The 72,089-nt window shown below is 34.4% G+C and overlaps 2 protein-coding genes, 1 non-coding gene and 2 pseudogenes across 9 annotated transcripts; 4 read left to right on the top strand and 1 right to left on the bottom strand.

Moving 5' to 3' along the window:
- The first annotated feature begins 23,250 nt into the window (after positions 1 to 23,250).
- Positions 23,251 to 23,357, top strand: LOC115696015 (small nucleolar RNA R71). Its single transcript, XR_004007617.1, has one exon. It is a non-coding gene; the product is annotated as a small nucleolar RNA R71 (small nucleolar RNA).
- A 6,295-nt stretch (positions 23,358 to 29,652) lies between these two features.
- On the top strand, positions 29,653 to 32,007 carry LOC115695353 (uncharacterized). Its single transcript, XM_030622423.1, has one exon. The coding sequence runs from the start codon at positions 29,653 to 29,655 to the stop codon at positions 32,005 to 32,007; it is 2,355 nt and encodes a 784-aa protein (XP_030478283.1).
- A 2,354-nt stretch (positions 32,008 to 34,361) lies between these two features.
- Positions 34,362 to 54,276, top strand: LOC115724782 (uncharacterized). Of its 7 annotated transcripts, none has more exons than XR_009688449.1 (10): positions 34,362 to 35,327; positions 35,449 to 35,553; positions 35,732 to 35,816; positions 36,023 to 36,070; positions 36,463 to 36,528; positions 36,770 to 36,873; positions 37,659 to 37,888; positions 38,081 to 38,133; positions 38,220 to 38,360; positions 53,333 to 54,275. XR_009688449.1 is itself a non-coding variant. In XM_030654128.2 (5 exons), exons 2-5 carry the CDS (start codon positions 35,317 to 35,319, stop codon positions 36,886 to 36,888), a joined length of 321 nt encoding a protein of 106 aa, XP_030509988.1. In that variant the 5' UTR covers positions 34,362 to 34,860; positions 35,257 to 35,316; the 3' UTR covers positions 36,889 to 37,652. The 7 variants fall into 7 exon arrangements, 2 of the variants coding, with proteins under 2 accessions (XP_030509988.1, XP_060973325.1); XR_009688448.1 differs by having other exon boundaries at positions 34,363 to 35,327; positions 36,443 to 36,528; XR_009688451.1 differs by lacking the exon at positions 36,023 to 36,070.
- LOC115695351 (protein kinase PINOID-like) lies at positions 49,038 to 49,849 on the bottom strand (annotated as a pseudogene).
- A 2,488-nt stretch (positions 54,277 to 56,764) lies between the features above and the next one.
- On the top strand, positions 56,765 to 59,435 carry LOC115695350 (protein kinase PINOID-like; annotated as a pseudogene).
- Positions 59,436 to 72,089: the final 12,654 nt, after the last annotated feature.

Here is a 72,089-nt window from a genome sequence, read left to right as displayed (position 1 = left end):
ATCCATTGTTATAATCCTAATTTGATCAATGATCCTCTATATGAATGATCTACATAGTAAAGGGATTAAATTACCGTAACACCCTACCATGTATTTTATCCTTAAAACACTTGACCCCGTATAAATGATATTTCAGCTTATGTGAAATGAGATCTCCACCATTTATTTTCGTTTGGCCAAGCTCGAAGGAAATCATCCTTTGCTTACTATTTGCCAGATAGAAGCTATAGATTCCATGTTTATGCTAGCGCTCCCACTCAATTGCGCTACCGTGTTCCCAAAATGTACGTATCACCCTGACCTAAAAGTAGGCTTAACTAACAAATCAAAGAACACGAATAGCCTTTCAAGATTGAGCCTAATCATAACAGGATTAAGATCATTTGATCTAGGATCAACTTGGCGATATTGACTTGAATAGATTTTACGGTAACTTTAATTAAATCTAATTCAAAGTTCAATATCGGTCCCTTCCGATGCATACTCCATGCATCCAACCTGAGCTTTACTTTAACCAATGTTCTGGAAAGAACATAGTATTTCTCCAAATACAAGTAAACTCTTGTTGTAGATTATCATATCAGTAAAAACCCTGTGTCTGATAAATCTAGGAAACTTTATTCACATAGTCATGTTTACTTTCCAATGTGATGACAACACAATAAACGTGATCAAGTATGTGAAAAGGGTTTAAGATGAATTTATAAATCAATTAGACAAGCAATTGATAAAGTGAGCCAAAACATACACAAATGAATGAAAAATACTTCTGTTTCTTTATTGATGTTGAATAAAATAGATTACATTGAAATGGAGTTTTATTTAGGGCATAAAACCTAACAAACTCCCACTTGCACTAATATAAAACTAATTAGTACATATCAATTAATCCTAAATTCTGACGGTGCTTTTCAAAGGCGGTCACGGCCAAGACTTTGGTAAATGGATCAGCTAGGTTGTCCTCTGTGTCAACTTTCTCAACTAGTACGTCCCCTCTTGCCACGTATTCTACGATAATGTGATACTTCCTTTCAATGTGTTTGCTTCTCTTGTGGCTTCGAGGTTCTTTCTTGTTTGCTATTGCTCCATTGTTATCACGAGTAGTACCGCAGGCTTTTCCATTCCAGGGAACAACTCCTATGCTTTGGTGAAGAACTTTCTTAGCCGGACAAGTTCTTTTGCGGCTTCTGCCGTCGCTATGTATTCGGCTTCCATAGTTGAGTCCGATATTGCGGTTTGTTTAGCACTTCTCCAAACCACCGCTCCACCCCCAAGAGTAAACACCATCCCGTATGTTGATTTCTGTCTTCAAGACTTGCTCGGAAATGCGAATCGGTGTAGCCTATGGGATTTAAAGCACCACCCTTGTAGACTAACACAAGATTCCTTGTACTCTTTAAGTATTTCGAATATACTTAATCGCATTCCAATGTTCTTGTCTGGATTAGGCGATACTGCTCACGATTCCAACGGCATAACGGATGTCGGGTCTAGTGCATAACATTGCATACATTAGACTTCCAATTGCGAGAGGCATAGGGAATTTTCGCCATGTCCTCTATCTCTTGAGGATCGATCGGTGTTGTTCTTTAGATAGACGAATACCATATCTAGAAGGCATGTTTGCCCCATTGGTGTTGCTCATGGAGAATCTCTCTAAGACTTTGTCTATGTAGGTCGTTTGAGAGAGAGCAAGAGATCTGTTCTTAGGTTTCTTATAATCTGAATACCAAGAACATAGGCTGCTTCACCCAAATCTTTCACATCGAATTGAGTGTTGAGCCATTCCTTAATGTGAGTCATTTTCTTGACATTGTTTCCAATGATCAAAATGTCATCAACATAAAGGACCGTGGAATACTACTATTTGGTCTTCCTTGAGTTGGTAAACACAAGGTTCATCTTCATTCGAAGAAAGCCGTAGGTTTTGATGATTTCATCAAACCTCTTGTTCCATGAGCGAGAAGCTTGCTTAAGTCCATAGATAGACTGTTTAACTTGCAAACTTTCTTTTCTTGCCCAGGAAGAACATAACCTTCTGGTTGCTCCATATAGATGGTTTCTTCAAGTACCCCATTAAGGAAGGCAGTCTTGACATCCATTTGCCAGATTTCATAATCGAAAGCAGCAGCTATGGAGAGAAGAATTCGGATGGATTTGAGCATGGCAACAGGACTAAAAGTTTCCTCATAGTCCACGCCTTCTCTTTGGGTATAACCCTTGGCTACAAGTCTAGCTTTGAAAGTTTCGACTTCGCCTCTAGCTCCTCTTTTCTTCTTGTAAACCCACTTGCATCCTATCGGATGATAGTCGTCAGGTGCGTCTACATATTCCCAGACTTTGTTCTTTTTCATGGAATCCATTTCTGAATCCATTCCGCCGACCATCGTTTCCGTTGCGGACTAGCCATTGCTGTTTATAGGTTAATGGATCGTCATCAATACCGTCACCTACGACCATATTGATTTCACCATCCAAGCCATAACGAGCGAGGTTTTGTTGAAACTCTCCCACTTTACGACGAGGTATGGTTGTCTTACGAACGAAACTTTAGTAGTAGATTTCTCGGTTGTTCAGGCGAGGGAGTGGGATCGTCTTCTTCACAAGTGGAAGAGGACGGAACATTGGAAGGACTTATATCTGATAGCAATTCCTCTAGAACAACTTTACTTTTTCGGTTTGTAGTCTTTAATATAGTTCTCTTCAAGGAAAGTAGCATTTGTAGAAACAAACACTTTATTATCCTTGTGACTATAAAAAAGTCCACCCCTAGTCTCTTTAGAATTTCCAACAAACATGCATACTTCGGTACGTGATTCAAGTTTGCCTTCTTTCTTTCTTAAGACATGAGCAGGGCACCCCCAAATTCTGTAATGGCGCAAACTAGGTGTTCGACCATTCCAAAGTTCGACGGGTGTCTTAGGAATTGCTTTAGATGGAACAACATTTAAAATGTCATTTGCCATACGTATAGCATATCCCCGGAAGGACGTAGACGAGAGTTGAATAACTCGGCATAGACCTAACCATTTCCAAAAGAGTGCGATTTCTTCTTTACGCAACTCCATTTTGTTGTGGAGTAAGTTTGGGGCGGTGTATTGGGATTCAATTCCAAGTTCAATTAAATGATCTTTGAACTGCATATCCATATATTCTCCACCCCTATCAGTTCGCAAGATCTTTAATGATTTACCTAATTGGTTTTGGGCCAAAGCATGAAATTCTTGAAACTTTTCAAACGTTTCAGATTTCTTTTGCATTAGGTAAAGAAAACTACATCTAGAGAAATCGTCAATGAAAGTGACAAAATACTCATAACCACCTCGGGCTTTGACATTCAAAGGTCCGCAGACATCGGAATGCACTAACCCTAGAGGGATTTTGGCACGCTCTCCCTTTGCAGAGAAAGAACGTTTAGTCATTTTTCCTTCTAGGCAGGACTCGCATGCGCGGTTCACCTAGGACGACATTTTTCAATGGACCGTCTTTGGTGAGCCTATTGAGTCTATCAAAGCCTATATGACCTAAACGTAAATGCCATAGATAAGTTTGATCATCATTATCAATCTCTTTTCTTTTTAGGTTTCTAGGTCTAGCTACACTGAAAAGTTCACTATTTAGTGAGATTTGAGTACTCGGTCTTAAAACATAAAGCCCTTGTTCCATTATAGCAACACATATTTGAAATCCATTACGAGAAATTGAACAATTTGTACTCGAAAAATTCAATATATAAGATTGTGTTTGCAAACATGAGACACTAATCAAGTTTCTACTAAAGTTTGGAATAAATAAAACATTTTCTAAAATTAAAAATCTTTGTTGAAACTTGATGCGGGCTTTTCCTCTAGCTTTGACCGATACTAATTCGCCATTGCCAACTTTAAGCTGTAACTCTCCTGGAAGTAGATTTTCCCAGGTTTCAAGCAACTGCAGTGAAGAACATACATGGTTAGTAGACCCAGAATCAACAATCCAGATGGATTTGGCGTTCTCTAAAACACATGATTCAAATACAAAAGCATTACCTTCGTTTGAATTGTTTAGAAGCCTGGGACATCGTTCTTCATGATGACCCTTTCCATTACAATTCGAACATAGAAGATTATGTCTAATAATTGTACTTGAAGAAGCAGTTTTGCTAGATCCTTCATACCTAGTCCTTTTCCTTCGATTATTGATTGCAAACCCAGGGGGACCCATTGCAATCAAGTTCCGTTCATGGGCTCGTAATTCTGTTTCGAGCTTGTCCATGTCGGAGGAGTTAGAATTGTTGATCATATAAGAGATAACAAATTCATTATACTCCGGAGGAAGACTATTAAGGATAAGTTGGACCCATTGTTCTCTTGATAAATCAATTCCCAGTAGATTTGCCTTTTGGAACTTCAGATTCATCATCAACAGGTGCGAGTTAATGCAACTACCAGGATGCATTTTCACACTATAGAGTTCTTTTGCTAAGATAGTAACTAAGAGAGGATCGGGGGTGGGTTATTCATAATGACACTACAACACATCAATAAAACAGAAGTAAGGTTTTGGCTCATAAATTCATACACAATTTAGAAAATAACAAGTAATTACATATGTTATAGAAATACTAAATCTAACATAGTTTATTTTCCAAGGTATTTCAACAAACTGATACAGTGTCCCGTTTAGGCGAGAGTCAAAGCATCATTCATTGAATAGAGTTGTCAGCTCATCTAAAATGTAGGGGTGTTCATAAAAACCGAAAAACCGAAACCGACCATCAAACCGACCAGACCGTAACCGAATTTTCGGTTCCACGTCATCACCGAATTTGGCGGTCGGTTTCGGTTTCGGTTTTTTTGACACGGCGGTCGGTTTCGGTTCTTGAAATAAAAAAATAGTTTAACCAAAAAACCGTCAAAACCGCCAAAAACCGCCCAAAACCGCCTAAAACCGCCAAAAACCGCCCAAAACCGCCCAAAACCGCCCAAAACCGCCTAAAACCGCCAAACCGAAAACCGCCAAAAACCGTACGGTCGGTTTTATACGGTTATAATTTCTAAACGGTCGGTTACGGTTTTCGTAAAATAAAAACCGTAACCGTCCGGTCGGTTATAAAATTTTAAAAACCGACCATAACCGACCGATTTTCACCCCTACTAAAATGATAAACATTCTAGCAACCTTTTATTCGATCAAGATTTGAATTCAGCGTTGTCCCGTTTAGGCGAGAGTCAAGGCAATTCTATCTTATGAGCTTCCACCATTGTTTCATAACTTGCAAGTCAAGTATGGTCGCCACCATTAGGGTGATCTATACCATACAAAACACTTACAAACTACTTATCATGCGAGGTTAAACGGTGCGAAATTGCTAATGAACGTTCCTCCATTAGGGAGGATTACTCACTAAAACAAACGCGGTGTAAAACCCACAATGGAGATCGAATGTCTCTTGATTAAAAGCTCATTATTTAAAAATAATATATGTATTTTGTATAATCATTTAAATTCGATATTATAATAATGAAAAATTACAAACTAAAGTTGGTTTAAATAAAATCAACTTTAATTAATTTTCAATTATTATTTAAATTTGAAAAAATAAATTCAAATAAATATCGAATAAGTTCCATAATATAATAATGAAAAATTAAAAATCAAAATTGATTTAAATAAAAAATCAACTTTAATTAATTTTCAATTATTAATTAAATTCAAAAAAATTTGAATTTTAAATGGAACAAATTTGAAAATATCTTGTTTAAGTTGTTTTAGAAAGAATCTAAAAAATCAACTTAAATATCTTTCAAATCAGATTTAATTAAATTCAAAATTAAGTTGTAACCACTTAATTTTGTAGATATTTTAAGTTAATATTCAAAAAAGATATTAACCTAAAAATATCTAAGATATTCCATTTTAAGTTAATATTTAAAAATATCAACTTAAAAAATATCTAAAGAATCTTAATAACCAATTCCTAAAATTCCTCAACTTAATTTTAAAATTTTGAATTCAAAAGATATTCAAATTTAAGTTGGTTAGTTATGGATAACTAAATATCAACTTAAATAGGAATATTTAATGAAAAATTTAAAATAAGTTCCAGAAAGAATCTAGATGGTTATAATTCATATTTAATTAAATACAAGAAAATACATATAGTTTAGCTTAGAATATTAAATTCTTTAAACTATGATTTTCTAAATTAATTTCAAAATAAATGAAATTAATTATGTTGCTAATTCAATTTTAATTAGGTTAAACTAGTGTAATTAACCTAGTACATTCATTCAAATCAGGCAAATGGGCCTTCACAATTGGGGTAGTGTGTGTGAGGGGGTGCTGGGTTCAGTATGTCGTACCCACTTCTATGGCTCCCAACTCTCACACAAGGCCCAAAAGAGAGGAATTTAACCTTAATAAGAACAACCGTTATTAATTGAATAGGCCCAAAAACTAAATGGGCCTAAATAAATCCTATCAAGAATTATGATAATTTATTTTAGCAACATTAACCTATATGCATCTATAATAAAATTAAACACATAGGCTCACACAGGCACACTTTGGATGGGTCCTATCATGTTGCTAGGTCATACACAGATGAAAGAAGATTGTAAATTATACCTGTTACAAATTATTATCTTGACCAAGGGAGCCATCAGATCATTAGATCTGGCAAAAGGTAACCATGGCTATTTGCAATCAAGTAATAATAGGTTTTGAAAACTTACACATAAGTTAAAACACATACTCCTGCAACAGGGTTAGCTGGATAGTTGGAAGTAGGATTTATTTAATTTTTTTTTTATTTAAATAAATTTCGAATAAATAAATAATTAAATAAAAAAAATTAATATTTAAAAAAAAATTTCGGAATTAAAAAAAATAAATTTCGAAAATTAAAAAAAATTTAAAATTAAACCTACTTTTTATCTTATATCTATTTAAAATTACATGATTATAAATATCTTATTTTAAATAAGGTCAAAATATCTAAAAAGATTTTAAAAAAATCTTAAAAGATAAGATATTTTTAAATATCTTAAAAGATAAGATATTTTAAAATATCTTAAAAGATTTTATAAATATCTTAAAAGATATTTTTAAAAATATCTTAAAAGATATTATAAATATCTAAAAAATCTGACCTTAAATTTAAAAAAATATAATCAAATTTAAAAATAAGATAGGTTTTTAAGCAAAAAGATAATTACTAATTCTATTCGAATTCAAATTACACTAATATCTTGAATTAATTTAAAAAAAATTAAATTAATTCAAAATGATAATTAGAATTGAATTAGGAATAGTATTAGTATATATACAAAACCATACAAAAATTTGGAAGTTAATTCCATGAAAAGGTATGAAAAATTGAAGAAAAGCGAAAAAAACCGAAACTGTACGGACAGTTCTGCGATCGCAGAAAATATCAGCACAGCCCCGATTTAGTCAAATCTTCAAAAAATCATAACTAATTCAAATAAAATCCAAATTGAGTTCTGTAAAAGGCTAACTTGCTTAATTTTTTCCATACTATCCAATAAAAATAATTACAGAATCGAAATCACAATTATTTATCACGAAAATTTCACAAACATCAATCATTCATCAAATAACACTCAATACAACATGATACCATCCAAAGAACATACAAACAATCGTTTTAAAGTCCAAATTTCATGTAAGTAAATCAATTACCATGGCTCTGAGGCCAGTTGTTGGATATTATTTTACCAGGATCTTAGATCTACTCACAAGTATGTTTATTAACACCCTAAATATGAACTTTCTAAAACGATAAATTAAACACATATAAAGTTTAAGAAACCTTACATTGGGTGCAGCGGAATTATAATGACTCCTTCCGTTCAGATCTCTAACCCTTGATTCCTTTACGTAGCGAGTATTATCAAGATCTGAACCTGGATCTTCTTCTCTGAATCCTTGATGCTGAATCTCCTTTGCTGTTGATCTTTCTTCACAATCTTCCTCACTATGATTGAGGTATTGCTTGATGTGTGTGGGCACTACTCTAATCACTAAGAGAGGTTCGAAATATTGAGAAAGAAAAGAGAGAGAGAGTGGCGGCTAGAGAAGAGAGTGGAGGCTCAGGTTTTTCTGATTCAGAAAGTGTAATTTTCCTGAAGCCTTCACTATCTATTTATAGCATTCCTCTAGGGTTTGATTTGAATTATATGGCATTAAAATAATGAAAAAATCATTTAAAAAAGATAACATAAGTGGCCGGCCCTAGGCTAGGTGGACTGGGCCTTGATTTTTGCAATTTTGCAATTTTACCACTTTTGTATCTGATTTTCTCAAAAATGCCAATTTCCTAATTCAATCATTTAAATGCCAATTCTAACTATTTAATAACTATAAATAATTATTAAATAATATTGTCATTTATCATATTTATTAATTGCACCATACAAAGTATCATAATTAACAAATATGCCCCTGTTAACTCTTTCTTTACAATTTCGCCCTTACTTAGTGAAAATTTCACAAATAGACATAGTCTAATTTGTGAATTATAATTGATTAATCAAAACCAATTACATGAGCCTTACAAACAATATTATCTCAACTAGTGGGGGGACCATGGGTCTATATAACTGAGCTTCCAATAAGTAGATCAAGAATTTAGCACTAAAATTCACTAACTTATTAATTCTTCGTTGAATCCACGCATAGAACTTAGAATTGCACTCTCAGTATATAGAATGCTCTATATGTTCCACCATATAGACACATCATTAGTTATCCATTGTTATAATCCTAATTTGATCAATGATCCTCTATATGAATGATCTACATAGTAAAGGGATTAAATTACCGTAACACCCTACCATGTATTTTATCCTTAAAACACTTGACCCCGTATAAACGATATTTCAGCTTATGTGAAATGAGATCTCCACCATTTATTTTCGTTTGGCCAAGCTCGAAGGAAATCATCCTTTGCTTACTATTTGCCAGATGGAAGCTATAGATTCCATGTTTATGCTAGCGCTCCCACTCAATTGCACTACCGTGTTCCCAAAATGTACGTATCACCCTGACCTAAAAGTAGGCTTAACTAACAAATCAAAGAACACGAATAGCCTTTCAAGATTGAGCCTAATCATAACAGGATTAAGATCATTTGATCTAGGATCAACTTGGCGATATTGACTTGAATAGATTTTACGGTAACTTTAATTAAATCTAATTCAAAGTTCAATATCGGTCCCTTCCGATGCATACTCCATGCATCCAACCTGAGCTTTACTTTAACCAATGTTCTGGAAAGAACATAGTATTTCTCCAAATACAAGTAAACTCTTGTTGTAGATTATCATATCAGTAAAAACCCTGTGTCTGATAAATCTAGGAAACTTTATTCACATAGTCATGTTTACTTTCCAATGTGATGACAGCACAATAAACATGATCAAGTATGTGAAAAGGGTTTAAGATGAATTTATAAATCAATTAGACAAGCAATTGATAAAGTGAGCCAAAACATACACAAATGAATGAAAAATACTTCTGTTGCTTTATTGATGTTGAATAAAATAGATTACATTGAAATGGAGTTTTATTTAGGGCATAAAACCTAACAGTATTATAATGAGTCAGCTATTGTCAATATAAATTCTTGATCTTGATTGTATGTTCCATTTCGTTTTTACTGTTGTATGTAAAAGTTTGATACCTTTGAAAGTTCTTTGTTAAAGTTTCACACTACCTTAATTGAGTGGGAGAATTTTAAAGTTCTATACCCATCTTCATTAGGTTGATAATTGTGATAGGTACTTAAGAACACTACTGAAAAGCAAATCTAACCATTCACATGGATAGGTATAGCTTATCAGAATTATGAGAATAAGATAAAGAACTATAGTTCAGTCCATTCGAATGACTTGAACCTAGAATTCTAAATCCTCATAAAATTTGATGGTATCTTAATTTTGATTATTTTATCTCTGGCATGTATTTTTCACTTCAAATACTAGTCTGCTATGTTGATGACTTAGTCTTGACTTAAAGTTTTAGACTAATACAAAAGTCACAACTAGGTAACTCTCTAAACAATCAGAGGTTAAAAGTATTATTTAACCAGACATCTGCCATTGAGTGGGAGCTATCTGAGATGTAATCAAATAGGGAACATTAGAAGATATTCAAGAAAGGTTTATGAAAGTGATCTATATGTTAGATATTAAGGAACTGTGTATCAGTTGTCTTTGTATCTCACCATCTAATTTCAAAATTCTTGAGATGGTGCTTACTTTGGGGGTGGAGGAATTATTGTATAATAATTCAAGCTCTACCAGAGAAGAATTATAACTTTGTCTATTCGAAAATACTAGAAAGTTATATCACTGAAGAAAAGTCTACACTGTATTATCTCAATTACATATTTTAAAATATGAGAGATATGTCTTCTCTTAATTCAGATGTACTTTTAAAACAGTAAAGATTTCAGTATCCCTTGATGAGTAAAGCATATAGTAAATGATGTTTCATAAGAGTATTTATGAACTAGTTCCAGAAGTTTGGGTGGATTCAAATATACTACACTTGATCTGAAGATCAAGACATCAGATTGACCTATTTGCGCAATTTGTTTTATACTAGTGCAAGTGGGAGTTTGTTGGGTTTTATGCCCTAAATAAAACTCTTTATCTGATTAGTTATCAATATAAGAAATTTGAAGTGATTGATGTTTGTATGAATTTTACATGCTAATGGTTTAATATGTTTATTACATTCATACACACAAAATAAGTTAAATCCAGATCATATGTTTATTCACAATTACAGTATCGTCAACACAGTGGAATGTGATTGTGATCATATGAATCAAAAGACTTAGTCCCTGTTTCATCAGTGTTATTGGATTTACACTGATGTGATAATCAGCGATGATGTGTACTTACACTTGGAGTAAGTGTTATGTTCTTTCCAAGACATTAGTAAAGTATACTAGTTTCGAATGTATGGAGTATACATTGGACTGGACCGATATTGCAACTAAGTTAAGATATTACAAACTTACCGTTATACATATCTTTCCAAGTCAATATCAGTAGTTGATCTTAAGATTAAAAGAATCTAAATCCTGATATGCTTAGGCTCAACTCAGGAGTGCTATTCATGTTCTTAGATTTATTAGTTAAGCCTACTTTTGGGTCAGGGTGATACGTATATTTTGGGAACATGATAGTATGATTGAGTGGGAGTGCTGAACATAAATATGGAATCTATAGCTTCTACTAGTGTATAGAAGTCAAGTGATGATTCCCTTTGAGCTTAGCAAATAGAAGTAAATGGATGAGCTCTTGTTTAACTGACTAATCATTAGATCATTAAACACCATTTACAGGTAGCTAAGTGTTTTAAGGGGCAAAATACATTGAGGGGGTGAGAACGGTAAAGAAATCCCATCTCGATGTAGATCATCTATATAGAGGATCTTTAAATCACAATAAGATTATAACAATGGTTAAATGAGATAGCATATTGATATCGTGGAACATATAATATGCTCTATATAAGTCTGAGAGTGCAATTCTAAGTTCTAAGAGTGGATTCAACGAAGAATTAATAAGTAGGAATTTACTTGGTAAATTTGGTTCACTTATTGGAAGCTCAGCATATAGATCCATGGTCCCCATTCTAGTTGAGAACATTCTGCTTGTAAGACTCATTAATTGATTCGTGATTGATCAATTATAATTCTAAAGTTAGACTATGTCTAATTTTATGAATTTTCACTAAGTAGGGGTGAAATTGTAAAGAAAAGAGTTTCTAGGTTTATTTATTTATTAATGGACTTTATATGTCTAATTAATAATTAAATTAAATGACAATATTATTTAATAATGTATTTTAGTTATTAAATAATTAGTTTTGGCATTTAAAAGGTTAGAATTGGAAAATTGGCGTTTTTGAGAAAATAGAGATAAAATTTGATAAAACTGCAAAATCAAGTGAGGCCCACTAACACACCATGGCCGACCACTTAAATAGGTTTTGCAAATTAATATTTTCATTATTTTAATGCCAAATAATTCCTAACCTAAACCTAGTAGTTGCCTATAAATAGAAAGTGATGGCTCGGTCAAAACACAAGTTTTCACAAGCCTTTCTGACATAAATTTCTCTCTTCAGAAAACTGAGCCTGCCCCACTTTCTATACCTGGCCGAAACCCTCTCTTCTCTTTTCCCTTCATCAATTTCGACCCTAGTGAAAGAGTAAGTGCCCACACACAGCAAGCAGTAACTCAATCATAGATTGGAAGACTATGAAGGATCAAACTTGAAGAAGAAGGACATTCGGGCTCAGATCTTGATTATACTCTGCTACAGAAAGGATACAAGGGTTAGAGATCTGAGTGGAAGGAGACATTAATTCCGCTGCATCAATGTAAGGTTTTCTTAACTTTATATGTGTTTAATTTATCGTTTTAGAAAGTTCATATTTAGGATGTTTAAACAACATACTTGTGAGTAGATCTAAGATCCTGGTAAAATATATTCCAACACTTTCGAGCATATAATCAAGATTATATTCCAATGTGTTGACAACACTATAATCATTAACAAATTCATACATTTTGGACTTAAATAGAATTCATACATTATGTACATATAATCATGAAATAAATCATGTGAACCATGCAACATAAAATGTTATTTCTGATATTTATTAATAAGTAAATCTGATTATATTGAAATGAGTTTTATTTAGGGCATAAAACCCAACAAACTCCCACTTGCACTAATATAAAAGAAAATGTGTATTTCAAATAATCTCAACACCTTGATATACAAATCAAGTGTAGTAGTAGTAAACTCCTCGTAATAGGATCTGACAGGTTGAATTAACCACAACCTTTCCTCCACCATTACTCTTCCTTAATCACAAAACCATTGATAATGTGAAATTCCTCTCTATATGTCTACTCTCTTGGGATACTGGATTCTATACTTTTGGAAACTACTTTTTGGTTAATCAGGAAATTAACACTAGTAGTTAAGACAGGTTGGAATAGTGCCACAATTGTATAGAACTTTCCTTATACTGAATAAGTACCTTTCTTGCAACTTTAACATTCAGTCTCTCTCTGGTAGACTAAGAGATTTTAGATAGGTTTTTACACTTCTCCAAAATCACTACTCCACCCCCAGAGTAATCACCATCTTATCAGCAGACTTTCTAGCACAAAGGCAAGTCTCGAAATCTGATGTGGTGTAGTCTAAGAGTTTTAAACACACCCTTATCGACTAACATATAGTTCCTCTTCTTAATCTTAAGATTTACTTGATTGTCTTCCAATGTTCCTCTCCTGGATTAATCCGATACCTACTCATTACTCCCACTCAACAGCAGGTGTCTTGTCTAAGGCATACTAAAGCATATCTGAGACCTCTCACTGTTGATTTAAGAAATTCTTTCATGGCTTTATCTTTTCTGGAATAGTTGAGACTTTTCCTTAGATAAATAAAATCTATGCCTAGAAGTCGAGAAGCTTTTATAGATTGCCATTAGAAAGAAAATGCTTCTGCATCTTACTAAAGTAAGTTGCTTGCATTCAAGTAAGTAATTACCAGGTATACCATAAGCCATAGGTTTAGATAAACTCAAACCTATAATACCATGAAAGTTTTGTTAAGTCCATTGAATAGACTTATTAACGAAAAATTTCCTTTTATGTCCTTGTAATAGAAAAATTTAGGTTACTCCATGTGAATGGATTAAACCATAGTTCTATTGGCTTTTCTTCTTAGTTTCTTATCTTGACAATCCATTACTTGTTTAAACTCACAATGGATTTCAATCACTAGTGTCTTCCAAGTCATAAGAAGGTGAGTTCCTAGAAACTCTCCCACTACGACAAGGTACCGTGAATTATGTCTAAGAAAACTAAATGGTATTAACCTCTTCGGTTGTGACAAGACAACAAAGGCAGTGGGATCATCATATGTCAAATAAGATGATAGAACACTTTTGGAATCAAGAAATAAATATCTCCTTTATTTGCTACTTTATTTTCAAACTTAGTCACTTTCTTAGAAAAGTAGTATTTGTTTAAACAAGCACTTTCTTATCTATTGACTATGGGATGTTCCACCCCTAATCACTTAGAATAACTAACAAACATGCAAACCATGGTTAACAGTTCTAGCTTTTCTTAAGAATTCGATTAGGTCATCCATGAATCTAGTAATGATTTACATTAAGTATACAACCATTGCATCATTCTGAAATTGTATTACCATAGAAAGACTTAGGCAACGACTAGTAACTAATCATCAATATGCAAATCGAAATTTCTGGGGAGGTAAGTTTGGATATAATTCAAAAATCAATTTAATGATCTTTGAACTGCATATCTACTAACTATTTCTCCACTCCTATAAGTTCGCAAGATCTTTAACCACTTACCTTAATGGTTTTCACCGTTTAAGGTAAAATCTAGAGTGATCGTTTTAAGAATACAACGAAAAACTCATATCCACCCCTGAATGTATATCCATCTGCGAATGAGATGAATTACTTTCAGTGGATATATGTATATTAACTCTTTGCAGAGATTGATCTTGTCAAAAATACTATGAACAAGATACAAATGCCATAGATTTAAAAAAATGTGGTTTTGTCTTTTTGATGACTTAGGTATAGTTACATCAAAGAGTTCTTCGAATAGTGCAAGTGGATCTTGGTCACAGAATACTAAACTCATATTCCATACAATTTGAATCCATTGATAGAAAATGGTTATTAAACACTTGTGAAAGTGAAACTGTATTGTATTAAAAATTATTTAGAATCTAAAATTTAAAGTCAAAGATTTAAATTTATACCAAATATACATGAGTAATTCTTTCTTGGACTACCACTACTAATTTTAACTCTAAGTCAGATTTGCCCATACAAGTATGAGATTCTAAGATTGAGGATTTATATCATTTTGGGATAGAATTCCGGGAATATAATAATCATATGCGTCATTAAATTTCTTAAGAGAAAATAGAATGACATGAAATGATTTATAGACCATTCATCCAATGATATGGTATTAAGCTAATTCGAAATGAATAAGCTAAGAGGAATTAGGATAATTTCGTTTTTAAATAAGAATCCAACGATGCTTCGATTAGCGAGAGACAAAGTAATCTTATTTATACAATCTTCTTGTTTCATATTGTGAATACTAGTCTAAGGTGTCATCAATTGATGAACAGCTAGATGTTGCATTTACAATATTTATCTTTCGAGATCTAACACAATTATGTATGTCTAATGGTGAAAATCCATTAGGGATTTGTCCCATTAAAATAACAAAACATGTTAGAGCAACAATGAAGATTCGAAATTAAACTACAATTTAATAACAGAAAATAACATGGTTCAATATAAATTCATACACAATTCAGAAATTATCAAACATATAGCAAATAACAAAGACATGTGAAAATACAAAACAGGCACATCTTAAATAATTTCTAAGGTTTCCAACAAACTGATACAGTGTCCCGGTAGGCGAGAGTCAAAGTGTCATTCATTGAATAGAGTTGCCAGCTCATCTAAAATGCAAACCATTCTAGCAACCTTTTATTCGATCAAAATAAGAATCCAACGTTGTCCCGGTAGGCGAGAGTCAAGGTTATTCTCATTTTATGAGCTTCCACCATTGTTTCATGTTTTATAAGTTTATCTCTAAGTAGTCACCGTAGGGGAGAGTCTAATAGAGACGTAAACTTACAAAACACTTATCAAATGAGATCTTACGGTGTTAAATGCGTTCAACGAATAACCATCCATAAGGGGGACGAAGTCTAGCGTCTCGAGGTTATATTAAAAACATTTAACTATTGTAAGACCAACAATGGAGATCGAATGTCCTAATAATAATAAAGCTCATTATTTTAAAAAAAATGTATTTTCTTCTAATATTTATTTTAATCAATTTATTTTAAATATGTATTTATTTAATTAAAATTTCCAATTTAGAATGAAAAAGTCTAAATATAAATTTTAATTTAATATTTATAAATTATACTTAGATGGATATGAAAATAAAATGAATTATTTCCATCTTAGTAATAATTTCTAATAAATATTTAGAAAAATATACAATTTAAGTTGTTACAAAATTAATTTACAACACAAATTTAATTTTCTATAAATATATATTGCATTTCGAAAAATTAAAGTATTTAAGAATACAATTTTCGAAATTGCTTGTTAAAATAAAATAAAAATAAATCCTCGAAAAAATTATTCTAATTTAATGTTGGCCCAAAATTAATTAATAAAATTAATTTACAACAAAAAAGATAAGTTTCCTATTTAATTAAATAAATAAGAAATTTTTTAAATATTTAAGTATCATGATGAAAATCAACTTAAATATTAATTTTCTATTTAATTAAATACACTAGAAAAATACTTCAAGCAAAACAGTTAATATCTATCTAGACTTTCATTGACTAATTAATTCATTTTCTAATTATAATATATTTTAATTCATTTATTTTAATTAATCATTAAATGAAAAAATCATTGATTTACGTTGGTCCAAAATTAAAATAAATAATTTACAACTTTAATCTATTTTTCAAATAAAATTCGAAATTTCTGCATTTAAGAAATGCAATTTCGAAATTGTGGAAAAAAGATTAATAAAATAAAATAAAATATATTTTGAAAATTATTCAAAATTTAAGTTATTATAAAATAAGATTTCAAACTTAAAATAATTTTCAATTTTAATTAAATATCATGAAAATAACAATATTTAAGTGTCATGATGAAAATCAACTTAGATATTTAATTTTAATTTAATTAAATGTATTAAATTCAAGAAATAAATAATTAAGTATAGAGGAGACTGAATTATTAATTCTAGTTTAATACTAGGAAAAATATACTTAACTTAGATTGTACTAAAATTAATTATTAAACAATTAATTTCACAATCTATGATATTTTCCTAATTAAATATTAGAAAAAATAACTAGTTCTAGAAATAACTATCTAGAATAATTTCATTTACTAAGTGTTTTTCTAAAATTAACTTTAAAATATTAAATGAAAAATTAAATTTCATATATTTTAAAAGTTAATTATGTTGCTAATTCAATTTTAATTAGGTTAGACTAATATAATTAACCTAATACAATTATTTAAATAAGGCAAATGGGCCTTCACAATTGGGGTAGTTCATGTGAGGGGGGGCTAGGTTCAGTATGTCGTACCCACTTTTATTGGCCCCCAACTCTCACACAAGGCCCAAAAGAGAGGAATTTAACCTTTAAATAAACAATTGTTATTCATTGAATAAGCCCAAATCTAATTGGGCCTAAATAAATTTACTTATGTCAAAATTTATTTTAGCAACCTAGTCCATTTACTTCGTAAAACTTATATGGGCTTCCTATATGCATCTAAGCCCAAAAGCAAACATATAGGCTCACACAGGTCAAATGATTTGGATGGGCCCTATCATATTACTAGGTTTACACAGATGAAAGAAATAGCAAAAATTACCTGTTACAAATTATTTATAAGATCTATTGACAATTGGACTATGATTAAAATCAGATCATTGGATCTATCAACAAGTTAATCATAGCAATTTAGATCAAATAAATAATAGGTTTGTAAAAAATTTTGAATACATAATAATATAATCAAACAATACAAACAATAATAACTGATCTGGAATATCTGGAAAGTAAGCTAAAATATCTCAATTTTAAAATAAAATAAAATAAAATAAAATAAAATTTTAAAATAAATATCCTAACTAGAATTCAAATTTAGGTTGTTAGAGAATATTTGAAAAAATTCAAAATTCAACAAACTCCTAAATTTCTTAAATTCTAACAAAAAATCAAAAAAAAAAAAATATCTAACCAATTTTTCAAATATCAAGTTTATTCAAAATTTCTAATAAGATAATATAGTAAAATATCTTGAATTTTAAATTTAGATATTTCATTATTATATTCTGAGTCTTATAATTTAATAAATTTAAATATTACATAAATAAAGTAATTAAAAAATAAGATATTTTATATGGTTAGACTATTAAAAAAAAATAGTAAGTTTGAAAAATTTATGGTTTGAAACCCTAAAATATCTATTCAAACTAAACTAACCAATTTTTCAAATCTTCATGTTATTTTTGCCAAAATATAATTTTAATAAAAAAAATATCGAATAAGATAAAATGTTAAACCTAACATATTCCTAATCTTATAATTTTAATTAATAAAATATATTTTGAAAATAACAAGTTTGAAAAAGATATGATATGGTTAGCAAATTTTTGAAATTAGTACAAGATTATTTTTAAAAGATAATATTTTAACATCAAAGTAAGATCATTTAAAATTTAATAATAAAAAAAAAAATATCTGATCTTATAATTAAAATAAATAAAATAATCTAAAATTTCAAAAATAACCATAAGGCTCCTTTGTGAGAAATCAAATTTTCAAAATTCAAAGCCTACTAATATCAGAAACTAATTTTAATTAATTAAAAATTAATAAAAATTAATTTTATTCTGACAATTAGATTTTTAATTAAAAATTCAGATTCTACACAAAATTCTACCAAAAATTGGCTTTTGTTTCAATGAAAAAAGATTTTTGAATCAAAAGTTATGACGAAAACAAGTTTGAGGCACATGGGTATGCATTGCATACCCCTGCGCGTGCGGAAGCATGGTTTTGGCCTAGGAAAGAGGCTGCAAGCAGCCTCATTTGACCGAGGGACGTGGGCGCGAGCTGCCCTTCAGGCAGGGGTCAGCGCCTTGTCTGAATGGGTGTTGTCCGAGCGTCCGCGCGCGTGTGTGTGCATTCAAATCCTGATATTTTCGTTCAACTTCAAAAAATCATAACTAATTCATAAAAAAATGCAAATTAGTTTCTGTAAAAGCCTAAATTTATTAATTTTTTGTCTACTTTCCAGAAAAAATAATTCCAGATCGAAATAAAAAATATTTCAGTAACATATATTGCGATTTCTAAAATTGTCATCAAATAAGCACATAAACCACATGAAACCATCCAAATCAACACATAACATCGTTTTAATTTATATTTCATGAAAGTAAATCATTACCATGGCTCTGAGGCCAGTTGTTGGATATATTTTACCAGGATCTAGATTTACTACCATGTATGTTTCATTAACATCCTAATATGAATTCTAAAACAATGAAATAAACACATAAGAGTTTAAGAAAACCTTACATTGGGTGCAGCGGAATATAATGACTCCTTCCATTCAGATCTCTAGCCCTTGATTCCTTTCTGTAGCAGAGCATCACCAAGATCTGAACATGGATCTCTTTCTCTCCTTCCTTTGATGCTGATTCTCCTTCTTGTTGGTTGATTTTCCACAGTCTTACACACTATGATTGAGATACCACTTGATGTGTGTGGGCACTCACTCATTCACTAAAGGATTTCGAAATTTAGAGAAGAAAAGAAGAGAGAAGGTGGCGGCTAGAAGATTTTCTGTGAAGGAATGAGATGTATCATCTTTTCCTGAAGCCATCACTACCTATTTATAGGTAACCACCTAGGTTTAAGTTAAAATTATTTGGCATTAAAATAATGAAAAAATAAATGATAAAAGCCTACAATAGTGGCCGGCTTGGGCTTTGGATAATGGGCCTCACTTATGCAATTTTGCTGTTTTATCATTTCTGCATCTCATTTTCTCAAAAACGCCAATTTTTAAATTCAACCATTTAAATGCCAATTCTAATTATTTAATAACTAAAAATTAATTATTAAATAATATTGTCATTTAATATATTTATTAATTAGACATATAAAGTCTCTTAATTAATAAATAAACCTAGAATCTCTTTTCTTTACAATTTCGCCCTTGCTTAGTGAAAATTCATAAAGTAGACATAGTCTAACTTTAGAATTATAATTGATTAATCAAAATCAATTAACTGAGTCTTACAAGAAGTATGGTCTCAACTAGTATGGGGACCATGGGTCTATATATCCGAGCTTCCAATAAGCAGATCAAGAAATTATATCTTAAATTCACTGACTTATTAATTCTTCGTTGAATCCATGCATAGAACTTATAATTGCACTCTCAGTATATAAAACGCTCTATATGTTCCACGATATAGATACATCATTAGTTATCCATTGTTATAATCCTAATTTGATCAATGATCCTCTAATAGATGATCTACATTGAATAGGCACTAAGTTACCGTTACACCTTCAATGTATTTTATCCTTAAAGCACTTAGCTCCGTATAAATGATATTTCAACAAAGTGAAATGAGATCTCCACCATTTATCTCTGTTTAGCCAAGCTCGAAGGATATCATCGTTTCACTTCTAAATTCCTATAGAACTTATAGATTCCATATTTATGTTAGCGCTCCCACTCAATTATACAATCATGTTCCCAAAATGTACGTATCACCCTGACCCAAAAGTAGGCTTAACTAAAAAATCAAAGAACATGTATAATACTCTTGAGATCGAACCTAAACATATCAGGATTAAGATCATTTGATCTAGGATCAACGGGTGATATTGAATTGAATAGATATTACGGTAAATTTTAACAAATGTAATCAAAGTTCAATATGGGTCCCTTTCGATGTATTCTCCATACATCCGATGCTGGTAAACTTTGCCAATGCCCTGAAAAGGACATAACACTTATCCAAGGTGTAAGAATACCTATCGCTGATTATCATGTCAGTCTAAATCCAGTGAACTGACAAATCAGGGAATAAACTTTCGAGCATATAATCAAGATTATATTCCAATGTGCTGACAACACTACAATCATTAACAAATTCATACGTTCTGGACTTAAATAGAATTCATACATTATGTACATATAATCATGAAATAAATCATGTGAACCATGCAACATAAAATGTTATTTCTGATCTTTATTAATAAGTAAATCTGATTATATTGAAATGAGTTTTATTTAGGGCATAAAACCCAACAATATGATGATGCTCTGGAAAGTTTGGTGGTGATTGGGGAATATTTGAGTAGATTATGGGGGCTTAAAAGTTGAGATTTTTCGTGTTGTTTCTACCCAGACAATTGGAATTCCGGTTGGTTCAGGGTTGTTCCAACCGAAATTCCGGTTGGACTGTATCGGGGAAGACCGAATTTTGTTTTGGCCATAACTTTTGACTTGAAACTCCATTTTAGGCGTTCTTTATATCGTTGGAAAGCTTGTTTTGAGCTCTATATGTTAATCTATAAATATAATGTTAATTATGTGATTATTAAAAGTGGATTTAGGGATTAACCCTATTTGTGTATCTCGAAAATTGTGACTAGGATTACCGACACTTGATTAGGAGCACCTGGGGATTTGGAATTTCCTCGTACTTGGGACATCAGGTAAGATAGTAGTTTTCACGTAGAGTTAAGCGCGGTGGCGCTCATGTTTTATACTATGGTTGTGATTAATTAAGAAGCGGGATTAGGGTTTTTACCCTAAAATGAACGGTTGTATGGCCTAGGGTTTTTACCCTAGTAATTAAAGATTTTGGGTGTTATGCTATGCTAAATATGTTGGAATAAGGAATTATGTGCTCAAGGCATAATGAAATTAGACTCGGTAATTTAGTACCCTAAGTTTAATAGAAATGCTGTCTAGGGTTATTACCCTAGAATTTACACGAAGGTAAGAAAGCAACGATGTATAGTAACATTACTAATCAAGTGAAAGCAAGTTAGGGTTATTACCCTCAATAGGTGTTATTTTGAACATGCTATAATATGTTATATGAGTAATTATCTAGTATGCAAGTTAAGGTTATTATCCTAAGATTTTATATATTATAGCATATATTGAAGGTACGCATATATGTCAAGAGTTATGTGTATAAGACATAACTGGGTTAGACATGAAATTTACCATCACGATAAACCTCTAAAAGAACGTAATGTATGAATTATGTATATATGAATAGGGTTATGCGGGCAAGACATAATCAAGTTAGACTCAGTAACTATAATCGAGATAAACCCTACTAAGGCCTTATTGTAAATAGAAGTGTGAGCATAACACGTGGGTCTATGCTACATAGACATAAGAGCGGAACACGTGAGTCTATGCCACATAGACATATATAGGTGTGTGAGCGTAATACGCAGGTCTATATTAAATAGACAAATAGTGCGGTGGCACCATTAATTATGTGTTATATATTTATTGTGTATATGGTTATTTATACTGTCTTGTTGGACTTGGCTCACGGGTGCTCTACTGTGTAGGAAAGGGTAAATTAGTCTGTGATCAGCCATGAGTGCGACAGCTTGGCGATGCTTGTATATGTTCAGGCCACACTAGACCAAGCGGGTTGGGGTCTACCAGTGATGTATTTTGTAACTCTGATTTTGCCGCTTAGGTCGGCTCATAAAATGAACTTGTAATATTTTGTGAAAATATTTACGGGATACCGAAACATGTATCTTTTGGTTGTAAAGTTTAAAGTTGTTACAAGTTTAATTTTCTTTTTGTTTCAAATAAAGTTTAAATTTTTTGCGCTTATCCTTTTAATAATCCCAGATTAGGGGATTAGGGTTTCATAATCGATTGGCGTAGCGTGCCTAATTGTTAGGGCGTTACACCAACTGCCCCATCTGAGTTTCTAAGACCTTAATGGAAGATTTAATCTCTATCATGAATTGAAGTAGCATATATGTCTGAAGATTAGACCCTCCACTGGAGCCTTGTTGTTGTTGACTGTGTTGAGACAGACTTCTCTGTGGGTAGAACCCTTATTACTGCTAATTTCAAAACTGTCCTTGAAAGTTCTGCCGATGACCCCCTTAGTTGTAACCATAGTTGTTATTTTGATAGTTAACAATGGCTTGAGCTTACTCCATTGGCAAACTATTCACATCCACCGGGCTAGTATCATAAGTGTGAGGTCCCCCACATAGCTCACAAGTAACTTGAGCTTACTTTGCCTGAGCAGTCACCAATTTAGTCAAGGCCTCCACCTGGGCTGTCAGCTTTGTTATGGCATCAACTTTATGCATACCCACAAATTTTTTTGATTGGCTTCTTTCTGTTGACCATTATTGGTTATACATGGCCATCTCTTCAAGTAGTTCATAAGCCTCATTCACACTTTTTCTCATAAAAGCCCCACTAGCTGTGCATCTATGATTGTTCGGGTAGTGCCAACCAATCCATTGTAGAAGTTGTGCACTTGCATTCACTTTTCAATCCCATGATTAGGGCACTTTTTGATTAAGTCCTTGAACCTCTCCCAAGCTTCATAAAGAGATTTGTTGTCTTGTTGGATGAAGTTGTTTATTTCAGCTCTTAGCTTGGCAATCTTAGCAGGAGGAAAGATCTTGGAAAGGAATTTTAGGGGCAATTCCTCCCAAGTGTTGATAGAATTTGGGTGGCAAAGATACCAACCAACTCTTGCTCAATCCCTTAATGAGAATGGGAACAACCTCAGTCATATGGCGTAATCACTAATTCTATTCACCTTAAATATTTTACAAAGCTCTTCAAAGTTAGCGAGATGTATGTTTGGGTCTTCTATTGATAGCCCCCCAAACTGGAATGTGGATCAAACCATCTGCAGTATGGCCGGCTTAATCTCAAAATTATTGGCATCAATGGTAGGTGGCCTTATACTGGATCTGGCCCCTGTCAAGTTAGGCAGCAAATAGTCCCTCAGGCTACGGTCATTTTGATTGTGACCATTAGCCTGGTCTTTTACAACACCTCCATTATTGCCATTATTACCATTGTTGACGTTGTCAGCCATAGCTACTTCTTGTTCAATCCCTATTACAGCTCTTTCTAATCTTTTCCTCCTTCTGTTCTGTCTGGAAGTCTTCTCAATTTCAGGGTTAATAGGCAATCTGGCAGTTGCTCCTTGACGTAGCATAAACTAATTGTTCTTGAGAAAAGAGAAAAATTCGAAACAAACAGAATTAAAACTGAAATTGAAAAGAAAAAACCAAATTAAAATAAAATTAATTTTTATTAATATTAACTAACAATCCTCAGCAACGACGCCAAGAAACTTGTTGTGGTAATTTTAGCACACAAGTATACGTATCGTAAACAAGTAATAGACTCCCAAAGAGTAAGGTTGATCCCACAAGGATTGTAGTTAAGTACTTTAAAATTAAATCTTTACTTCTATTCAGCTATATAAAATTTAAGAGAAAATTAAAACTAGAAAACAATCAAAAAAAAAAATAAAACAAGAAGCAAGTAAATTAATAGGTAAATTAACGATGATTAAAAGTTGGGATTTTCGATTTCAATTGTATCTATTGATTATGGTTTAACATGATTCAATTCCAATTACCAATTCTATGCAATAGCAGGTTTACTCAAGTAATTTATAGTCTTCTCAGATATATAAATCTCAATTACATGTAAATTGTCTACGCTCGTGATAAATCAAACATGTAAAAGACATTAAACATAAAAATCCTATAAGCTATCCGGACCATATACGTACTTATCAAAATTTGGTTATATTTTATTATAGCATAATTGACACTCACTTCTCAGATTTTGTATCAAAATCATAAACATTTAATTGGTGATCAGGCAATTTAAAGTAAATAAGTATGAATAAAATAGAATACATAGAAATTGGAAGAAAATTAAATCACCTTAGAACCATAAATCAATGTCAAACAATATCCATATAAATCCTAATAAAATGTTTAGCTACTCATGTTCATCGTAGCAAATTCACACATATTAATTCAGAATAAAAGAAGAAAATAGAGAGGAAAAGAATGTTGAAAACCCCGTTGAAAAAGCCTTTGCGATTGATTTTTCTCTATATTTTTCATACTCCTGAATTGCTTGCTAAAAAACATCGAAGTCCACTCATTTTATAGCCAAAAAAAGATTAAAAAGATAATAAAGCTGAGAAAAATATCATCTGTTTGAAAATTGAAGGGGCGGGCCACAACATGTTGATCCTATGTCGTGGACCGTGTATGCAAAAATCCACGTCTCAGTAATGCTCAGACAAGGGTCTAGGCATGGGATTTCCATGCCTAGGCATGACCCCCTTTTTTATGGGCACTGAGCATTCTATGAACTTATGCCTAGGCATAAGGATCCAATGCCTCGGGACACCCATGCCTTGGTCCAATACGACCTTTCTGCCAATTTCTTAAGCCTTTCATGCCATGGCATGGGTTTGTCATATTAAGGCGCTCCTCCAAATTTTAATTCCTTCGCCTCAAAAAATCCAATCGCACCATAATTTTTGGATTTTTTCTCGAACTAATTTCCAGGTGCTCTTGCCCCGAGAATTGATATATTTTTTTTTTTCATATTTCTTCAATATTTTCTATTTTTCTTCTATTTTAAACCTGTAAAATAAAAGATACCAAAAAGCGTAAAATTGCTCCAAAAAAGAGTAAAACTTAATTAAAAAAACACACTAAAATTAACCTAAAAATAGTACTAATAAAAACCTAACATGTATGCTACGTATTCGTGCCAAGCCACCTACGTAGCAAAAAGGCAATATGATGTATCATTGTGGGATACGACAACCAACACAAAGGGTGGAGATATTGCGACCCTACAACTACAAAGTGTTATACATCAAGGAATATGGTCTTTGATGAGGTATCATCATGGTGGTCATTACAAAAGGAAGCATTACCAAATATTAAAGAAATAAAAGACAGTTTGCAGTAGAAAATGGGGGAGCAATTGTTGAGTTACCTTCAACTCTAGAAACGGATTAAGAGGAACAAAATGAAGACAACGAAGACACAACTCGCAGTCCCTGGGAAATAGGGGTGCATCAAAGAACATGACATGATGATAGCCAACCAGAACTCTGGAGATCAAGAAGAGCGCGAAAGCCAACTCTGAAATACGCTAATGCTGTTGTAGCTGAAGAAGAAAAGTTCAGAGAACCAGAGTCATAAGAGTCATACTAAAACTCCAAGTGGCTAGGAGCTATGAAAGAAAAAATAAGTGCGCTAGCGAAAAATCAGCTTGGGAGTTGGTGCCAAAGCCGAAGGGAGTGAAATCAATTTCGTGCAAATGGATCTACAAGGTAAAAACTCGTCCTGACGACTCAATTGATAGATTAAAGGCTTGGTTGGTTGCTCGAGGATTCTCTCAACATTATGGGCTAGATTACGACGAGAAATTTAGCCCAGTCGCTAAGATTACAATAGTGCGGGTTCTATTAGTACTTGTAGCTAGTAAAGACTGGAGGCTATGGCAGATGGATGTGAAGAATGCCTTTCTACATGGAGAATTGGATTGAGAGATATACATGGTGCAACCAAGAGAATTTGAGGATAGAGCACATCCTGACTATGTTTGCAAACTGAAAAAGGCACCCTATGGATTAAAGCAAGCTCCACGAGCATGGTATGGAAAGATTCCTAAGTTTTTAGTAGAAAGAAGATATTCCATGGCACATGCAGATTCAAGCTTATTCGTCAAAGTAAGGAAAGCGAAAATTATGATTGTTCTGGTATATGTCAATGATCTCATTATCGTTGGAGATAATGACACAGAAATTTGTCAAACAAAGGAGAACCTATCAGTACGCTTTCAAATGAAGGAGCTTGGAGAATCGAAACATTTCCTCGGATTAGAAGTTGACCGAACTAAGGAAGGCTTATTATTCTGTCAGCAAAAGTATGCTAAAGATTTGCTGCAAAGATTTGGAATGCTCGAGTGCAAGCCCATATCAACACCTATGGAAGCTAATGCTAAGCTATGTGCTCATACTGGAAAGGACTTGCAAGATGGAGCAATGTATCGACAACTGGTGAGAAGTCTAATCTACCTTACATTGAATCGACCAAATATTTCTTATGCAGTTGGAGTAGTAAGTTGATATATGCAGCACCCAAAGAAGCCGCATTTGGAAGTAGTACGACGAATACTGAGGTATGTCAAAGATACTATTAACTATGATCTCTTCTATAAGAAAGGTGATGAGGTTAAGATCGTTGGCTACTGTGATGTTGATTATGTTGGAGATCATGATACCTGATGATAAACTACTGGGTATTGTATTTAAACTTGGATTTGGAGTAGTGTCTTGATGTAGCAAAAGGCAACCAATAGTGTCTTTGTCAACCACAGAAGTAGAGTATAGAGCAGCAACAATGGCAGCTCAAGAAAGTACGTGGTTGATGCAACTAAGGAAGGATTTACACAAATCTACAGATTCTGCAGTGCCACTTTATTGTGATAATCAGTCTGCTATCCGTCTAGTAGAGAATCCAGTGTTTTATGCTCGAACAAAGCATGTGGAGGTGCATTACCATTTTCTCAGAGAGAAAGTACTTGGGGAAGAATTAGAGATGCACCAAGTGAAGAGCGAAGATCAAGTAGCAAAGGACTCAACACAACGAGATTTCAGAAGCTGAGAGACCAACTCAGTATGAAGAGTCAGTGTTGAGGGGGAGTCTTAAAAGATTAACACCTACTCTATAAGTATCTATAATTTTGATATTTTTTTTTTGAAGGAAGAAAATCATTTTGATAAAATTAGAGAATCATCTAGAATTATATAAAATTAATATTCACAAGAAGTTTCAAGAAAGTTTTAGATTTGACAATTTGCTAGAACATTCTAGCACATTGATTCACCCCCTTGAGTGGTATAAATAGGGGAGTAGGTCTTTTGGTGGTGTGTGGTGAGTTGAGTGATAATTTTAGTGCACAAATAAATGTAATCTAAGTATTCTGAAGAGTGTCCCAAAAGTGTGAGTTATATACAAGAGTGTTGTAAATGTGTCTAGTATTAAAATAAGAGTGTAAGTATTTGGTGTAGTGTAAAGTGTTTAAGTCTTGGTGTAATTATTTTTAGGATAATAAAGTAATTACGTATTCACGTGTTGTGTTGTCCTACAGGTTATACAAACAATTGATACATTGCTTGTGGTTGTGGTAATTTAGAGCATTTCTAATAAAGTGCTAAAAATATAGTGTATTGGTATATTTTAGCATACTTATGAAAAATGCTTCCTCTAATGATATTGTAAAAATTGTGCTAAATTTAGCACATGCTAAAAGTTAGTTTAAATTTGGTACAATATATAGCATCGTGTAACTTTAAGTCTACAATAAATGTTACTTTTTCATTTACTATAATACCACTACACTAATTATTGTGTTTTATTGACTTTTACTAAACTTTATATTATTTATTTACCATATTACCATTATAAATAATAAAACAATAAAAAATAATAATTTTTATATATTTTTTTGAAGCATAATTATAAATAATGGGCCAAATATTAACACATTTTTTTTGGCAAAATTTAATTTTTTTTTTTAAATATTCCATTCAACATGATTTTATATAGCGGTGTTCGCGGTGCGGGTGGTGCGATTTTTGACCATTTTTCAAACCAACTTGCACTTGCGGTTTTTCAAATTTCCCAAATTGCACCAGCACTACGAACTAAAAAATCGCATAAATCGCACCGTAAAAAATGATGCGGTGCGGTGCGATTTTTGCGATTTCTGTGGTTTGGACTATCACTAAATAATTAAACTATCACAAATAAAAACAAAGCTTGAGCAACACTTGTCAAAAATATCATAAGTCTTGAAAATAAATATGAAAAAAAATAAGTTTCAACAATACAATAATTAGTGGGCTTTGAGTTGAACATTAACATATTGAACCTAAATAAATATAAAAATTGATATTTTTATAATGTGTGGTGCAGTGCAACAGTTTGAACCGCATATTAACAATTTAAAACTGCAAACTGCACTGCACCACGCAGTTTAAAAAAAATTCAAACCATGACCGTACGGGAAAGAATTTTAAACCGTATTTTTTTTGTGGTACAGTGCGAGTAGTTTGAAAAATTTGAGCAGTTTGATAAACACTCCTAATTTTATATAAAGTTGCAACGAAAAACTAAAAAAAAAAAAGCAAAAAAAAAAAAAACACGCAGAGTTATATAAAGTATCTACCAAAGAAGTAGAATACAAGTAGTAAAATCCAGGCTAGGCGTCGGAGAAATTATATCCATGCCCTTTTGGATGAAAACAACAGTTTAAGATACTCTGAGAAAGAAAAATGCCTTGTTTTAAATAAGTTTTTCTCTAAGCTTTTCACAGCTGGTAATGTCTCGGTTCCGGATGATCTTGAAGGTTTAATTTCTCATTCCGTGTCTGCCCAGGAAAATTCGATGTTGATGGCTATTCCTTTGATGGAGGAGATCAGGGAACAAGTTTTTCTTATGCATCCTTTGAAGGCACCTGGGCCAGACGGATTTTCGGGGTGTTTCTATCGCCGTTGTTGGGATACTGTGGGGGAAGAGGTCACCAAATATGTCCAGGAGGTGTTCCAGAATGGGGTTCTTAATGGTGACATCAATCATACGTTTTTGTGTTTGATTCCAAAGGGGGAAAATCCGAAGACTGTGGATAGGTTTAGACCTATTGCTTTGTTCAATTTTGTATACAAGATCATTAGTCGGATTATTTCTCAAAGGCTGAAGATTGTAATGGATCGGCTTGTGTCCCCTAATCAATAGGCCTTTATCCCGGGGAGGTGGATTGCTGAAGCCTCGATTTTAACTCAAGAAATAGTGCACACGATCAACAAGAAAAGTGGAAAAGGTGGCCTCATGGCTATCAAAATTGACATGCACAAGGCCTATGACCGATTGGAATGGATCTTTCTTAAAAAAGTTCTTGGAGCTTTCGGTTTCAGTGTAGATTTTGTCAACTTAATTATGCAGTGCGTAACAACAGTCTCTTATTCAGTTCTCTTAAACGGGAAACCGCTCAAGAGGATTAGGCCGGGGAGGGGTCTTCGCCAAGGAGACCCCATGTCTCCCTACCTTTTCTTGCTATGTAACGAAATTCTGTCAAGAATTCTGGATAGAGCTCAAGTTAATGGAGACATTCACGGCATAAAGATCTCAAGAAATGCCCTTGCCGTGTCTCATTTAATGTTTGCGGATGACACTCTTCTATTCACAAGAGCCAATACGGTTGAAGCTGGAAACATTGGCATGTGTCTGAAGAAGTTTGAGGACTGGTCGGGTCAATTATGCAGCAAACAGAAATCAGGTATACTATTCTCTAGAAACTGTGTTAAATCTCTTCGGGAGAATATCGAAAAGAAGATGGGTATTAGTACTATCAATGAAGCCGAAAAATACTTGGGCAACCCTTTTGTGTTTTCGAGAAAGAAGAAGAAGGATTTCGAGTTTTTAAGGACAAAGCTTATGCAACGTTTGGAAGGGTGGAAAATGCGCTCTCTATCCTTTGCGGGGAGAATGGTTGCTGTTAAAGCCATTGCTTCAGCCATTCCCTCGTATTCGATGTCCACCTATCAACTCCCTCTCACTTCTTGTCGAGAGCTTGATGCTATTATCAGAAGATTTTGGTGGAGTGGGAGGCTGGAGAAGCAGAGATTTATGGCAACTGTTTCTTGGGACTCACTGTGTCGGCCTAAGGTCTCAGGAGGCCTGGGTTTTAGACGAATGGAAGATACCAACCAAGCCTTTTTGGCCAAGTTGGCCTGGTGTATTGCTTCGGGTATTTCACGACCGTGGACTGTTGCTTTCAAAGCAAAATATTTCCCACGGGACTCGTTTTGGTCTGTCAAAAGGAGAAATTCAGATTCTTTTGTGTGGAAAGGGATTCTCAATGCTAGGCAAGTGATCATGAAAGGATCTTGTACGGTGATAGCTTCTGGGGCCTCGATTGATATTTGGCACCAACCTTGGATCCCTTGGCTAAACTATGAAGAGTTCAGAGATCTTATGGAGTCAATTCGAGACAAAGCACCAGGTTTGAGGACTGTGGCAGATTTACTAATTCATAGAACGGGGCAATGGAATTCTAACTATCTCTGCTTTCTCTTTGGAGCCGAGGTAGGGAAGAAAATCAACACCATTCAATTAGCCACTGAGTTTAGCGATGATCTTCTCATATGGAAAGAGGCCAATAATGGTTTGTTCTCTGTTAAACAAGCTTATATGGTGCTGCAAGGTGATCGCTTTGGGTCCACGGACCTGCTTTGGAAATGGATTTGGAATAATGACTTACATCCGAGAATGAAGATGGTGCTTTGGAGGGCTCTGGCGGGGGCTTTGTCTATTGGGGATAGGATGGGAATGTCCCCTCCAACCTGCTGCTTTTGTTCACAATCAGAGGAATCTCTAATGCATATGTTTGTCCAATGCCCTCTTTGGTTGGGATCCCCGGTTTCCATTCGAACACATGTAATAACAGCTGTCTCTCTGAAGTCCTTCGTGCTCGAAATGGGATCCAGCCTCAACCGTGATCAGAGATCTAGGTTCCTTCTCTGCTTGGCGATTATTATAGATTCCCTTTGGTGCAAACGGAATGCTATTTGGCACAATGATACGGATCAGGAGATTAACTCAAAAGCCTTGATGGATCTTGTTCTTAAAAGGTTTTGGGAGTTTAGTCAGGCCAAGGAGGAAGCTGATACTGCCGAGGCTGTAATGGTTGAGTCATCTCCTCTCCCGAAGCCTATCCCGATGGAAAACTGTGTCATATTTGTTGATGGTTCTTTCAAAGATAATAGAATCGGTGCTGGTTTTTTGGCTTGGAACCGTGAGACCTCGGACTGGTTTTATGGAGCCAAGGCCTCGGCTGGGACTAACGAAGTGGTTGCTGAAGTTTATGCTTGGTTTTGTGCGCTCCAGTGGGCAAAGCAGAATGGCTGGGATAATTTTGCTCTGGTTTCCGATTCCACTGTGGTGATCAAGGCCTTCTCTTCAGGGATTTCCCCAAATTGGAAATGTGTTTCTTGGTTTGCTGCCGCCCTTAAGCTTTTAAACAGTTTTTCTGATGTTTCTACTTTTCATTTTAACCGCACTTACTTAGCTTTTGTGGACTCCTTAGCTAAAAGTGCTCGTTGTTCTGAGTGCGACACTCCTTGTTGTAAAGGGGAGGGATTTCCCCCTGTGGATCCCATTTTCTCAGTTTCTAATCTAAGATGAACACTTTGTCTTTTCAAAAAAAAAAAAAAAAAAAAATCCAGGCTACTTCAATTATGTCTAAAGCTGAAATTATTATAAAGGTGATTTTTTATTCCCAACAACTACATACTACATACTGACATTCTCCCCGTTTTCTTGTCCCTTCTGCATTCATGTATTATTCCGCATGATTGTTTTACTCTGAGTTTGCTAATATCCGTAGCATCACCAACCAAAACCCATCACATACATAAAGTCACTTTCTGAAGCTTATTAAACACAATTATAGTATAGAAGTAGTATATATAATAGAAACAAGAAGAAAAACCATGGGTGGGAATATATTTAGTGAGTCAAATTTACATGGCCGATTATTAAAGTGTTTTTTGTCTTGATATAGGGTCTCATTCGGGCTGACTCAGAGACACTATAATAAAATTAGCTTTCCTATTCATTTTTTTTTTCAAAAAAAGATTAGCTTTCCTATTTAAAATGAAGATATATTATATATACACATCATTATATATGGTTAGTTAATAGTTAGTGTATAAGGGCTCCACCACCTTAAATAATTCCCTCAAATTCCAACTGAATTTGATTATAAGGGCACTGCATTGAGAAAAATACTACTCAACTAACTCCTACAAATTCAATGAAGGTTTGCTTATTAATGCTTAAGCCATATATCCTTTCTAAGAGAATGGTTATTGATGAAACCAGTCTTTATGTTATAAGGTGCTTAAAGCGAAATACCTGCGGGATAAATAATTCTTTGATTGTGATGTTAAGAGTTCTGACTCTTGGTTTTGGAGGAATGTGGTGCGTACAAAAGAGATTCTAAAGGAAGGGGCTTGCAAACTGGTAGTTGATGGGAGCGATACAAGCATTTGGAATGACCCATGGGTTATTCATGGCAGGGATTTTTACCCTAAGCCCAAACACAACTACCAGGGAACACCTGAATTTGTGTCGGATCTGCTTCTACCTGGCGGGAATTGGGACATCCAGAAGCTCAATGATCTCTTTCACAGGGAAACAGTTAATAGTATCTTGAGGAGCGGTAAACCGAGTGGTCAGGGTAGGGATAGATGGATCTGGACTAAGAACTTTATTAATGGTCGATTCTCTACCAAATCGGCCTATCTTATCCAAGCTATGAGACGGGCTCCGTTGTGTAATGTAGCTCCGAACCTTTGGAACAAGCTGTGGAGTTCAAAAGTTCTGGAGCGTCACAAAGTCCTTTGGTGGAGTATCCTCTCGAATGCGCTACCTGTTAGGGCTATCCTTTCTAAGAGAATGGTTATTGATGAAACCACCTGCCCCTTTTGTGGTAATGGTGATGAAACTATGGAGCATTTATTTCTCTATTGCGATATGGCGTCTCACCTTTGGAGATCTTCCCCTTGGGGAGTTATGCCTGTTGTGGAATCTGGGACCCGTATGTGGGACTGGGTTAGTTTTCTTTGGAACCTTAGGACCAGAGGAGTGGATACAGATGGTTTATTCCTTTATGCTTCTATCGTGGTTGACACGATTTGGAGGACTCGAAACGACAAGGTTCATAATAACAATATGGGTAGCTTGAAACATTATATTGACTCTATAAATTATTGTTACGCTGATTATGGATCCAGTTTGCTCAAGTCTCGACAGGTTGCTGATACTTTGGGTTGGTCCCTCCCGCCTCAGGATTGGGTCAAGATCAACTGCGATGTCAGAGTCGGGGTGGAATCCATGTGTGTGGTGGCAATTGCCAGAGATCATACGGAGTCAATTTTGTGGGTGGCGACTAACAAGCTTCACTTCACAGACTCTCTTATCGGGGAAGCGGTGGCTTGTATGTTAGCTTTGGAGACGGCGACCACAATGCATCACCCTTTTGTTATGGTGGAGAATGATTCTAAGATGGTGATCAAGAACCTAAAGGGTGACGAATCCTTTTGGCAGCTTGAGAACTACGCAAGACAATGCAAGCATCTCTCTACTTTTTTCACTTGCTGTAATTTTTCTTATATTTCTAGAAACTGTAATTTCGCGGCCCACAATGTGGCTAAGTGGGCGGTTGCCAACAATATTTATGGTATGGTAGAAGTCTCTACTATTCCAAGTAATATTTTCTGTAATAACCGTGAGGTCTGACTATTCATTTCCTTTTAATATATATACACTTTATTTTCAAAAAAAAAAAAAAAAAAAAAAAAAAAGCCATATATCTTTGATTTGTCACTAATCAGAGTACGATTTTTCATTGCAATTATTATCTTTCCCAGAGCTCACTTTTGTGTGCCCATGCTTGTTCGAAAAGATTGCACTTTATTTGTGATGTCATATCTAAGTACCTAAATAATGATATTGTCTGGGTTTTGTTTTTCTACATTTAATGTCAGACACTGAATTTTCTTGCACCAAGTTGGTTAAGTAAATGACAGTGATCATTATCTGTTTGCTATGTTATTACATGAAAAACTCCATTTAAAGCTGGAATTTACGCATGTGATTTGTTGTAATTAGACCACAGGCTAGAGGAAAAGAAAGTTGACTGACAAAAGGGTCTTGATTAAGTTTTCTTTTTTGTCATCTTTCACATAATAATGCAATTTTTTTTTCATCAATATGGACAAACGTGCACTTGTAACCAAAGTTAAAGGTGATGAAACCATCAGAAAAATCCCAGCGAACCCTTTTGATCTCTCTCTCTCCTTTCTCTATTGTTTACTCTCTTCTCTGTATATCATGTTCTTTACCATCCAATCCAAAGATGAAACTTATATCTTCTTATGGCTTTTGCTTTACCATCTAAAGATATGTAATATATGCATACGATTAATTGCTCAGCTTTACTGTTTAATTACTTGCTTGTGCAACTGTGTTTGGGTTAGTGCTGTCCTCATTTTCATTATATAATGGGATACATCATTTTATGCTTAACTCAACTCTTAAATCGAAAATCTTAAGGTAATAAAAACCATAGGGGAAATAATCATCTGGGGTTGTCAGAAAAATGAGCAAGCTTGATTTTTTTTCGTTCTCTTTTGGGTTTCTTTGGTGATTAGTAGTGATGTCGTTTGTTGTAGTTATGTGAAATACGACACTGAAAGTGTTGTCGTTGAATGTTCATTTAGTTCCTTCCTCATTGTCATGACGATGTGGGTTGGGATCCAGTAACAGCATTCAAGTATTATTGTCACTTAACTTACCATTGATTCTTATAATATTTGACAGTAATTTTTGTTACTGACAAATCATTGCTCAAACCATCATTCTGTATAGGCTAATCATGTGGACAATGGGTGATGATTTTCAGTATCAGTACGGAAAAGTTGATTCACTATGTCAACAAGGTAAAATAAATGAAGTTGGCTTGGCTGTGCCTGTAATAATTCTCATCTGTTGTAAATTTTCATTGTTGTTCATGCACAATTCTTAGTTATAACTTGCATTTGAGCTGTTTAAATTTATCAGGACGGACAGGTGGGTTAATGTGATGTATTCAACACCATCTAAGTGCAGGGATGCAAAATCTGCAGCAAATGAGACTTGGCCATTGAAAACTGATGACTATTTTCCGTAAGTATCTCTTGTTGTTGTGCTTTTTCTTTTTCTAATTCTTTTATTAACAAGGCTTTCTTTTCTTCGATTACAGTTATGCAGATAGCAAAAATATTTTTTGAGATTTCCTTACCCTTTAATGGATACACACCATATGTTGAGATTTTTTATGAGTCATTTTCTTAAACTATTTCAGGTTTTTGTGGCATATAAACCCTCTTGGTTGCTCGGTCTTCATTGTACTCTCTTAAATGTGGTCTGAGAATCATAATTTTCTACAGGTTAATGATGTTAATCTTGTTGTTCAAGATTACTTTCTTCATGAAAAGAAAACAAAACTGGCTTTATAAAAGAATCAAAGAAAAATGAAAGACAATTATAATGCAATTTTCTGGTCTTGGAAACTATAAAACCATACACAAAGTTTAATTTTCTTTATAAGCCTTCATTTGGTAACCATAGCACTTTTCGGTTTATGTCATGTTAGATTACAAGGCTTTACAAGGACAAAGAACATGCTGAAGTTGAATTCACAGTGAGTTACAAACAAACAAACCATCTTTTTTTTTTTTGAGACTTAGTAGACTTGAGTGTGCATATAGTTGGTTTTGGTGAAGAAGATAATGGAAAGAATGAGAAGCTAGGAGAGGCACTTGCTAGTTGTTAACAACAATTAATGACAATATCTAGTCACATTGTTCATGTTCCACCCACGTTCTGTTAGCAGTTTACCATTGCCATCCATCTTTAGTTGTTAACTTCCATATTTGCAATGTGTACTCGCTGTAATGTTCATATGGACACAATGTACACATGACACGACATCTCTGGCCACCTGCCTTCTCTTATTTCTCATTTCTCCTCTCTAACCTTTTATCATTGGTGACTCTCTCTCTTTTGCTCTCAGTCTCTGCGTGTCTTCTACAGATGGTGGAATGCGGCTTGGGGACATTGGCAAAAATCTGCTCATCAAGCAGCAATACATCTTGAGGAGTGAGATTAGTCATTTTAATGTGTTTCAGAGTTTTTTTCTGTCTCAAATATTGAGAATCTAGTTGAAAATTTGTTTGTGCAGTGACTAATTGTCTATATATATTATTTTGTGAATTTGTATTGTATTCCTTATTTATTTGTGTTTTTTTTTTTTTAATTTGAATTATTAAAAACGATATGTTGTTAGAGACAAATATTCTACATGTAAAGCTGACATTATTCCATTTCGCTTCTTATCAAGGTAAAGAAGTAATTTTTTATTGTCAAGAGAGACTTTCTGCTGCAACGAGGCACGCAGAATCGGTTGCAGTGCTTACTCATGAACTTGGAAAGAAATTTCTTGAGGTTTGTTTAAGTTAAGACAAATTTGTAAGTATGAAAATGATTATCAGTATTAGTTACATGTTATGTATGTAAACTTACAAGTTTTTCATGTGTAAGTATTTTGGTTCATTGTGTATAAACAAACTATTACAGTATAAAGTTATCTACATGAATTACACGTACAATCAACGTGAGTTTGCATACATGTTTTAAAATTAACCATACTTGTCCTTTGCTTTTGGTACTTGGTAGTTACTAAATACTGACATTTCATGCCCTGGAAGCCCTATATGTTTTTGTTTTAAGTATGAACACCGTTAATGTTAGGTATAATCTTCTTCTGTTATTTCCAACTTTTACTTATTTATAAATCTGTTTATGCCTTAATAATTTTGATTAAATAACGAATTGTAGTTCTTTCATTGAAGCTACACATTGAAAAAGAAGAGATAGATTGTTTAATTTTTTTTGACCTCTCTTTCTCTATCTAGTACATGCTCTCCTGGCAATGGAGTTCAATGAATTCTTTCTCCAAGGATCTTGAGGTTGCATTTCGTAATTTTAATACATTGTTCCAAATATATTAAGTTGGAAATTTTCTTTGCAAAATTCTAGCTCACATCCAATAAGATTATTTCTATGTGTATATACACTCAATAAGTGGAACATCTAAGACAGCTTAATATGTACTGGGAAAAAGTCTTTTTCCATGTACATTTTCTGTTAGGGCATCTTAATATAGGATGTTTCATTGTTTCTTAATTTTTTTTTTTTTTGAAATGAAATGTTTCTTAATTTACTTGCAGGAGAGTTGACTTTCCACCATTGAGAAACCTTGCTGCTAAGATAAACGAGACATTTGGTCTTAACTTCAAAGAGATGGCACATTGTTTAGATCTTAATAAATAAAGTATTTTATTAATTGAGTTTCCTTTTGCCCACTTACCTATTTGTTTAATTTTTTCTTCTTCTTCTTCCCAAAGGAGTACGACATGGACTATGACTAGTTTGGTATACTGATAAAAGAAAATCTCAGGTAGCATGCAAATTTAAAGTTTTGTATGTTTCTTCATAGCATATAATGAAAGATGTTATTATGATTTCAATTGTCGAAAAACCCTTTTGATATTGGTGTTTACCTTGTTCTTTCTTCTATTAATCACTTGCAAATATCCAACTCTTAAATGATCACATTAGTTGACATATTCGTTCGGTTTTATGACAACAGACAAACGGAAGAGCTTAAAGTTTTTAAGCTCACACCACCATCAATTCAGAGGGGTATATGCTTCTCACTAAATGTTGAGATTTTTATTAATGAAATGAATATACTTTATTCTCACTGTAATCAAAATTGTTCTTTCTAGGAACGCTTCGTTTCAACTATACTCTATCTTGTTTCTCTACAAGACCTTACATGTTGCCTCTTTAGGGTTGCCTCTTTAGGGTGGTCAATGACGTAAGGATAAGCATGTAGTGGTGGAGGAATGTGACGGCGTTAAGGCACGGTAAGAAAATGTTAATATCAAAACTATTTGTTGTCTTGATTTTGCACAATGCGAAAAAGGTTTGAAATGCATTACTAACCCACCAATACTTTATTTTAACTATATTTTTTTTTTTAAAATGACATTATTTATTTTATTGAAACTTTAATAAGATAGTACATCATACAATAAAAATCAATGTATGTATACAATCATCTACATAAAGTTGTCAATATTTATAGGGTTGGACAAGATTTAATCCGATTTAATTGAACCGAACTAATCTAATTACAAAAAATTTGATATCCAATTACAATTGGTTTGGCTTGGATGTCAAATATTGGATGTCTTATATGATTGGATCGGCTATTAGATGTTAATCTCAAAATTCATTAGGTTTTCAATATTAATAAGGTTTTGTATTATTTTTTTCTTTCATATTTTCAAGTTTATATGAAAAATTTGGTGTAATTGAATATCCAATTTCAAAACCTATCCAAATTAAATTAGTAATTAGATAAGATTATATTGAATTTTGAGGTCTAATTGGACTAGATCGGATGATGAATTTCTAAATCCAATTACTAATTGGATTGGATCGGATGAGGAGAAAAACATTGAATTAGATCAGATATCTAGTCCTAGATACTTAATGTCATTCTAGTATATTTATATTTGGGTATGCTTAATTTTAATGGGTATTATTTATATGGGTATTTTATTCTTGACCATTGGATCAAATATCTAATGGTAGATATTTATAGTCATTAATTAAATATTAAAAAATTAATATTTCCTATTTTGGTATTCTCTATATTCCTAAAATGCATAAAACTATTAATAGAAATAAAAAATTTATACATAGAATTGTTATTTAAAAAATAAACACACTAAAAAAAACTAACAAATTATTTTTTTAATAAAAATCATTTTAAAGATTAAAAAGAAAAAAAAGTGCATATATATCTTTTTATTAAATTTCTTCAAACTAGAATTCTAAATTGCATTATTGAGAAAAAAAAAAAAAATAAATAATTTTAAACTTTAAGCTTTAATACACATAAAATGTATAAGATTTTTTTTAAACCTAAAATCTTTAATTTCATAATAATTAACAATCATTTATATGTTTTTATTTTTTTAAAATACTTGAGGTTAGGGGTGTTCACAAAGTATCCAATCCAATCCAATCCGCACGATCCAATCCAATCCAATCCGCAAAATGCGGATATCCGCACTTGTGCGGATTGGATTGGATTGAAAAATCTAAAATCCGCACTTGTGCGGATTGGATGTTGTTTGACCTCAAAAAGTAACCGATCCAATCCAATCCGCACTTAATTATATATATTTTTAAAAAATTATAGTATGTAATATATATTAATTAAAAAAAGACACAAACTTCTAATTTCTTAATCTTTTTTAGTAATATATTGAGTTGGTGCATTTTATTTATTTTGTAATAAAAACACAAGAAAAATAATTTTTATTCACATAGACACATACACATAAAGTTTAAATATGTATAAACTAGCTTATTTATTTTAGTAATTAGATACATATATATTTTAGTGTAAATCTAAAGATCAGTATATATATATTGATATATATATGTATATTGGTTTAATTTGTATATAAATAGAGATGGAAATAGATTATTATTGGAGATTAAGAAACAATAGTCTTTTTTTATTTTTTTTTCAATGAAATGTTAAATAATTTATTATTAAAAAAATAACCGATCCAATCCGCACTATTGCGGATTGGATTGGATTGGATTTAAACTCTTATGGGGATCGGATTGGATCCAAAATATAAAATCCGCACTTAGTGCGGATTGGATGTTGTTTGACCAAAAAAGTGCGGATTGGATCGGATGAACACCCCTACTTGAGGTTACCAAAACCTATAAGAACAAAATCAATGAAGAAAATTTTAACGAAAAAAATGAATGAAGAAAAAAAATGTCATAAACATTATTGAATAATGGCAGTTGCCAACACAAGAATTTCAACACAAAAAATTATACTTGACCCCTAGACAAGATTATCATCTTCCAATCCTAAGAATATAAATAATGAACAACACCTCATTAGTTATTTTAGGAGAATGATGCATGGTAATGTCAAAAAAATCATTAGATGATAATAATATTTCTCTAACAATGATACCCTAATTACCAGGAGTAAGCGCTAGAGCTTGTTTCCAATATTCGGCAGCTTGATCGAACCAAGCCTTCGCAATTTCTGAATCTCCTTGCCGAATGGCTTGTTCTCCCCTTAAGAGTATGAATAATATTAAGACAATTAGATTCCACAATTAAGCTCTTATTCTCCTAATAAAAAATAATACATTAATATACATGTAAATGATTCTTAGTTTTACAATAATAAATTATTAATAAACTCACAATTTCATAAAATAATAAAGTAGTAATTTCAATTAATTTTTAAAAATAATTTATAATTTTTTCAAACTATTGGTTGTAATTATTATTTTCAATTTTGTAAAACATAATTGTTGGAAACTTACCATAAAAGATTATTAGATTGTTTACCTTATTAATTTTTTTTAGTGCCCATCAATGGGTATTACCCATTAAGAAGTCTTCCATTTATATATATAGATAAAACAAAATTGAACATATGTGATTTTTTTTGGATCGATGAAATAAATGTGGTGATATTTTATGAAACTAATTCTATTTTTTCATAAAACTTAATTGATATTGAATTTATGATCTCTTTGGGTCATATTTATTTTTCATAGATTATATATTATGTCCAAAAAAAAATATGCATTAGCTATTTTCTTTCTTGACAATTCTCATTTTTTAAAATGTAAAAAAAAGTGTTACTAAATAAAATCTTAAGATGGCAAAATAAATTTAACATATGTAATTGTTGACCGAGATTTTCGGCAACTAATAAATATTATAAAATTACCGAGCTGTAAGAAAGTGAGAGAATGATTTTTACGTGGTTGGGGCGTTAATGAGCCTTAGTCCACGAGTCTTTGTTATTTATGGATGTATTTACTACAGAGAATATACTTGGGAGAATTTCACCCTTATAAAGACAGAGAATGTTCTTGGTGAGTATTTACTCTACTTGCTCATATGCAGCCCAAGATTCTCGATCCCATTTAATGAGCTTTGAGGGGGTATTTATAGTGTTTTTGGTAGGGAGATCCCTAGAATTGTCCTTACAAGTGTATCTGTAAGTATCCATAAAGTTGGGTATTCCTAATGAATATACCATGGGTAATGCATGGTCAAATCCCTAGGTGCTGTAGGGTTTTTATGTGGAATGTCCTTATTGCCTTTTGATTGACGTGACTCTTCACAGTGTAGCCGTCGCTAGACTTAAATGATCATTACTGCGCCGCTGCTGGTTGGAGGTTGTGTCGTCAGACTTTATTGCGTGTAGCAGTCCCAACACGCTTCCTCCCATGCGGCATTTAATGCGACTTGATTGCTCAGGAGAAACCTGACACCTTGCGGAGATGCCTTAGCGTTATATGAGCTTCCGGGAGCATATTGAGTTCCATGTGCCTTCTCCGGGACCTACTTCCTGGACGTTACCGTATGGCATAAAGACTTAGCAAATATTGTGAATTGCTTGATCCACGTGTCCCTGTCTGATTGGTCCACGTATATTGGGCAAAAGTAGGGGCAACATTTACCCCCAAGCCTTGTTTATTTGAAAAATGAAACAAGACTTGTTCAAGTGCCTCCGGTTGACTCCTCGGTTTCCTGGCACGAGCTTTAAGCGCGTGAGGGTGTATTTAATGATGGCTTTAAATGCAGCGATTCACTTTTTGCAGGGGTCGATTCGTTTCACGCCCATTGATTGATACGGGGCATTAATGGTGTCAGACGGATACTCAAGAGTTTCCACCGCCTTTATTGTAAATCAATCTGGTCCGTTGATCTTCGAGTATTTGAATCGTGCGCTTCCCTCACCGTTCGATTGGTAGGTGATGACGCCTGTTCCTCATGCATCTTTGCCTATAAAAGCCACCACCTTTTCTTCATTTCGGTTACTTCCCATTTCTTGCCAACTTTGCTCAAATTTCCTAGAGAGAAAATTCTCAGACCTAGAACAAGGCCTTTAAACACTTTGCAATTTTTCCAATTCTTCTTCGCTCGTTGCTACCAGTCCTTCTTGTCTTTACTCGACTCGCAGCAGGACCCCCAGTTCAACACTTCATCGTAAGTTTTTTGCATCCTTTGTCATTATTGAATGGCATGCTATTACTTATCTGTTTGTTCTTTTCTGGGTTTACATTCGAAGTTTCTGGGCATGCAAGTGTTTAAACCCTTCTTACAGTCTGTTTGAGTTTACTGCTCTAGTGATAGGATTGATATTGTCACGCCTCTGTTGTTATTATTTTCTTTGTAGAAGGTCATACGTCCTTCGTATAATGGTTGCTTAGTGCATAGGACAGACTCTTTTCTTTCTGTTTTCTTTATCGCGCAAAGCCGTTTTCTGTGAATTCATTGCACCCGACTCTTGTCCAGGGAATCCTTCCAGGGTTTCATGTGTGACACGTGTCCGGAGGGGGCCTCTTTCCAGCGGTTAGGGGACCCCCATTCCCTTTTTCTTAATTTAGGGTTTGGTATGGGGCCTAACTGCTGGAATTTTACTCTTTTTACAGAATAGAAAAATGTCTGCTTCTGTCTCAAAGTCATCAAAGAAAAGTGGTAAGCGCATGGCTACCCTTGAGGAGGTCTCCCTGGGACCCGTTGCCCAGGAGGGGTATAAGTCCCGGGCGGTCGGATGGGAGGCGGCTGAGCTTTACTCCACCCTGACCTGTCCCCATCAATTGGAGAACATTGTGGAGGTTGCTGGAATCAAGCCTTCCACCTCAGGGACCTACCATCGGCCACCCCGCGACGCGGAGACGCTCAACCACAACTACGGCGGCTTCGGGGCCTGGAGCCAAACCCATCTGATAGCCGGGGCCATGCTTCCTCTTCAGGATTATTTTGTTAATTTTCTAGTTTTTGTCGGCCTTGCGCCATACCAACTCATTCCCCAAGCATACCGCCTGCTTTCAGGCTTATTTAATTTTTATTTATACCGCCCGGGGATGGGGATCTCCCCGCCCGGCGGAAATTTTGTATTTTTATGAACTTGTTTCTGTCCCCAAGAAGGGGGACAAACTTAAGGACGATTTTTATGGGTTCCGGGCCCACCCTGCTAACGAAGGGGTGGTCCCGTATAACAGGCAGACTCACGTTAAGGAGTATCGCCATCGTTTTTTCTTCTCCTCCGGATTCCGGGCAGTGGACCATCCGGAGCTCCTTACTGAGTGGGTTAGGATTCCTCCATGTTTCGCCCCAGGAGGCCTTTAAACATCCGGTTAACCATTCTTTGATAGGTTGCTTCGGCGTTTTTCAGTCCGAAGGGCGTGACTAAGTAACAGTATACCCCCTTATCGGTCCTAAAGCTAGTGCACTCCTGGTCTGCCGTATGCATTTTTATTTGATTGTACCCAGCATAGGCGTCCATGAAGGATAGCAGTTTGAATCCAGAAGTGGCATCTACCATCTGGTCGATCCTGGGCAGCGGGAAGCAGTCCTTCGGACAAGCTTTGTTTAGATCGGTGAAATCTATACAAACTCGCCAAGTTCCGTTCGGCTTGGGCACCAGGACCGGATTGGCCAGCCACTCCGGATAGTATACGTCGCGGATCATGCCGTTAGTCCAAAGTTTGTCCACCTCTTTCTCTAGAGCTTCGGCTTTCACCGAGTCGAGCGGGCGTCACTTTTGCTCGACGGGGGGCATGTGCGGATTGACGTTGAGTACGTGGGTGATGACATGAGGGCTTATGCCAGTCATGTCTTCTTGGCGCCATGCAAAGATGTCGATGGCGCCCTTCAGTGTTTTCATTATTTTTTCTTTTTCCTCCGGATCTAGGTTCTTACCTAGCCGGAGTACTTTGGTGGAGTCGAGGTCGCACACTGATACTTCCTCGACGTCCTCCATTGGTTCCACAATTCTTTCGGACCCCACACGGGGGTCCAACTCATCCTCTTCAGCCACTTCTGGCTCAGCTGACTCCCGAACCATTAGCACGGGCAGGTGGGTTGCGACATTGTAACATTGTCTTGCTTCCCCCTGGTTTCCCCTCACAGTTCCGATTCTGGCCTCCCGGGTAGGGAACTTCAGGCACAGGTGCCAAATCGATGTGACTGCGCCAAAGTCTACCAAGGCCGGTCGGCCGAGGATCGCGTTGTAGGCTGTCGGACAGTCCACCACTACGAAGGTGTAGTATTTAAACGTGCTCTGGGGGGTGTCCGGGCACAAGGTGACTGGGAGCCTTACTTTTCCCATTGGGATAAGTGTTGTCCCGTTAAACCCTGTGAGCTGGGACCCACTGGGTGAGAGGTCCCGGTCCGTCAAGCCTATCGCGGTGAAGGCTTCCTTGAAGAGTAGGTTCACGGAACTGCCATTGTCAATTAAGACTCTAGCCACCACTTTATTCGCGATGGGGGTCTCTATGACCAATGGGTAATGATGAGGGAAGCGCACTGTCTTGGCGTCTTCTTCCGTGAACATGATGGGTTGGTCCATCAACCGGGGCCTTTGAGCTGGGAGTTGAGTAACTTCCCAAACCTCACTGTGTTTCGCGGCCCTTGCGTATCGCTTAAGCTCCTTGCGAGTAGTTCCTCCGATATGGGGACCTCCAGAGATCATAGCTACCTTCCCATTAGGCCGGGGCGGCAGATCGAGGATATGCTGGGCGTCGCCCGTGGGAGCAGCTGGAGCCAATACCCCTGCTGTACCCCCCGGTGTTCCCTGAGGCATACCCGAAGTCGCCTGGCCCGGATTGAGGTGGGGCAACCTATTTTTGATCCACTCGTAGAGGTGGCCTAATCGGATTAGATTTTCAATCTCATCCTTGAGATTTTTACATTCATTGGTGCTATGACCGATGTCGTTCTGGTACTCGCATCTCTTGCTCGGATCTCTATGGGAGCTATCTTTGTACAACGGTTGTGGTCTCCGGTAGTGTGTATTTTGCCTAGTAGCAAAGTACACACGCTCTTGGGAGTCCGACAACTCCGTGTATTGAGTATACTGGGGGGTGTACCCCCTTTTCTGGCGCTTCTCTCCCGTCCGGGTGCTGCCCTTGGAGGATCTTTTACTCCTCGAACCCTGGGAAGGGCCTGCCAGACTAGCAGCCGGAGTAGAGTGTGAAGGAGCTTGTCCATTCACTCTGGACGGGTTGCCAAAATGGGATGATGCTGGTGCCAAAGCTTGGCCCTGGCTATATTCGGGGGTAGCAGAGAATTGTATGCCACTTGCTTGTGGAGTGGCGGTCGGGGCAGTACCCGAGGGCGATACTCTGGGCATGTACCCTGCTATCCCGGTGGGATAGTATCCTTCGTAAGCCACGATTTGGGCTTCTTCGAGGTTGATATATTTTTGGACTCTCTTCTGGAAGTCCTGAAGGCTAGCAGCTCCTTCTTGCTGCAGTTCATTCCAGAAAGGAGTCCCAGTGCGGATGCCTGCTTGGAGAAGTGCAAGCTGTTGTCCGTCGTCAACTTTCTTGGTTTTCGAGGCTTCCTCTCGGAACCTTTCTTGCGGCGACAAACTGTCTTTGGAAGTTGGTCTGTAGTTTGTTCCAACAGCCCACGGATCCCAGTTCCAGTTTTTTGAACCATTCCTCCGCGGACCCACTTAGGGTAAGTGGGAAGCATAGACATTTGGCGTCATTGCTGACCCTCATGACCGTCATGACATGGTTGAACCGTGACAAGTGGTCGCTAGGATCGGAGTTCCCGGTATAAGCTGCCATTTCGGGCATCTTGAAGTTCTTAGGGAGCTCCGCCTCTAAGATGTGCTTAGCACAGGGCTCTCGATCCTCGCTATCTGAGTCGGAGTCATCTCCTTTCTGTCTCCGGAGACTCGAGCGATGTCTTTTCGAAGTATGGCGAGTTCCACCATAATTCCTTCGTTTAACGTACCCGTGGAGACCGCAGGTCCGTATCTTTTTTGGTCAAGGTGATCTCGGAGATCACCTTGGTTCCCATTGATTTGATTTCTCAAATGAACGGGAGGACACCTCTGTCCTCTTCTCCCTCTACCCCCGGGTTCTTGGTGCACGGAAACGCTTTTTGGGGTTTGCCCCTCTGCGGACCTTTCCCTTTAGGGAAATCTGAGCGGACCTTTCACGGATCCTGCGCCTTTTTCTTTCGCCCTGGGGTAGAAGTAGGGTTTTTTGTTTGGTTCCCTTCAGCAGGGTACCTTATAGGGCTAGGCTCCCTAGATTTCTGCTGTTGGGAACTAGGCGAAGACGTCGCTGGCTCCTTGTCAAGTCCAGCGGTCATTGCCTTGGGGTGTACGTGAATGCCAGCTGCCTCCATGGCTTTTTGCATGGCCAGCATTACTTCTTGCATTTTCTGGTTTTGCGCTTTCTGAGCTTCGATCTCGGCTTCGTGATCGATAGCTTTTTGTCTGAGAAGCACCAGTTCTGAGTAACTACCTTCGTCATAGGCATACTCGTCGAGGTTTCCCTCGTAGTCATCATCGGGGATTATTTCCTCTTCCTCGGACCTCTCTGCTGCTCTTGAGGCTACGTCTTCCTCATTCGGGTCTTGAGCGACTTCAAGAGGGCGAGGCTGGCGAGTACTTCTAGTCTCCACCATGTTTGTGAAGTCAAGTGTTCGTTTATAATGGCTTTCTTCAACTCTCAATGAAAGCACCAAAATGTTGACCGAGATTTTTGGCAACTAATAAATAGTATAAAATTACCGAGCTGTAAGAAAGTGAGAGATGGATTTTTACGTGGTTGGGGCGTTAATGAGCCTTAGTCCACGAGACTTTGTTATTTATGGATGTATTTAATACAGAGAATATACTTGGGAGAATTTCACCCTTATAAATACAAAGAATGTTCTTGGTGAGTATTTACTCTACTTGCTCATATGCAGCCCAAGATTCTCGATCCCATTTAATGAGCTTTGAGGGGGTATTTATAGTGTTTTTGGTGGGGAGATCCCTAGAATTGTCCTTACAAGTGTATCTGTAAGTATCCATAAAGTTGGGTATTCCCAATGAATATACCATGGGTAATGCATGGTCAAATCCCTAGGTGCTGTAGGGTTTTTATGTGGAATGTCCTTATTGCCTTTTGATTGACGTGACTCTTCACAGTGTAGCCGTCGCTAGACTTAAATGATCATTACTGTGCCGCTGCTGGTTGGAGGTTGTGCCGTCAGACTTTATTGCGTGTAGCAGTCCCAACACGCTTCCTCCCATGCGGCATTTAATGCAACTTGATTGCTCAGGAGAAACTTGACACCTCGCGGAGATGCCTTAGCGTTATATGAGCTTCCGGGAGCATATTGAGTTCCATGTGCCTTCTCCGGGACCTACTTCCTGGACGTTACCTTATGGCATAAAGACTTAGCAAATATTGTGAATTGCTTGATCCACGTGTCCCTGTCTGATTGGTCCACGTATATTGGGCAAAATTAGGGGCAACAATAATATATTCATTCACTATCTCCTCTTATACCCTATTCACTAACTATATATTCTTCACTCTATCTTCTTCGTCTCCCTACAAAAGTAGTTAGGAAACTTTATGAAGCTTTCATTAAAGCCACGTGCGTCTCAAATTTTACCTACTCTCCCATTCAATCCGACACTTGGATATTTGGCCTGGCGTTCGACCACTCCAAGTTCCTTAAAAAAATTGGCGCGGACAATATTAGCAAGGTTTACACATGCAAACTACTTAATTCGAATACTTCTTATTACTACGCCATGAAAGTTGTGAACAAGAAAATTTTAGCATTGAAGGAAAATGTTAACAAGGCGGAAGCGAAGAGAAAATCTTGAAAATACTTGATCACCTGTTTCTTTAGACTCTCTTCGCTGAGTTCGAAGACTCATATTTTTGTATATAGTGATGGAGTACTGCTCCGATGGTGATCTTAACTTTTTTTGCCATAAATAACCTCAGAAACGGTTTTCGCTTAACTTTACAAGATAATTTGTTAATTAGGAAACTCTGATAATTTTTGTTGTATATTTTATTTCATGCATATTTTTTATTTACAGATTTTACGCTGCTAAAGGTCTAGTAGCCTTGAAGTATGTTCACATGTTGGAATCATCTACATTGATTTAAAACCGAAAAATACACTCATCAAGTCAGTCAATCACATTATGCTCACTGATTTCGACCTTTCACTTTACTCGGACACAATCCCAGGCATTGTTGAATCACTTGAATCATCACCTGACTCATTCTCCTTTATTTGATTCTCCAACTGGCTCTTTTATTCGTGCCAAGTCAAGACCCATAAGGCTGCTAATTGGCTCTTTGTGGTCGAGTCGGTAAGGATCAGGTCTTCGTCTACTGTCGATACAAACGAGTACATTTCACATGAGACGGCTAAGGATAAGTCTCACGACAACAAGATGAACTGGTGGACATATGGTCTCTTCATCTACGAAATAATTTACGATCGTACACTGTTCGAGGCCAAGTCCCACAAGACAATTATCTCAAACATTATCAATTTGCCACTAGCCTTCCCCACCCTGACGCTATCATGCGAGCTTGAGTTTCACGGGAGGGATTTGAATACTGGATTTCTTAACAAAGACCTATTTAAACGTCTCGGGGCCAAATGTAGAGTTGTCGGGGTTAAGAAGCACCCATTCTTTAAGGATCTCAATTTAGCCTTGACGAGGTCTTCGCTGCCGCCAAGGCCAAATTGAGTCCCTTGAAGAAGGGATGCTTCTTGACCTCAGCAGCTCCGCGTTTGCCCTCGAGATGCTTGGTCGAGTCTTTGTCAAGCAACCCAGTAGTTAACTCCCTTGCGTGAAGCTCAAGCTCGCATGATAGCGTCAAGGTGGGGAAGGCTAGTAGCATATTGATAATGTTTGAGCTCGTTGTCTTGTGGGATTGAGCTACTAACAGTGTACGACCGTAAATCATTTCATAGATAAAGACACCATATGCCTACCAGTCTCGTGGGACTTATCCTTAGCCATCTTAGGCGAAATGTACTCGTGTATACCGACAATGAACGAAAACCTAGTCGTCACCGACTCGACTACAAAGAGCTGGTTAGCAGCATTAAGTGTCTCAACTAGGCCCGAACAGAAGACACGGTTGAAGAAGAAAGAAAATAAGGATGAGCCAGGTGATGATTCAGGTGATTCGACAACGATTTGGATTGTGTCCAAGCAAAGGGAAAGGTTGAACTCGGTGAGCATAATGTGTTCGCCTGACTTGTTGAGCATTTTTTTTTCAGTTTTAAAGCTTTGTAGATAATTCCCAACATGTGAAGATATTTCAAGGATACTAGAATTTCGACGGCGTAAAATCTACAAATAAAAAATATGCATAAAAATCAAATAAAAAATAAAAGTTATTTGAGTTTTCTAGTTAATAAATTACCTTGCAGAGTTGACCGAAAATTGTTTGCGAGGTTGTTTGTGGCGAAGAGAGTTAAGATCACCACCGGAGCAGTACTCCATCACTATATACGAGAAATGCAAGTCTTCGAACTCATTGGAGAAAGTCAAAAGTAATAGGTGATCAAGCATTTTCATGATTTTTCACTCCGTTTCTGCTTTGTTAACCTTCTCCTTCAACGCTAAAATTTTCTTGTTTACAACTTTCGTGTCGTAGTAACAAGTATTACTCGAGTTAAGTAGTCTGCATAGGTAGACCTTGTTGATGTCGCCCATGCTAATTTCTTTGAGGATCTTGAAGTGGTCATATGCCAGGCTAGATTACGAGTGGCAGACCGGATGGCGGAGTAGGCAAAATTGAAGGATGCGTGTGGCTTTAATGAGAGCTCCATGAGTTTCTTAACTATTTTTGTAGGGAGAAGAAAAATATAAAGTGAAGAGGATATAATTAGTGATTAGGATATAAGAGGAGAGAGTGGAAACATCAATTACATATATTACATTTTTTTTTTTGCCAACTTAGTAAAATAATGTATTTTCTAACCTTTTTTTTTTTATTTTAAAAAATAGAATTTAAAAAAAAATAGCTAATGCATATTTTTTTGAACATATTGTATATGAAAAATAAGTATGACTTAAAGATCATAAATTCAATATCAATATGGGAAGTGAGATTAGTTTCATAGAATCTTAGTACATTTACTTCATTGATTTATAAAAAAAGCAATTAGATATGCTTATTTTTTGTTATCTATAAATACTAGAATGACATTAACTATCGATAAGTTTATTTAGATGATATATATATTTATTGATTTTTATTGTATGAAGTACTATATCATTAAAGATTTAATTAAGTATATAATGTCCTTTAAGAAGAAAAATAGTTAAAATGAAGTATTAGTGTCAAATATTCTTATTAGGTAAATATTCTTTTACGATATATATTTCCATCTCTCAGAAGTAATGGACGACAATGATATTATACCAAATGAAGTTGTTTTGTGCCTCCTAGGATTTAGGGAATCAATATGATTCTATCTCCGTTTATTCCGTTTGTAGAAAGGAAGAATCCTAAAGAATTGATCTTTCGTTTAGTTGAATCTCTCTTTGATTGATCAATATGTGATATTCTGAATCCTCGTTACTATTGGAATCAAATGATATCTGGATCTATCAGATGATCCTTTCAATTGGCTATAATTCGTTAATTGAACGAAACTAGATCTTGTGGAATCATATTGAATATTTGACAAAATATTTTGTACCTTACTAAAATATTGATCATTGTTTTCCAACCACACATTGTCTAATCAAATAACCTAATCAAGGCCAAATTGGGACCTTTAGAAAAAAAGGTTCTTCTTAACCTCAGCAGCTCCACGTCTAATCTCGAGATGCTTGGTCGGGGCCTTGTTAAGCAACCCACTAATCAACTCTCTTGTATGAAGCTCAAGCTCGCATGGTAGCATCAGAGTGGAAAATACTTATGGCATATTGATAATGTTTGAGATTGTTGTCTTGTGGGATTGAGTTGCGAACAATGCATTGTTGGAATTTTATTTTACCAGGATCTTAGATCTACTCACAAGTATGTTGTTTAAGCACCCTAAATATGAACTTTCTAAAACGATAAATTAAACACATATAAAGTTAAGAAAACCTTACATTGATGCAGCGAAATTAATGTCTCCTTCCACTCAGATCTCTAACCCTTGTATCCTTCCTGTAGCAGAGTATAATCAAGATCTGAGCCCGAATGTCCTTCTTCTTCAAGTTTGATCCTTCACAGTCTTCCAATCTATGATTGAGTTACTGCTTGCTGTGTGTGGGCACTTACTCTTTCATTAGGGTCGCGAAATTGATGAAGAGAAAAGAGAAGGATGATTTCGGCCAGGTATAGAAAGTAGGGAAGGCTCAGTTTTTCTGTAGAGAGAAATTTCTGTCAGATAACTAATGAAAGCATGTCAAAGCATGTAATTTGACTGAGCCAACACTTTCTATTTATAGGCAACTACTAGGTTTAGGTTAGGAATTATTTGACATTAAAATAATGAAAATATTAATTTGAAACTCCACAATTAGTGGCCGGCCATGGTGTGTTAGTGGGCCCCACTTGATTTTGCAGTTTTATCAAATTTTATTTCTATTTTCTCAAAAACGCCAATTTTCCAATTCTAACCTTTTAAATGGCAAAACTAATTATTTAATAACTAAAATAGATTATTAAATAATATTTTCATTTAATTTAATTATTAACTAGACATATAAAGTCCATTAATAAATAAATAAACCTATAATTTCTTTTCTTTACAATTTCACCCCTAAATAGTGAAAATTCATAAAATTAGACATAGTCTAACTTTAGAATTATAATTGATCAATCACGAATCAATTAATGAGTCTTACAAGCAGAATGTTCTCAACTAGAATGGGGACCATGGATCTATATGCTGAGCTTCCAATAAGTGAACCAAATTTACCAAGTAAATTCCTACTTATTAATTCTTCGTTGAATCCACTCTTAGAACTTAGAATTGCACTCTCAGACTTATATAGAGCATATTATATGTTTCACGATATCAATATGCTATCTCATTTAACCATTGTTATAATCTTATTGTGATTTAAAGATCCTCTATATAGATGATCTACATCGAGATGGGATTTCTTTACCGTTCTCACCCCTCAATGTATTTTGCCCCTTAAAACACTTAGCTACCTGTAAATGGTGTTTAGTGATCTAATAATTAGTCAGTTAAACAAGAGCTCATCCATTTACTTCTATTTGCTAAGCTCGAAGGGAATCATCACTTGACTTCTATACACCAGTAGAAGTTATAGATTCCATATTTACGTTCAGCACTCCCACTCAATCATACTATCATGTTCCCAAAATATACGTATCACCCTGACCTAAAAGTAGGCTTAACTAATAAATCAAAGAACATGAATAGCACTCCTGAGTTGAGCCTAAGCATATCAGGATTTAGATTCTTTTAATCTTAAGATCAACTACTGATATTGACTTGGAAAGATATATATAACGGTAAGTTTGTAATATCTTAACTTAGTTGCAATATCGGTCCAGTCCAATGTATACTCCATACATTCGAAACTAGTATACTTTACTAATGTCCTGGAAAGAACATAACACTTACTCCAAGTGTAAGTATACATCATCGCTGATTATCACATTAGTGTAAATTCAATAACACTGATGAAACAGGGACCAAGTCTTTTGATTCATATGATCACAATCACATTCCACTGTGTTGACGATACTGTAATTGTGAACAAACATGTGATCTGGATTTAACTGATTTTGTGTATAATAGTAATAAACATATTAAACCATTAGCATGTAAAATTCATGCAAACATCAATCACTTCAAATTTCTTATATTGATAACTAATCAGATTGTAAAGAGTTTTATTTAGGGCATAAAACCCAACATGCATGACCATAGATCATTTTGTAGATAAAGACACTATACGCCCAACAGTCCACAACATTGCTGTAATACTTATCCTTAGCAATTTCAGGCGAAATGTACTTGGTTGTACCGACAGTGGACGACAACCTGGCTATCACCAGCTCAGCTACAAAGAACCGATTAGCAGCCTTAAGTTTCACGACTCTTCTTAAATTGAAGAGCTAGTTGGAGAACCAAGAAAACAAAGATGAGTCAGTTGATGATTCAGGTGATTCAACAATGACTGAGATTGTGTCCGAGCAAAGTGAAAGGTCAAACTCAGTGAGCATAATGTGATTGTCCGACTTGACGAGTATGTTTTTCAATTTTAAATCTTTGTGATGATTCCTAACATGTAAAGATACTCTAAGACTATTAGAACTTCGACGAATTAAATTATGTAAATACAAATATGCATGAAAATCAAATGAAAACAAATTTTATTGGAGTTGTTTATGTTGGAATTATTTTACCAGGATCTAGATTTACTACCAAGTATGTTTGATTAACATCCTAATATGAATTCTAAAACAATGAAATAAACACATAAGAGTTTAAGAAAACTTTACATTGGGTGCAGCGGAATATAATGACTCTTTCCATTCAGATCTCTAGCCCTTGATTCCTTTCTGTAGCAAAGCATAATCAAGATCTGAATTTGGATCTCCTTCTCTCCTTCTTTGATGCTGATTTTTCACAGTCTTACATACTATGATTAAGGTACCACTTGATGTGTGTGCTCCTAATATCAATACCTCAATCATAGTGAGGAAGATCGTGAAGAAAGATCATCAGCAAAGGAGATTCAGCATCAAGGATTCAGAGAAAGAGATCCAGGTTCAGATCTTGATAATACTCTGCTACAGAAAGGATTCAAGGGTTAGAGATCTGAACGGAATGAGTCATTTAATTCTGCTGCACCCAATGTAAGGTTTCTTAAACTTTATATGTGTTTAATTTATCGTTTTAGAAAGTTCTTATTTAGGATGTTAATAAACATACTTGTGAGTAGATCTAAGATCCTGGTAAAATAATTTCCAACAGACCATGGGTCCATATAACCGAGCTTCCAATAAGTCAAACCGAATTTACCAAGTAAATTTCCTAACTTATTAATTCCTTATTGAATCCACTCTTAGAACTTGGAATTGCACTCTCAGTCATATAGAACGCTCTATATGTTCCACGATATAAATGCGTCATTAGTTATCTATTGTTATAATCCTAATGTGATCAATGATCCTCTATATAGATGATTTACACCGTAAAGGGATTAAATTACCGTAACACCCTACAATGTATTTTATCCTTAAAACACTTAACCCTGTATAATGATATTTCAACTAAGTGAAATGAGTACTCCACCATTTATTTTCGTTTGGTTAAGCTCGAAGGAAATCATCCTTTACTTTCTATTCGCCAGATAGAAGCTATCGATTCCATATTTATGTTAGCGCTCCCACTCAATTGCACTACTGTGTTCCCAAAATATACGTATCACTCTTAAGAACACGAATAACACTCTTAATATTGAACCTAATCATATCAGGATTAAGATCATTTGATCTAGGATCAACAAGTGATATTGAATTGAATAGATATTACGGTAAATTCTAATATATCTAATCAAAGTTCAATATCGGTCCCTTCCGATGTATACTCCATACATCCGATACTGGTAAACTTTGCCAATGTCCTGGAAAGGACATAACACTTTTCCAAGGTGTAAGAATACATATCGCTGATTGTACCATGTCAGTCTAAATCCAGTGTTCTGACAAATCAGGGAATAAACTTTCGAACATATAATTAAGATTATATTCCACTGTGCTTACAACACTATAATCTTTAACAAATTCATATGTTCTGGACTTAAATAGAATTCATACATTATATATATAATCATGAAATAAATCATGTGAATCATGCAACATAAAATGTTATTTCTGATCTTTATTAATAAGTAAATCTCATTATATTGAAATGGATTTTATTTAGGGCACAAAACTCAACATTTTAGTTAATAAATTACCTTGCAGAATTGAGCAAAAACCGTTTTCGAGATTGTTTATAGCGAAAATAGTTAAGATTTGGGATGTTTATTGAATCACATCTAATATTTTTAAGCCTATCCATATTTGATCCAATTACATAACGGATGTAAGATTTTACAAACTGATTCGATCAAATTCATTTCAATCATACAATCTATCAAATATCCAAAAGATGTTGGATTAGATCGGTTCTATCCATTAGATGTATTTCATGTATGTCTATTGTATTCCTTCAGGTTTATCTAATATTTTAGATCTATTATGTTTTAGATCGGATCATATCTATCCAATATTTTAGATCAAGTATTCATTATATTGGAGTGGATTGTCCTTTCTAGGAACGTTTCGTTTCAACTATACTCTATCTTATTTCTCTACAAGACCTTACAGGCTTGGTCGATGAGGTAAGGATAAGCATGTAGTGGTGGAGGAATGTGGGGCGTTAAGGCACAGTAGGAAAATATTAATATCAAAACTATTTGTTGCCTTGGTCTTGCATAGTACGAAAAAGGTTTGAAATGCATTACAAACCCACCAATACTTTATTTTAACTATTTTTTTTAAATGACATTAATTTCATTGAAATTTTAATAATATAGTAATAAAATCAATATATATGCACAATCATCTACATAAAATAGTTAATATTTATAGGGCTGGATGAGATTCAATTCGATTTAGTTGAACCGAACTAATCTAATTACAAAAATTAGATATCCAATTACAATTACTTTGACTTGGATGTCTAATTGAATTGGATCGGCTATTAGATGTTAATCTCAAAATTCATCAGGTTCTCAATATTAATAATATTTTGTATTATTTTTTTCTTTCCTATTTTTAAGTTTATATAAAAAATTTGTGTGTAATTGGATATTTAATTACAAAACCAATCCAAACCAAATTAGTAATTAGATAGGAGTAAATTGAATTTTGAGATCTAATTGGATTAGATCGGATGATTAATTTTTAATTTTTAATTACTAATTGGATTGAATCGGATAAAAATAAAAATATTAAATTAGATCAGATGTTTAGTCCTAGAAACTTAATGTCATTCTAGTGTATTTATATATAATTATATATATAGATAAGAAAAATTAAACATGTGATTTTTTTTTTTTGGATCGGTAAAATATATGTAACGATATTTTATGAAACTAATCATACTTTTTCATAAAACTAAATTGATATTGAATTTATGATCTCTTGGCTAATACTTATTTTTCATAGATTATATATTATGTCCAAGAAAATATGCGCTAGCTATTTTTTTTTTTATAACAATTCTCATTATTTTTAAATGTAAAAGAAAGTGTTAGTAAATAGATTCTTAACTTATTAAAATAAATTTAATACATGTAATATATGCATTTACTTTCTCCTCTTATACCCTATTCACTAACTATATCTTCTTCGTCTCCCTACAAAAGTAGTTAGGAAACCTTATGGAGCTTTCATTAAAGCCACATACATCTCAGATTTCACCTACTCTACCATTCTCTGATACTCGGGTATCTGGCCTAACATTCGACCACTCTAAGTTCTTCAAAGAAATTGGCGCGGGCGACATCGGTAAGGTCTACACATGCAAAGTACTTGACTCGAGTACTTCTTATTACTACGCCATGAAAGTTGTGAACAAGAAGTGAAAATGTAAAAAAGTGAAAACAAAGAGAAAATCTTGAAAATACTTGATCTTTTGTTTTTTTTAGACTCTCTTCGTTGAGTTCGAAGACTCATATTTTTTGTATATAGTGGTGGAGTACTGTTCTGATGGTGATCTTAACTCATTTTGCCATAAACAACCTCAAAAATGGTTTCTACTTAACTCTACAAGATAATTTGTTAACTAGGAAACTCTAATATTTTTTATTTTTTATTTTATTTCATGCATTTTTTTATTTAAAGATTTTACGCTGCTAAAGTTCTAGTAGCCTTAAAGTATCTTCACATGTTGGAATCATCTACATAGATTTAAAACCGAAAAACACACTCATCAAGTTAGTCAGTCACATTATGCTCACTGACTTCGACCTTTCACTTTATTCGTACACAATCCCAGGCATTGTTGAATCGCTTGAATCATCACCTGACTCATTCTCATTTTTTTGCTTCTCCAACTAGCGGTTCTATTTGTGTCAAGTCAAGACACTTAAGGCTGCTAATTGGCTCTTTGTAGTTGAGTCGGTAAAGATTAGGTCGTCGTCCACTGTCGATACACACGAGTACATTTCACCTGAGATGGCTAACGATAAGTCCCATGGCAACAAGATGGACTAGTGGACATATGGTATCTTCATCAACGAAATAATCTACGGTCGTACACCGTTTGCGGCTTAGTCCCACAAGACAATTATCTCAAACATTATAAATATGCCACTACCCTTCCCTACCCTGACGCTATCAAGCGAGCTTGAGTTTCACGGGAGGGAGTTGAATACTGGATTGCTTGACAAGGACCTGACCAAGCGTCTCAGGGCCAAACGCGGAGCTACTGAGGTTAAGAAGCACCCATTCTTTAAGGATCTCAATTTAGCCTTGACGAGGTCTTCGCCACTGCCAAAGCCAAATTGAGTCCCTTGAAGAAGGGATGCTTCTTAACATCAGCAGCTCTACGTTTGGCCTCGAGACACTTGGTCGAGTCCTTGTCAAGCAACCCAGTAGTCAACTCCCTTGCGTGAAGCTCAAGCTCGCATGACAGGGTCAAGGTGGGGAAGGCTAGTAGCATATTGATAATGTTTGAGATCGTTGTCTTGTGGGATTGAGCTGGGAATAGTGTTCGAACGTAAATCATTTCATAGATAAAGACACCATGTGCCTACCAGTCTCGTGGGAATTATCCTTAGCCATCTTAGGCGAAATGTACCTGTGTGTACCGACAATGGACGACAACCTGGTCGTCACCGACTTGGCCACAAAGAGCTGGTTAGCAGCATAAAGTGTCTTAACTAGGCGCGAACAAAAGAGACGGTTGAAGAAGAAAGAAAATTAGGATGATTCTGGTGATTCGACAACGATTTGGATTGTGTCCAAGCAAAGTGAAAGGTCGAACTCAGTGAGCATAATGTGTTCGTCTGACTTGTCGAGTATGTTTTTAAGTTTTAAAGCTCTGTAGATGATTCTTAACATATGAAGATATTCCAAAGCTACTAGAACTTCAGCGGCGTAAAATCTACAAATCAAAAATATGCATGAAAATCAAATAAAAAACAAAAATTATTGGAGTTTTCTAGTTAATAATTTACCTTGCAGAGTTACGCGAAAATTGTTTGCGATGTTGTTTATGGCAAAGAAAGTTAAGATCACCACCGGAGCAGTACTCCATCACTATATACGAGAAATAAAGGTCTTCGAATTCAGTGGAGAGAGTCAAAACTAATAGGTGATCAAGCGTTTTCAAGATTTTTTACTCCATTTCTGCTTTGTTAACCTTCTCCTTCAACGTTTAAATTTTCTTGTTTACAACTTTCGTGTCGTAGTAACAAGTAGTACTCGAGTAAGTAGTCTGCATAGGTAGTGTAAAGACCGCTTAGTTATTTTGGAAATTAGCAGTTAATCACGTTTAATTATGAAAATTATTTATAGCCATTTAAATAATTATTATACTGTTATTTTTGAATTCAGAGATTCATTTTTATGTCATGTAATAGTTTTCATAATTTTGCATTCCAGTGCCCGGTATTTTGGAACTCGGTGTTTGGCTCAGTAAAATCAAAACTTAGTATGTTAGTAGTTTGGGACGGTTTATTAGACATTGGGAATGTCGGGAATGGCCGGGAATTTAGAATTTCCCAAAAATACCCCTTTAGTGTTATTTATGTGATTTTGGTGTGGAGGGGCAAAATGGTCTTTTTGCCCCATTATTATTTTGTCTTCTAGTAATTTTAATAATTGAAAAATATATGTGTAATTGGTTATTATTTGGCTGAAAGTAAATGTATTAAGTGCCTTAAAATTCCATTTTATTCATATTTTCAACACTTAGAAAAAAATAGAAAAATTTCAAAAGCTCTCTCTCTCTTTTCCTCTTTCTCTTTTTCGGCCACTTGAAGCAGCAAGAAAAGTGGAGTTTTCTCTTCATTTTCAAGTGATTTTCAGCAAGTTAAAGTGATTCTAGTAGAGGTATTTCTTTGTCTAGTTTTCTTACTTTGTTTTCTTGAAATTTTTGATGAAAAATATGAGTAATGCATGATGATTTTGATGATGTTGCTGCTGTTAATTGTTGTTGTTGTTTCCATGATTAAAATGTTGATTTAAATAGGTTTAATTAGGTTGAATTGCATGCTAGTTATTCTTGCTCTAGTTGGATAGATTTCTTGTTATAAAGTTTGGTTTTCAAAGAGAAATTGTGTGAATTTGTGGCTGTAGTGTTTGCATGAATTAGGGTTAGTTTTCTGCAGTGTTATTATGCTTGAATATGAGTTTGAATCATGATTTGGATGCATGTTAGTTGTTTTTAACCAAGTTTGAGTTTAGAACTCAAAGCTTGGGCTTTAATGGTGAATTTCGTTTCTGTACTTTCTGGGTGGATTTGATGCTTTAGAAATGTTCTAGGGGAGGTATAGAATAGGTCTTGAGGTTTTGGTATGGTTTGGAGTTGATTTGAGCAAAGTGTGAAATTTTGAAAATCTGCCTGCGAGGAACCGGAATTCCGGTTGTGCCTCCGGAATTCCGGATGGGGTTCTGAAATTTCCCAGAACCGGAATTCCGGTTGGGCAACCGGTCTACCAGTTGGGGAAAATTCAGGACCCCTAGTTTTCCTCGATTTTATGTTTTTGGGGGTATTGCCATGTTTTTTATCGATAGGAAAACTTTTAGTTCCTAGTTTAAGTCCCCGGGAAGTGATTTAGCGTATCACTTACAGTGTTGTGATTTTTATGGTTTAGGAGCCTGTAATCCGCCGCGCAGATAGTTCCAGTCAGGTTGACCGGCACACTTGAATTCGGAATCCAGGTAAGATTAGTATAACAGTATGCATATGTAGATTACATGTTTAGCGTGCATGTAGGAAGCCTGTTAGATTACATTAGCTATGTATGTTGGCTTCGAACCATCCAACTGTGTCACGTCGGTACAGGCTGGAGTATGACCAGCAGCCGGAGTATGACTGGTTCGACCGATCAGGCTGACACTTAGGTTGGTGGTTCCGTACTATTTGACGTATCACGTCGGTACGAGCTGGAGTATGACCGGGCGGAGTATGACCGGTTCGACCGTCAGCCGATGCGTAACACGTCGGTACAGGCTGGAGTATGACCAGCAGCCGGAGTATGACCGCTTCGACCGATCAGGCTGTTACTTGTCAATAGTACCGTCCCTATGAACGTTCAGAACTCAGTACCGTGTTGGACACGGCAGTTAGGGGGACTCAGTATCGTGTTGGACACGGCAGTTAGGGTTATGATCAGGGGTATGGGCGTCTGATCATGACCGGAATTTATGTATGAGTATTATTATGCTTTTCTTACTGAGTCTGTCGACTCACAGTGCTATGTTTATGTGTAGGTAAAGGCAAGGCTAGAGCTGATAGACCGTGAGCGAGCCGGTGAAGATTGTACATGTCGGGACGGTTAGGCCTGGAGCGTACGATCCTCGGGACAGCAAGGCTATTTTTGTAACTAGTCGCTAGGCGACAATTATTTTGTATGAACAGAAAACTTTTGTAAATGATTTTGTAATCGGGATCCCGAGTCTTTTGTATAAATATTTTACAAGTTTAATTAAAAAGCAAAAATTTTAATTAATCACGTTTTCCATAAACCTCGTTGATTAGCAACGAGCTGCACAACATGTTTAAAAATCACGTAATACGCCTATGTTAGTTAGGGTGTTACAGGTAGACCTTGTTGATGTCGCCCACGCTAATTTCTTTGAGGATCTTGAAGTGGTTGAACGCCAGGCTAGATTCCCGAGTGGCAGACCGGATGGCAGAGTAGGCAAAATCAAAGGATGTGTGTGGCTTTAATGAAAGCTCTATAGGTTTCCTAACTATTTTTGTAGGGAGAAGAAGAATATAAAGTGAAGTGGATATAATTAGTGAATAGGATATAAGAGGAGAGACTGAAAACATCAATTACATATATTATATTTTGTTTTGCCAACTCAGTAAAATAATGTAGTTTTTAACCCTTTTTTTATTTTTTATTAAAAAAAAAGAGAATTAAAAAAATAACTAATGCATATTTTTTTTTGAACATATTATATTGTATAAGTATGACTTAAAGATCATAAATAATGTCAATTTAGTGTATGGGAAGTGGGATTAGTTTCATGAAATATTATCACATTTACTTGATTTATAAAAAAAAAAACAATAAGATATGCTTACTTTTTTGTTATCTATATATACTAAAATGACATTAACTATCGATAAGTTTATTTAGATGATATATATTTATTGATTTTTAATAAGATGTACTATATCATTAAAGATTTAATTAAGTATATAACTTCATTTTAAAAAAAAAAAATACTTAAAATGAATTCTTAGGGCCCGTTTAGCACAGATTTTGAAAAAGTTAAAAGCTTTTCAAAAAGTTGTGATAAAAATGTATTTGGTAAGCAGTCAAAAAATAACCTTTTGAAGAATTTTTGGAGAAGCTAAAGCTACTCCAGCCCAACTTTTAAAAACAAAACTGTTTTGATTAAAAGACTATAATACATTTTTTTTACTAAAATTATATTTACTTATTTATTATATATTCAAAAAAACAAAAATATTTAAAATAAACTAATTATAATAAAATAAATAATTATTAAATTTATTATTTTTTTAAAAAATAATTTATAATTTATTTTAATATTAACCAACAACATCAACCTAAAATTTTTCTTATATACTTGAGTTTCGGATTTTTTTTTTTTTTTATATTTGATAAAATATAATATAAAAATACTATAAATTATTTTTATCAAATGCATATAAATTTATATTTGCAAAAAGAAATTAAAAATATATAGAAAATAAAATATTATATAAAATATATTTTTACATATTTGTGATTATAGTAAATTAGATTATAATATTATCATTATCATTATAATAAATTTTAACAACTCACAGTATTTTAAAATTTATAATTTACCAAACACTCAGCTCAATTTTTTTCTACAGTTCTGCTGCAGCTGCTTTTTCTTACAGCACAGCTACAGCTACTTTTTTCCACAGCACAGCTGTGCCAAACTGGCCCTTAGTGTCAAATATTCTTATTAGGTAAATCTTCTTTTACGAGATATTTCTATATTATACAAAATGAAGTTGTTTTGTGCCTCCTAGGATTTAGGGAATCATTATGATTCTATCTCTGTTTGTTCCATTTGAAGAAAGGAAGAATCCTAAAGAATTGATCTTTGTTTTAGTTGAATCTCTATTTGATTGATCAATATGTGATAATCTGAATCCTCATGACTATTGGAATCAAAATAATATCTGGATTTATCAGAAAATCCTTTCACTTGGCTATATTTCGTTAATTGAACAAAACTAGATCTTGTGGAATCATATTGAATATTTGACAATATATTTTGTTCATTACCAAAAAATCGATCATTGTTTTCTAACCACACATTGTCTAACCGAATTGTAACACTCCGATTTCCCGAGATGTCACACACGATAGTTCGTTTAAAACCATTTATTATAAAAACAATAAACTAATTTATTAAAAATAACTAAAGCATGAGATCTCATTATTTTAAAACAAAAACACGTGATTCATTTATAAATTTTTACAAAAATACTCAAGCCATAATCTTTAAAGAAATATTCTTAAATCAAAACACCGTGACAATCCCTTAACATGTTCTCCATGCCTCGAGCTTGCCATCTTCACTGTTTAGTTTTATCTTTACCTGCACACAGAGTACCCATGAGCTAACGCCCAGTAAGAAGAGCTATGTAGGACATAATCCCCCCAACTAGATAACATAGCCATAAGAATATCAATATCACAACATCAAATCAATTCATACCATGCTTGCATACATATATCTACATATCATATTATTCTCACATATAATATAACATCATATCACAGTGTAATCTTAATGCATGTTATACTCACACACATAACACACAGTATCTCATCGCACATTGTCCTCACATACGATAATCTACTCCCACTCATGTTGATCAGACATGAAGTGTAACTTACCCTGTCTTGTGATGTTCTCACACTCGGCATCCAATAGGGCAATCTGGCCTTATCACAAGTTCTACTCACCCCTGATAGGATAAACTGCAAGTAAACCTATACAAGCAGCCAAAAATATATATTCTCACACAAACAGTCAAAAGCCTTATCACTAACGTTAGCATAAAACAACAATCCAAAATAAAATAAAACATGTAAATACAATCCCATAATACAGTTGTATGTTTTAACATACACACTAAGCACAAATGTCCACTCTTCTTACCTTAGTGGCAAAGTATATTCTTTTTTCTCCCTCGAACCTCTCGCCGAGTTTCTTTATTGAGAAGAAGATCCTAAATCCAATAACACTTAAAACATATTCAAGCATAACCTATGATTAACAATGAAATCTTATGTCAAACTACACAACACGTAGATCAATTTCACTTGCATGACACACCAAACACAATCATTTATCACTCTGATTCACACCAACACATATAATGTACTCAAACGAACATCTTTAACGTAAAACATGAACTCTTACAAACACTTTTTACGTGAAATCTCACTAAACTACCATTTATTAACAAAATATACAAACATGTAATTATTTACCAAAATCAGAAGCTAGCATATTTCTTAATCATTTATACAGATTATAAAACATATTTAATCTATCTAGAAATATGTACAATTTATTATCCATATTTATGTGTACTAATTTACACTTTAACCTATATATAAAATACCAATTAATTAAATAAATAAAATAACAAAACATCTCAACCTAGTCTTAAATTTATTTCATAGACTAGAATTATATTGTAACATCATATTGACAGTTCCCAAACAGTGAACACAATTTTAAATATTACTCTATTTCAAACTCAATTAAATAGCTAATTAGTCACAAATAAGTGTAATAAATACCTACAACAACTAATAAATTATAAAAATCTTTTTATTTCGTACCATAGATAGTAAATAGCATTACAAAAATACATTTTACTATTTTAGCATCACCTAAGTATTTTCTATAAATAATTCAAGTATTAACTAAATAAATTCATGAAAAATACAAAAAATGATCGAAAACTAAATCTAACCATTCTAACACAGTTTATATTCTGTACCAAACCCCAAATAATTTACTTTGATTTTTTTTTGAACAACCTAGGTATTTTTCATAATTAAATTTAGAAAACACAAATAATTCATGAAAAATACAAAATCGATCAAAAATCTAATCTATCAATTTTCTAACAGTTTAAAATCCATAACCAATCATAGAAAATAAACTTAGATTTTTTTTTAGCAACCTAAGTATTTTGCATAATTAAATTAAGAAATAACATAGATAATTCATGAAAAATACAAAAGTGGCTGAAATTCAAATCTACCAATTTTATAACAGTTTATATCTCATAACTAATCATATAAAATAAACTTAGAATTTTTTGAGTAATCTAAGTATTTTTCCTAATTAATTGAGCAAATAAACTAAATAATTAATAATAAATCAAATAATTACAAGAAAACATCCTAAAATAATATGTAGAATCGAAATCTACAAAAAAAGATGGGAAAAATACCTCAGAACTGCCCAGAACGCAGATGCCGCCGTTCATGTCGATTTTGTCGCCGACAAAGTGTAACTTTGTCCCTGATTGCTCTTGGCACGTCCTTTCGATTAGGGAAGCTTTCCACAGTGCTTAGGACCTCAAAACGATCAAGAACTACCCAAGATAACAACCCCAAAACGTCAAATCGGAGTCATCTTCTCCAACTCCGGTGTACTGTTGTTAATGGAGTCCAAAAATGGCAAATTTCGTTTCAAACCTTAAAGCTTCGATTATTCACGTTAAAACTGATCTTTGGGGTCCCATAAACTTAAACACAACCTCCTTTGATCTCCGAAACAACTTAAACGCGTTCAAATTCGGGTCTGTTTCAAGAACGGTATTTTCGAACGTAAGCAATGATGTCTGTCGAAAGGTGCGATTACAGACCTTCTAATCACATCTAAAACTACTTTTGGATGAAATAAAACTCAAAGAAATAATCTAGAGCAGCCCAGAAACTCTCAAACTCAACAAACCCGAAATCTCACTTTCTCACCACTCAGTTCTGTTCGACCCACAGCCTCTCTCTTAGTATCTCACCACTGTTTCTAAACCCTAAACGATCATATAAACATCTTATATATAGTTCTAACCCTAATATAACCCTAGAGCACCAACTTTAAATTTTAAAAATATAATGTATATATATACATATCGTATATACTAACTGATAATACTACTACTACTACTACTACTACTACTAATAATAATAATAATAATAATAATAATAATAATAATAATAATTTTAATAATAATAATAAAATAAATAATATGCTATAATATATTTACTCATATTATTATTATTATTAATATACCTATAATAATATTCACAAATAATTAAATATTAAATTATCTCCAATAATTTAATTATTTATTGAGCATTGCACATACCCTCAAAATAAAAATAAAAAGAAAATAAAAAAATAAAAAAGTGAAACAAATTTTATTGTCACTAAAAAAAGAAAAAAGAAATCTCATACTTCACTAAGCTAATAAATATTCGAAATGATAAATTATCCCCATTGACAAACAAAATAAACTAAAGAAAAATAATTACACTTCAAAGAAAACGGATATTACACAAATAACCTAATCAAGGCCAAATTGAGACCTTTAGAAAAAACGATTCTTCTTAACCTCAGTAGTTCCATGTCTAACCTTGAGATGCTTGGTCGGGTCCTTGTCAAAACCCACTAATCAACTCCCTCGTTCGTGTGAAGCTCAAACTCGCATGGTAGTATCGGGGGTGGAAAAGACTTATGGCATAATGATAATGTTTGAGATTGTTGTCTTATGGGATTGAGTCGCGAATGGTGCATGACCATAGATCATTTCGTAGATGAAGACACTATACGCCCACTAGTCCCCAACATTGTTTTGGGACTTATCCTTACAATTTATTTACTAACTGTTGATTGAGATTTTTAGCAACTGTTAATTAAGTATCAGTAAGAATAATTTAGAAATCGATGAGAATTTTTTACGTGATTGAGACGTTAATGAGCCTTATTCCACCAGTCACTTTTATCGAGGGTTGGAATGTTCCCTAGTTTCAAAGAACATTCAATTTACAACACACGAAGTTCAATGTGTTCGTAAATCCTCCAAAAGTCCCCTTTACATTTACTGTCTTCAAATATTTATAGGGGAGAATGAGTTTAAAGGAGAAAATGGTACATATCTGTTTTACCTCTAGACACTATCTAGTCTTTGTAGTAGGAGTTTAGTGAGACAAAATTTGTCTTATATGTGGCTAATGTGAAAGTGCAGAATATAACTGTCACTTTATTTACTTAGGAAAATGGGTTGTAAGAATAGCATGGTCTTTTAATGATGTTAATCTTGCAGTGAATTATAGTCTCGTCTATGATGATATACTTTGGAATTTGTGTTATGCGAATAATTAGATCCCGGATAGCCTATGATTTCGGAGCTCGTGACTTCCCGAACGGCAAAAGTCATCATTCTCTTAACCACCCTCCTAAAAGGTGCGAGACTCCTCCTAGATGTGTCTTCACACTTCATGATTTTAATTAGAGGATTTATACGACAGTGAATATTAGTCTCATAGCAGGTGGGCTCCTTTGCCATGTGGTGACTCGTGTGCTCGCCACGTTTTTTGGTAAAAAGTATGCTCAAAATTTACCCCCAAGTTCCAGCACATATATTTTGAGGTGGGACATGCTTTTAATCTTCAATTCTTCAATTCACTCTTGGAGGACTCTCAAGGCGTGACGTCGGGGGTAAGCGAATAGTGTCCACTCGTACGAATGAGCAACATGTTATATAGGGGCTGGCCCGTCTGTTAATGTGTCTTTTCACCTTGGTTTTGATGATGCCAATTTTTTTCCCTAACATTAATCTCTGAGAAGGTCATAAATGCAAGGTGTTAGGTGGATACTTGAGTACCCAAACGTCTACTCATAAATGTGCTTGTTATGAGTTATCTCTGGCCGTCAGATTTAAAGTGTGTTTCTTTGGAATCAAAGAGCATTGTCAGATCATTAAATGCCCCGGATTGTGGCCTTCGGACTATAAATAAACATTCCTTCTTTAATAATTATGGTTTATATTTATATTATGATTTAATTAAGTAATAAGTGAGATTATGATCCTACTAATTTATTTCAGCATAAAATTGAAATTTTGCTATAAGTGAGTAAATAATCGTAATTTGCTAATTACGGAGATTTATATAGCATGTGTGAATGTAATATGAGCTATATGTGGAATAAAAATATTTTCAGATTCGGCGACCCTAGAGACTCAACAAGTGGATATATAAGCGTAATTTATTAATTACGGAGATTTATTTGAAATACATGGATATAATATGAGTTATTTGTGAAATAAAAATATTTTTAGGTTTGGCGACCCTGGAGACCCGATTGGAGGCTAAAAATATCACAACGATTTTAGTTAGAATTATCGATGGGATTATTGAGATAAGTTGATTTTAGAAATATCGGGGTATATTAGAATACTCGAAATTGGCCAAATACCTTAAAAATAAAAATTTCTTAGTGGCTAAGAAATAATAAGATAATTATTAATAATAAAATTTTTATTAATATTATATTATTATGATATATATATAAAACGAAACTTATCAGTTTCTTTGATATATATATATATTAAGTTTTAAGATATAACAGTATAGAAGAACGAAGAACGAAACCCTCGTTCTCCCTTCCTCCATAAAACTTTCTCTGTTTATATTCATTTTCTTTGATTTTCAACCTGAAACTTAGTGATCTAAACTCCGGTAGTAGCAGGATAGCAAATCCTTGAAGAGGAAAAGCTTAAGGTATGGTTTAATTACGTTTTAAGCTAAAAACGATTAGTTTTAGATAGGGCTTTATGATTTAAAAAGGTTATGGAGATTCTAACTTCGTAGAATTGTTCTTTGGTAACTATGGGACTAGTTTATATGTTTACTTGTTGAATTTGAGGTGATTTTGTGTTAGAAATCGAGTTTGGAACTTTTTAAAGCTTAGTCTGAACGTTAATGACGTTATTCATTTAAGGGCTCAATTTTAATTTCTGTTATACAAGGATGGTAATATTAATGGTATATATATGCCTTGTGAAATTTGGAGTGATTTGGATAAGTTTTGGTAGTGTTTCGGTGAGTGCGAAAATTGGAATTTTTGAGTTTCATAGTTTTTAGAAATTCCTAAGATATTAGAAATCGTATTTTTGTCATAACATTTGACTCGGGTGTCCGTTTTAGACGTTCTATATATCGTTTCGAAGCTTGCAACGAGCTCTATAATATGGTGTATGTTTTAGAGCCAAAATATATGTTTTATTTTAGTGTATTTATACTACGGGGTTTGGTAGAAAACCCTAGATTGTCTTATGTGAATATTAAGCAGTATTTTGGGATAAACACTTATTGGTTTATCGTTGTTGTGACATAGGATTGACATCATCGGGGATAGTTCTTCACTTGGGTTAGCCGAAATGTATGAACCTGGATTAAAGGTAAGAAAAGTATATTGTACTGCATAGTATGTTGTATGTAATACAATTAGTATTGTTATGAATAGATTAATATTGAGATATAGTTAATATTGTTATATAATGAAAAGATTAATTGGTTGAGTAACGATAATGTGATAATATTATGCATGTGATATATGAGCTCACCTGATTAGGTGATGCGATTTTCTTGGTGACGTACTGTGCGTAAGTATGGGCGTTAGTGATATATGATGAGTACTAAGTGTAGGTACGGGCTCACCTGATTAGGTGATGCGATTTTCCTGGCGACGTACTGGGCGTAAGTACGCGCGTCAATGATATATGATGAGTACGAAGTGTAGGTACAGGCTCACCTGATTAGGTGATGCAATTTTTCTGGCGATGTAATGGGCGTAAGTATGGGCGTCAGTGATATATGATGAGTACCGAGTGTAGGTACGGGCTCACCTGATTAGGTGATGCAATTTTTCTGGCGACATACTGGGCGTAAGTACGGGCGTCAGTGACATATAATAAATACCAGGCATAGGTACGAGCTCATCTAATTAGACGATGTGATATATTGGTGCCAGATTGTGGCACGGGCTCACCTGATTAAGTGATGTAATTATATGATATATGGGTGGAGATTTTTGGCACAGGCTCACCTGATTAGATGATGCAGTTATGCGACATATGGGTGCCAGGCTATGGCACGGGCTTGCCTAATTAGGCGATGCAATGCAAGATTATCAGATTAAAGCATCGACTAGCCTGATTAGGCAACGTGATGTTATGAAGATGGTTGTTTTATGAGGTAATATATATATATATTATTTATGTGATTAAATGAATATGAATTCCTTTATTAGTATAATGATTTTACATTACCAAATATCTGTATACTGATGTTTATTCGTGGCAGATGCCAGTAGTGATTTGGATTTCATCTTATGAACAATGTGTGATAGTTTGACTCTTATTGTGTATAAATAACAATATTCGAATAATAAACTATATGATTGTTATTATTACTTTTCTTGTTGAGTCCTTGTGACTCACGGGTGCTATGTGGTGCAGGTAAAGACAAAGAAAAGTTAGATCAACCATGAGGTGGCAGTCTTCTCCAGCAATGTACATACTGACCTCAGCGACCTGTCTGCCGAGTTGCCAGGAGTTGTTTTGGGCTGGCTATATCTGTTGTGTATTTGGATTTTGTGTTTAAATGGTTGTCGTATACATTTTTTTAGCAAAACTTTTTATAACAGGATCCCTGGAACACTCTTTTTATGCTGGTTATATTGTCCGTTTTTAGTATTTTGTTTTAGTCAAGTTTTTAAAATTATCACGGTTGTTAATAATTAATTATTCTACTAGTATTAAATTAGTTTATAAAATCACACACGTGGCGTACCTATAGATTAGGACGTTACAATTAAGTTTAGAAATTTGAGAATATCAATAGAAACTACAATGATAACATCAACTTTATATGATTGGAATATAAAAATAATACATTATGAAAAAATTTGATTCATAATCGCACACCTGTTTCTTCTTCTACATAATCTCACACCTGCTTTTTTTTTTGTTCAATTCATAATAATTTTTTTCTACAAAAACACTTTTCCTATATTCTGTAAAGTAAAAAAAACTTCACACATATAACTATAAAAACACTTTTCTTATATTCTGTAAAGTAAACAAAACTTCACAGATATATAGTTATAATTATATATATGTATATAAATAATTGAATAATTATTTAATTTATATTATTAATTTAATTTATATTTATTATTATGTATTTTTTAAAAAAATAATTAATTTAAGATAAATATTTATATAGAAAATTTATTAAAATGATAGTAAAATATTAATTTGTAAATTTATGTTTTAATAAAATATTAAAAAAAAATATAGAAATTAAGGAGAAAAAAGAAAAATAGCTTTGGAGAGATTTTAGACCGCCACGTCACAGTCTCATACTTCTCATTTAAATATATATAGATTATTATATGAGATATTTATAAAAAATATTAATTTTTTTTCCAAACTTAAATTTCTTTTTTTTTACATTTATAATTTTTTTACTTAATTTTTTTTTCTTTTTTATTGTTTAAAGTTTCGAAAAGCTTATTTTTCTATTCTATATATATTTTTTAGTCAACTTTAGATGTTTTGTAGTTTATTCAGAGTTAATTTATATATTATTTGCATATTTAAGATTGATGTTGTTATTTTTCTGGTTATTTATGGTTGTCTTTTTGTTATTTTATAGTTATTTTTATATTGTTGTTTATGTGTTATATAGTTATTTTATAGTTATTATTATATAATTTTTCGGTACAATTGTTGTTTAGTTTATATATTTTTTGGAGTAAATATCTTGTGTTTTGAAAAAAATTTCAATTGGACCCTCAATCCACACCTTTGAAATCTGACGGCTCAAATGAGCTGGCAAAAGACAAAGATATCCTGATCAACCGGACCAGGAATGCGAAAGGGTGCCATCATTAAATGCATTAATACTCGCAACTTCCTTCAATGATGACAGAATTACCTCATAATATTTGTAGGGCATGTTAGTCGTCCACCCATTAATTGTGAGCTTAACTCGCTCATCTTATACACATGGAGATTACGACCTATTTAACCCACACATGAAAAATACCTTGAATACGAAAGGGCAATCCACAACATGCCAACCCCCTCTAGTTGGGGCCATTCTAGGGACGTGAAGATGCAGGATCAAACTTGGACGAGATGGCAAGTCCCCTCTCCATAAGTGCAGAAAGGGACTTGGGGGTAAATGTTATCCACATTTTCCCTAACACGACGTGGAGTACACGTGTGATAATGTCAAGACCAAAGAATACCAGGATTGACCCAAGAACGGGTGACGGGCCCAGGCCCATCTAGTGTACCACCCAGGAAAGGTGTAACCAGGAATCTCATGTAACCACTTGGTCTCGAGCCTAAGGAAATACCACTTCAATAGGAGTGGAAGTGTTCCACTCTCAGCCTAGCAAGCTAAGAGATGT

This window comes from Cannabis sativa, chromosome 6 (assembly GCF_029168945.1).
Source record: "Cannabis sativa cultivar Pink pepper isolate KNU-18-1 chromosome 6, ASM2916894v1, whole genome shotgun sequence".
NCBI lineage: Eukaryota > Viridiplantae > Streptophyta > Magnoliopsida > Rosales > Cannabaceae > Cannabis > Cannabis sativa.
This window is presented reverse-complemented; position numbering and strand designations above follow the sequence as displayed.

Bases quoted from the DNA above. Each gene is read 5' to 3' on its own strand.
- LOC115695353 (XM_030622423.1), top strand. From the start codon at position 29,653: ATGGCTATCAAAATTGACATGCACAAGGCCTATGACCGATTGGAATGG.
- LOC115724782 (XM_030654128.2), top strand. The intron at 35,554-36,442 runs GTAAGTATCTCT...TTTTGCTCTCAG, and splicing joins AAAACTGATGACTATTTTCC to TCTCTGCGTGTCTTCTACAG. The intron at 36,529-36,769 runs GTGAGATTAGTC...CTTCTTATCAAG, and splicing joins GCAGCAATACATCTTGAGGA to GTAAAGAAGTAATTTTTTAT.